Source organism: Pinus tabuliformis, chromosome 8 (assembly GCF_031772625.1).
Source record: "Pinus tabuliformis cultivar Carrire ecotype Pingquan chromosome 8, CPIR1, whole genome shotgun sequence".
NCBI lineage: Eukaryota > Viridiplantae > Streptophyta > Pinopsida > Pinales > Pinaceae > Pinus > Pinus tabuliformis.
In genome coordinates, this window is record NC_142294.1 from 43,294,029 (window position 1) to 43,366,117 (window position 72,089).

Genomic DNA, 72,089 nt, shown 5'->3' on the forward strand with positions numbered 1-72,089 from the left:
TAGAGGAGGATGCTAGAGTTTGGTTTAAAATGATACCTCGTGGCAACATATCTTCTTTGAAATGTTTTCATACAACATTCTATCAATATTTCAAAATATTTTATCCATCAAATGCTCTATTTGAAGATTGTTGTGCATATTTTAATGATGAAGACATTCCCCTGATTAGTGACACTGCTGAAGAAAATGTTCAACTGGTGATATTATTTATGTACATTCCTACTTATGCACCAGAGCTTAATTCACCTAGGTGAGTTCAACCCTCCAATGGAGTCAGGCCAACATTAGAGTATTGGGCCTTATGCCTTAATGCTGTTGAAATTTAAAAATACAAGCAGGCATGCACCATAAAAAGCCTGCAAATTAAAATCTTGATGCATGCTCTAGACACGACCTGTGCTGCTGATCAAAGAATATGCCCATGTACTCAGCTACACGGTTGTGGAATGAACAAGGAAAATTTGCAGCTTCCTCCTTTTTATGAGTAGTCTGCTGACCAATATCCTCTTAGCCAGGGCAGCCACAAACACATTTCAACTCCTCAGCCTTAGATATTTCGAGATAAGCTTGTTGTTGATCATTTGTTACCCATTTGTCGATGGGTCAACCCTCTTGGAAATCTGTAGTAGAATATTCAGTTTCTGAGTTGCAAGAGTCAGAGACGGGAGGGCCTACTGAGACTTCCTAGCAGGTACCTTTTTGCAATAAGTAATCACAAACACTGCTTGGTCCTTCGACTCCAACCTCTTCTTGAAAGATTTTTTGCTGGGAGCCTTCTCCTCACTTGCTGGTAAACAACTCCTTCTAAAATTCTGTGACCATCTCTTCTTCCTTTGAATAATATGAATCACTAATTGGAGGAGGGTCTTGGTCTTGTTCTCCATGTGAAGGGTGTGCATTGTGAACTGGAGCCTCTTTGCTGACCTCCTGATCGACCTCCTTTTCTTATGCAACTTCCCATGACTGAGATTGTGATGGCTCTTCCTTACTTGACTCTCCGTCAGAGTCATATACACAATGAGAAGGAGAAACATTGGGCTTGACTGAATAAGCACAACGAGAATAAATTTTCAACTCGACGATGTTTCCTTCTTCTCTTTCTTTCTCATTGGGAAAAGCTTCTTGATGTGAGTAGGTATCTTCTTGGAATGGATTCTCACACAGATCTTCAGTAGGGTCACTAACCTCGGGAATGTCTTCATCATTAAAATATGCGCAACAATATTCAAATAGAGCATTCGTTGGATAAAATCTTTTGAAATATTGATAGAATGATGTATGAAAACATTTCAAAGAATATTTGCTGCCATGAGGTATCGTTTTAAACCAAACTCTAGCATCCTCCTCTAAACAATACATGAAAAAAATCATTTGTACATCTTCAATAAAAATACCCGGTTGTTCCATGCATTCATGAAATTCTTTGAGGTGTTGGTCAAGCCTTCTATCTGTGCTCCCATTGAATCTAGGAAAATAGGTATACCATTCATGAAATGAAGGGACATGATTTGGATAACCAGCGATAGAAGAAAAATCTAGTGGGGAAAATTTTCTAGTCAGGAATGCAGGAAGGGCCAGGTCGAAAACTTCCCTATATGACTGATTTCAAATTCAAAAGTAGGGAAATTTTTTGGCTGCTGAAGCATCAGAGTGAGTATGGCGCTGCTTGAAAGCTAGGATGATAAAACATATATATGGACAATGGAGTCGCCATGATGTTTACCATAAAATTGACAGTGGAATCGCTAAGGTGAGAGATCTTCAACCCACACTTCTCTTGCTCACCTAACAAAGGAAATGTAAAATTTTGTCGTACCCAAGGAAAAATATTCTAATCCATTCCTCGGAAATGGCGCCAGAAAGATGTTGTGTTGTGTTATCTGATTGTGCAGGTTCTAATAATAACATTTGGAGCTGTGTATGGAGAATTCAAGCCAAGGAAGGAGTGAAGCATATGACGGATTCTAGGTAGGATTCATCCCATTATCTATTTACTTTAAGGAAAAAAATAGTGCCTTTGTATTTTTGTTGTTCTAGGTCAGTCCACCAGTGTAACAACCCTAGTGAAAATTTCATCTAATAAAAGTCAATAAAGGCAAAATAAGACCATTGTTAAGGGACACTTATTCCAAGCTGAATGTTGGGAAAATATATCTTAGTGGGAATCACTGTATGTGTGTTTTGGCTAATGAAAATAAGCAAAGGCATTTTTGGCACATTTATTTATGAAAATAAAGGAAAATATGAGAAAAGGAAGGTAAAAGGTCAGAGGTTTCATGTGAGGAGGAAATTGAAAGAAACTAATGGAAAATGAAGAAAATAGAGGCCTCATTAATAAAAATTCTTCTGAATATCAGCAGGCAAGATTTTTTCTAACCTTTTGTCAGTTCAAGTTTGGAGCTCTCTCATTATTCTCTCTCTCTTTCTCTCACTCTGTCACTTAGAGTTTTCTTGGAGCACTCTAGCTTTGGATCAAGGAAGGAAAAGCAAGAAAAGGGAAAGGAAGGAAAGCAAGGATCAAGGAAGCAAAATCATGATCAAGCAACTTCGACAGGAATATTTGTAAGTAACCTTTTGCATGTGTGATTTCCTATTTGGTTTGGACATGCATGGATTTGCATGTTGGTGTATGGTTCTCTTGCTATCGGTGGCATGGTTTTTTCGAGTTATGGCAGTGGTTTTCAACCTAGCCTTGACTTTCTCTGGATTCCATGGTTTGTTGGGATGTTTATCTCAGTTTTGAGCTTTAGTTTCCCAGATGGATTTCAAAATCTGGGGCAGAGGTGGTCTCAAGGTTCATTCCCAAAGGCATAGGAATCCCTTAACTGGTTTTGGTGGGATACACGGTAAAGTCTGAGGGAGAAGTATCGGTTTAGGGCCTAGTGATTTGGGGTTAGATTGCGGTTAATTTTGAGAGATAAGGAGATGGAAAATTCCTCAAGGATAGTGATGGATTCTGGATGGCATTCCAACTTTGGTTTGGTTGTGATCAGAGCACCAATTTTGGTGTGATCACGGTTTGGTGAGGATGTAGGTGGTTTAACCTTTGGATTCCCTTGGTTTTTCTTGGATTGGTTGTTATATGAGATCCCACATTCAATCTTGGAATATGGCACGGGGGTGACTTGTTGAAACAGAGATTTGGTTTAGCCATGTCTATGGTCGGGTGGTACGTGGAAGTCCTGAACTTGGTCGGATTTTCCTATGATTGATAAAGATAAGTTCTCTTACTTTTGTACTTGTTTATATGTGGATTTAATGGCTTTCATATCTTTGATATTTATATCGTTTAATGTTGGTTATAAGCATGGTTATGTGACTAGTTCATGTCATGGTTATTTCATGTATTCACTTATAATTGTTAAATGGACGGATGCAAGACCTATTTGATGATATAATAGTCCAATGGGGAAGGAGGTGATCCTTCTGGTTATGTTTCATAATTTATTTCAATCATTTATGCTCTATCTTGTATGCTAGACCTGCGGGTTTCATTGATGCCAATTGTTTGGCAGAATGTCAGTCCCAATTGGGGATGCTCAGGCCTAGTCCTGAGGTTGATTTTTGACTTATCATCATTGTTATCATGTATTTGATGGATTTTGAAGGTTGTAGCAAGTTTTTGGCAGAGGCCACAATTCTGGGTGAGAAAAGTGGCTCAAATCTTAGGGTTACTGGCACAAGTCTGCTGCGAAAAGTGCACATTCGCTAGCAGAGAGGCCTATGAGAGAGACTTTGAGTTGCTAGTCATTGTCGTGCCTATAGCATGAGAAATACTTTTGGTTAAGAGGCTTAAAACATAAGCGGGACCGAGGGACAAGATATCTAAGTGGCTGACATGTCTCCTCGGGGTGTAATTGCTAATGTGGATGGGTTTGTTCGATAAGTTTCATCGATTCCATTTCCTTAAGGTCACCAAGGAGATTGAATTCCTTATAGTAACCTCTTTCATCACATGTTTACCCATCTAGTTGGCTGCTTGGGTAGACCTAGGAGGAGGGGGTGTTAAAGATTGGTATCAGAGCGTGGTTGCGCTCTCCTTGGGTGAAGGTTCTTGATCATGCATGCATGTCAATTGCGTGCGTGTCTCTTACACTAGCATTTCATGTTCTTTTTGCATTGCATCATGTTAATCATGATTGTAATAAGGCTGTCATGTGGAACTTGATGTGATTTTGTGGGATGCATCGTCTGAATTTTATGACTGGTTTCATATGGTTATATGTCTCCTACATGTTGATTATATGCCACTTGACTACATCCTTGTATGTCAGGGGAATTCTTGAATGTTTTGATTACATGTATCAGTCTTGTAAGTTGATTACCATAATTGATCAATTATGTTCGACTACATGCGTTCATATGTATGTCTAGTTGATTAGGAATTGTTTATGCATGTTGATAGTTGCATGTGGCAATGTGTGCAATGGAGTAATGGTTGTTGTCATGCATGAGGTCACCACATGCATTGTTGATATGGCCTTGCATTGATGACTAGACCTTGTCTAGAATGGTATTTATGTAATGATACACTTATTTGAGATATGTTTATATGCTGCTCGGTTATGTTATACATGTATCATGTTGATTTGGTGATCTTGTAGACAAGGTATACTCTGTGAATTATGTTAAGGTATGTTGGTTTATTGTGACTTGGTTTAGATGACATAATATGCCTTGTAGGAAAGAGATCAGATGACTAGCAAGGTGGTATACTACATAGAATATCCCTATGCATCAAATGGGTAGCGTGGTGTGGGGCACGCTTCTGACTTGGCAGACACATTGAGAAGCTTGAAGAAGGAAATAAGGAGTTGAAAAGAAAACAATGAAAAAATCATGCTAACACAAGAGAAACAAGCAGAGGTGAATGCAATACTACTTTAGAGTTTCTCAGATTTGCAGTGACAGGGACCACTTCGAATCAACAATGGAGATGAGGACAGAACTAATGGGGCATATGGCAGTAGGTCTGCTAGTAGACACAGTTTGGATAGATTTGACACGATCAGAGATGGCAGATTGTTGGACACTCTGGAAAGGAGAGGTGATTGACACAGGTACTATTCCAGTTCTGGTTCTAATAGACATCATCATCATCATCCTTACACGAGGAGTGATAAGGGATACTTTCTGGATGAGTTTAAGAAGGCAATGCCACCTACCTTTGATGGAGAGATGAAGAAATCATAGGATGCAGAAGCATAGTTCCTTGGTATGAATAAATTCTTTCGATTGCATGATTATTTAGAAAACATGAAATCAAAGATAGCCACTTTCATTCTCAAAGGTAAATCAGATATTTGGTGGGAATATGTGAAGAATGTCAAAGATATAAATGAGGAGTATTTGACTTGTGAATTTGAAAGGCTCTTCAAGAAAAATTACTTGTTAGAGAAGTACTATGATGATAGAGCTAAGGAGTTTTATGAGTTGTGGATGGGTTCTATGATAGATGATGAGCATATTAGCATATTTTTAGATTTGTTGAGATATGTGCCTTACCTCCGGGAGGATAAGATCAAGATTGAGAGATTCATCAGTGGATTTCCAATTGCATACAAAGACTAGATTGAGTTCGATGAGCCTAGATCGTTGGAGGAGACCATCCAAAAGTTGAAACATTTTTATGAGAAGTCGAAGCGCAAAGTTGAGCCCAAGCATGACGTGAAAAGAAATGAAAAAGCTAAAGGAAAATGGCCACCAAAGAGAGGAATACATCAAGATTCAAGTGACAAGTAAAATGTACTTCTGTACAAGAGATTCAATATAGTTGAGAAGGGATGTGGAGAGCAGCTAGCTAGAGACGGTGGTAGGGAACCATTGCAGTGTTGGATATGTGGTAAGGATCATTGTAAGAGGTATTTTCCGTAGTATCAGAGTGGTGGTATACCCTAGATCTACAGTGCTCAGGAGGCACATATAGTTGGTGATGTTGGTCATAGCCTTCCTTAGATCTATGTAGTTATGGACAAGAGGCAGGTGGATAATCAGGCATCGATCGTTGAGATGGATGATAAGATTTGTGATCAAGTTCTTTCTATTTTGATTGATCCTAAATCTAACTATAGTTATATTAATCCTGACCTCGTGGATGACTATGGTTTGAGAAAAGAAGTGCATGAAGAATCTTGGTTGGTACAGTTGGTTATATGTACAAAGAAGTGAGTTCACCATTGGGTAAGATCTTGTGCATTTGAGTTAAATGGTATGCCTACAATAGCACATTTGAATGTATTTCCATTGGGTTCGTATAGTATGCTTTTGGGTATGGATTGGATATACCTTCACATAACCAAAGTGGATTACTTCAACAAGGCCATTGAGTGTGTGGATGATAGTGGGGAAAAGAGGACTTTGCAAGGGAAGAAGAAGTCTACATCAGTGAGGATGGTTACTGCTATGCAGGCTAAGCGTAGTTGCAAAAAAAAAAATTTGATGTTTGCAGTAAACATTTCTAGTGATAATTGTAAGGAGGTTCAGGATGCATATGTGTTAAGAAGATACCTAGTTTTGCATCAGTTTCAGGATGTATTTTATGAGGACATTATAGAGTTGCCACCCCGTAGGGAGGTAGACTTTTCTATTGAGTTGGTGCCAGGGGCAGCCCCAACATCAAAAGCCCCTTATAGGATGAGCACACCTGATTTGGTTGAGTTAAAGTTGCAGCTGAAGGAAATGTTGGAAAAGGGATACATTAGGTCGATTGTATCGCCTTAGGATGCACTAGTGTTGTTCGTGAAGAAGAAAGATGGTACTCTTAGATTGTTCATTGACTACATGCAGTTGAACAAGTAATGATCAAGAACATGTACCGTTTTCCGAATATTGATTATTTGTTTGATCAGTTGAAGGGATCTAAGATTGACTTGATATTGGGATACCATCAAGTACACATCAAGGAAGAGGATATCTTTAAGAGTCTACGTTCAGGACTAGGTATGGGCATTATGATTTTGTTGTTGTTTCATTCGGTTTGACTAATTCTCTACCTACATTTATGTGTTTGATGAATACTGCATTGCATCCTTATCTGGACAGGTTTGTTATTGTATTCATTGATGACATACTAGTATATTCTAAGAATGAGAAAGAACATGCTGATCATTTAGAAGCAATGTTGAGGCTACTAAGAGAGCATTAGTTGTATGCTAAAATTATCAAGTGAATCTTATTTCATATGGAGGAACATTATTTGGGGCATGTTGTCTCCAAGGATGGCATAGCAGTACTGGATCCAGAAAAGGTAAGGACTATTATGGAGTGGGCAGCCCCTAAAAATGTGGATGAGGTGAGATCATTTATGGGATTGGCAAACTACTACAGAAGGTTCATTAAGAAATTATCACGCATTGCATATCCTATCACATCATTACAGTGGAAAGGTAAGAAGTTCAAATGGACAGAAGAATATGAGGCTAGTTTTGAGCAGCTTAAGTAGTTGTTGACACGTGCATCAATGCTAAATATTATGGATCCAGAAAAGGAGTTTGTGGTGTGTATAGATGCTTGCAAGAGAGGACTTGATGGAGTTCTCATGCAAGGAGGGCAAGTAGTGTGTTGTGAGTCACAAAAATTAAATGAGCATGAGAAGAACTATCTAACGCACGATCCTGAGCTAGAAATGATTATACATGCATTGAAGATGTGGAGGAACTATCTTCTTGGTAGGAGGTTTACATTGATGAGCGATCACAGTGGGTTGAGATATTTGTTTGATCAACCAAATCTGAATGCCAAGCAAGCTAGATGGTTGGCTACCATTAGTGAGTTCAACTTCAAGATTCAATACATCAAAGGGAAGGAGAACCGGGTTGCATATGCTCTTAGCAGGAAGGTACAAGTAAATCATATAACATCTATGAGCTCTTGTGGGACAGAGTTACAGGATGGGATCTTGTAGGTAGGACAACGAGATGAAAAATATATGGATATTATGTATAGATTATAGTAGAGAATAGGTACAGGTATAGGTACACGTACAGGTGATCAAGATGCAGAATATCATCTCATGACAGATGGTTTGGTGAAATTTAGAGACAAGATCTATGTGTCGAATTGTAGTGATCTCAAGAATCTTATCTTGAGGGAGTTTCTTGCCAATCCATACTTGAGTCATCCAGGATTTCAAAAGAACTTGACGACAGTGAAGAGGTTCTACTATTTTCCGAATCTAGAGAAGGAAGTGGCAGAGTTAGTGGCTAGATGTTTAGATTATTAGCAAGTCAAGGTGGAATGTAAGCATCCAGGTGGTTTACTATAGCCTGTAGCGATTCCGAAATGGAAATGGGAGGTCATTTCCATGGATTTCATCATAGGTCTTCCGAGGACAGTAAAGCAGCATGACTCTATTATGGTCATGGTTGAAAGATTGAGAAAGGTAGCTCACTTCATTCTAGTAAGGACTACATAATTAGCTAGTGAGGTACCACATGTGTTCATCAGAGAGATAGTGATATTGCATGATGTTCCAAAGAATATTGTGTCAGACAGGGATGCAAATTTCAATTCCAAGTTTTGGAAGGACCTATTTGCAAGCTTGGGTATAGAGTTAGCCTTCAGCACAGCTTATCATCCGCAGACAAATGGACAGACATAGAGCGTCAACAGGATCTTGGAGGATATGTTGAGGATGCACGTGATGCACCAGTAGAAGAAATGGGAGGAGTATCTTCCATTGGTTGAGTTTGCATACAGCAATGGCTATCAAGAGTAATTAAGGATGAGTCCTTTCGAGGCATTGTATGGACGGATTTGTAACACTCCCATCAGCTAGAGTTATCCAGTGAACAAGGTACTTATTAGACTAGACATGTTGGCAAACATGGCACAGGAAATGCAGGTTATAAAGAAGAATCTAAAGGCAGCACAGGATAGACATAAGATTTATGCAGATCATCACAGGGTATTCAAGGAGTTTCAGATTGGGGAGCATTTTTATTTGCACATCAAGCCCAAGAAAATCTCATTTAGGATTAGTTCATGTGCCAAGTTGGTACAACGGTATTGTGAGCCTTTTGATATCCTTGAGAGGATTGGACCAGTGGAATTTCAACTTGCACTACCTCCAATAGTGAAAGTCCATGATTGTTTCCATATTTCATTCGTTAATAATTATATAAAGGATGTTGATCATGTTATTGATTGGTCTATATTGCAAGTGGAGCAAGAATAAGAGTTCCAGTCGGAGCCTCAATGCATATTGCAACGGAAACATCTCATGCTCATGAATAGAGCCATAGAGAAAGTTAAAGTGCAGTGGAAGCACTTTGGGCCTGAAGAAGATACATGGGAGATGGCGGATCAGATGCATGCCCTGTATTCTTCATTGTTTTCCAGTTGAGGTAAAGTAGTTTTGGTTTTATGTCGGTATATGTTTCGCATATGTTTTGCTAATGTTTTAGTATATGTATGTATATGTATATGTATATGGATGTAAATACCGCCATGAGCTAAGTTATAAAGCTCCAATAAGTGGTATGGGTGTCATATTATTATGGTTGTTATATTGTCATGTTGTCATGATGTTTTTCTTTTGAGCAGGTATTTCATTGTAAATACTGCAACGAGCGAAGTTATAAAGCTCCATGGGTAGTATGTTTTATTTTCAGTTGTTTTGCTAAGGTCATCATTTGGTTTAACATCGAGGACGGTGTTCCCCAAGGGGGAGGTTTCTGTAACAACCCTGGTGAAAATTTTGTGTAATAAAAGTTAATTAAGGCAAAATAAGACCACAGTTAAGGGACAATTATTCCAAGTTGAATGTTGGGCAAAGATATCTTAATGGGTATCACTGGATGTGTGTTTTGGCTAGGAAAATTGGCAAAGGCATTAAAAGGAAAAAAGGCATTTTTGGCACATTTATTTATTAAAATAAAGCAAAATAGGAGAAAAGGAAGGTAAAAGGTCACATGTTGCATGTTAGGAGGAAATTGAAGGAAAATAATGGAAAATGAAGAAAATAGAGGCCTCATTAATAAAAAGGCTTCTGAAGATCAGTAGGTGAGATTTTTACTAACCTTTCTCTCATTATTCTATCTCCCTTTCTCTCACTCTTGGTCACTTGGAGTTTTCTTGGAGCACTCTAGCTTTGGATCAAGGAAGAAAAAACAAGCAAAGGGAAAGGAAGAAAGCAAGGATCAAGGAAGGAAAGTCATGATCAAGCAACTTCAGCAGGAATATTTGTAGGTAACCTTTTGTATGTGCGATTTCCTAGCTTGTTTGGACATGCATGGCTTTGCATGTTGGTGTATGGTTCTCTTGCTATCGGTGGCATGGTTTTGCCGGGTTATGACATTGGTTTTTAACCTAGCCTTTCCTTTCTTCGTATGCCATTGTATATTGGGATGTTTATCTCAGTTTTGAGCTTTAGTTTTCTAGATGGATTTCAAAATCCAGAGCGGAGGTGGTCTCAAGGTTCATTCCCAAAGGCCTAGGAATCCCTTAACCGGTTTTGGTGGGATACACGATAAAGCCTAAGGGAGAAGTCTCGGTTTAAGGCCTAGTGATCTAGGTTTGGATTGTGGTAAAGCTTGAGAGACTGGTCTCGGCTTAGGGCCCAGTGATCCTAGATTGGAGTGCGGTAAAGCATGAGAGACAAGGAGACAGAAAATTCCTCAGGGGTAGTGATGGATTCTGGATGGCATTCCAAGTTCGGTTTGGTTGTGATTAGAGCACCGGTTTGTGATCACAGTTTGGTGAGGATGTAGGTGGTTTAACCTATGGATTCCCTTGGTTGTTCTATGAGATCCCACATTCATGCTTGGAATATGGCAAGGGGGTGACTAGCGGAAAGAGAGTTTTGGTTCAACCATGTCTATGATCAGGTGGTATGTGTAAGTCTCGAACCTGGTCGGATTTGCCTATGATTAATAAAAGCTAAGTTCTCTTACTTTTGTACCTTTTTATATGTAGATTTAATGGTTGTCATATCCTAGATATTTATATTGTTTAATGTTGGTTATAAGTATGGTTATGTGATTCGTTCATGTCATGGTTATTTCATGTATTCACTTATAATTGTTAAATGGATTGATGCAAGACCTATTTGATGATATAATAGTCCAATGGAGAAGGACGCTATCCTTCTGGTTATGTTTCATAAGTTCTTTCAATCACTTATGCTCTGTCTTGTATCCTAGACCTGTAGGTTGCATTAATGCCAAGTGTTTAGAAGAATGTCAGTCACGATTGGGGATGCTCAAGCCTAGTCTTGAGGTTGATTTTTGATTTATCAGCATTGTTATCATGTCTTCTATGGAATTTGAAGGTTTTAACAAGTTCAGGGAAGAGGCTGGGATTTTGGGTTAGAAAAGTGGCTCAAATCTCATATTCGATAGCACAAGTCTGTTGAGAAAAGTCCACAGTCACTAGCACAATGGCCTATGAGAGTGACTTTGAGTTTCATGTCACTGTATTGCCTATAGCATGAGAGCAACTTTGGGTTAAGATGCTTAAAACATCATTGGGACCCAGAGACAGGATGTCTCAGTGGCTGACATGTCTAATTGCTGACGTGGATGGGTTTGTTTGAGAAGTTTTGTCGATTCCATTTCCTTAAGGTCACCGAGGAGATTGAATCCCTTATAGTAACCGCTCTCATCACATGTTTTCCCGGATAGTTGGTTGCTTGGGTGGACCTCGGAGGAGGGTGTGTTACAACCAGGCCTAGGGAAGATATGTTTGTCTGTAGTCATAGATTTTGCATAACATCTATGAAAATGATTATGAATACCTAAGAGGGAGTGTTAAATTTGTAATTATGGGTTGTATTCATAATGTACTTTTGGTCACTTTATTTAAATATTTTTATCATTGTAAATTGTATTTATCAATGCTTGATTAAAAGGGAAATTTGTTTGGAGTCAAAGTCCCATTTCAAATTTTAAAAGCTGTAAATTTTAATTTTTGAAATGAATTTTTTGTCTCCAAAATCAAGTCCTCATTTCAGACATTCACATTCCTCTCTTAAGATTGTTTTTGGGCAAGTGAGTGAAGGAAAATAAGGACAAAGAAGGATGAAGAAGAAGGAAATTTTTTCTCTCTCCTCTCTCTCTCTAGAAATTTGCACGTGTGAATGAATCTCTCTCTCTCTGATCCACATTTTCTGAGGCAAATATTGCAGGGGGTCAAAATTTTCTGGGTTACTAGGACAACTGTTGCAGGGCCGAAATTCTGGAAGTGAAGGATCAAGAGAAAAGTGTAGAATCAGTTTGGGTGACTTGACTTGGAGAAGAAGACAAAATTTGACCATAGGTATAAGTGTATCTCTCATTAAACAAGAATAATTTCTCTACTAAAAAGGTTGTTGGGCTTTTCCCCGTTGTGAGTTTTCTTAGGGTAAATCTCGTCTCTCTTTTGTGCGTTGTGATCTCTATTATTCTTCTGTTCTTTATTGTTGAATTTATGAAGTATAATTGTTGAATAATATATTGGAATAAGTTAAATGAATATCTACATCAAAAGTAATTATTGAAAATTTAGTAATATTGTGCTAACCATAACTTCACTAGAAAATCAACAAGGGGAAAGGACTAGTTTGGTGATTTTGTGTCCAAAAACATCCAAATCTTATTTGAGGCATCAAACAATGATTTTTGATGTCAAAAATTTGTAATCATAGTTTCTAGCACCTCTATGCTATTATAGACATTGAAATCTTTCCAATAATGCAAAAATAACCTCAATCAAAGTTTGTATGTAGAAGTTATGCTTCCCATAAGTTGACCAACCTTGTTGACCACCATGATATCGAGTGGATGTCATGTCAACCCCCTTGAATCACACATGTGGGTCAGGGATAGTAATGTGTGGAATTAAATATGGTTTTATGTGGTCCAAATCCTTAACATTGATTAAGGGTTAAGCATGAAAAACCTTAACCCTAACCCTGGAGGGCTACAACTTATGTTAAACTAAATTTTGGGCTACTAGGAAAGGAGGGGGTCTCATTATTTTGGTATTGTTATTGTTCTACGGTTGAGTTGAACATCTATAAGTGGATATTGAAGCATAATAAAAGAGGAATAATATTTTTTAGCATGCATTTAGACCATGGTGTCCATTGTAAGTCCTTAACGAGTGCTCCTTTATTTGTGCTTGCATTAAGAAAAAGGAGAAAATCACAGGCCTCACCTTCTAGTAGGGTTTTCCCCATATTCAATTTCCTAGGAAATTTTCGTGTTCATATGTCTGGATCATGTGATCATTTTCTTGTTATATGTTTAAGTGTTTTCAATACTTTTTAGTTCCATGCTAGTAATAATAAATCTAGGATCTAAACTAATAAAGAGCATGATAAAATATTTCAAATAATTTTAAGATCTATTGTGATTAATTTTTTTAGTGGAATATCCACAATAATAGACAAATCATATTAGTATTAAAGCAATTTTCTTTGTGGTTTTGAAGGAAGTTGAAAGATCCAAATACTAAGTTAAAAAGGAAATTTCAGAACCATGGCCATGGTGGAGTCTAGTGGTAACAAACCTTGGGATGAGGCAAAGGATATATTTTCAAAGATAGAAGAACATATTTCTAATAGCTCTTGCAACATGGGCCTCCTCAAGGAAATAATAGAGAACAAGTTTGGATCTTTTTTGGAGGTTTTTAGTACCAACTTAGAAGCTGGATTAGATGAAAAAATCAAGAAATAAAGAAAACCTAGAAAAGATGTTGAAAATAGTGTTACAAAAAGAGAAACCAAGTTCTAGCATCACTAGTTCTACAAAATATCTATTTAAAATGGAAGGGAGAACAAACACCAAGGAGATATTGTCATTTTAAGTTGAATAAATTGTTGTAATTGTTACAAGTTATTCAACATACGAGAAGATCCAAATATTTCATTTTTCCCTATTGAAATTAGAGGGACATGCCCTAACCTAATGAGAAAGCCACATGTAGACACTTTATTTAGAATATGATCCCTCAAAAAATAAGTGAGAGGTGTTTAAGACTCTCATCAAGTCATAATTCTACCATATTAGGTATGTAGAGGACCAATGGATCCATTGGCATCACTTTAAGTAGAGGCAAAGGTAGAGTATGTAAGAGTACAACATCGAATTCAGAGAATGGTGATTATGTTGGGTATGTCTCTCAAGAACCAATATGTATTCATAAGTATATAAAGGGTCTACATTTATGGAAGCATGTGATGCTCCTAAAACTTAAGATAGTTGATGAGGCATGTGTGCAATTACAATGCTTAAATAATCCAGGCAATAAAAAAGGACAACCATGTGGTTTCAAACAAAAAAAGCCCACCAAAATTATTCCAAGGAAGAATTGTGCATTAGTACAAGGATCCAAAAAACTATTGTAATATCAATGGTCACATCAAAGATAAATGTCAAAAGTTACAAAAGTTGAAACCAAAAAACTGTAAAAAGTATGCCTAGAAGAAGATCAAGCTAGCCATGGATTTAAGCAACCATATAGAGGGTTACTTGAATATAGGTGATAATATTTTATATACTAAATTGTAGATGAACTTTAGTAACCTTGATCACAAGGAATAAAAAAGAGATGATTAAACCCTTCCATATTAAGATGTTGAACTTAACTCAATTGCAAGTTCCAAAATATTTTGGAAATTTGATGGACGTGAGCGAATTTAAATAATTGACTTCACTCAAGTTTCTTAGACTTTAGAAATATTCTAGAATATGCACTCAATAAAAGGATGGCTTGTTGGAGCAGTGTTTTGGGGTAACAAGTGTTGGGGATTTGCGTAGAGGAGTACCGCGTAGGAAGGCCAACGGAGGGAGAGTGCGCGGAAATTGGAAGATTCAGGAAATTCATTGGGCTAATTTTGTATGTACTAGCCCATAGTAATGTTTAATACCCCATAGTATTAATTATACTACAAAGGGGTTTTTCGTGAGATTGGGTCCAAATGTAAATCTATACATAGATTAAGGCCAAGATTTGGTCCTTAATCTATGTATAGATTTACATTTGGACCCAAAATAAAATACATAGAATAAGCCAAAATAAAATACATAGAATAAGCCAAAATAAAATACATAGAATAAGCAAAAATAAATAGATTGGGTCTATGTATTTTGGCTTATTAAGGACCACTCAATCAATTATTGACTCCACAATTAATAAGCTCATTAGCTTCCCCTATGAAGATAATATTTATTTACTGTATGGTATTGATCATTCTTCATATACTCCTACTTCAATGGTTGTTAGTTCTATGGTGAACCCAATTTTCCAAAACCCTACCCTTTGTTCTAAGGGTGTAGAAAAATTGAATCTATTCTCATCCTGCTTCCATAGTGACCCCTTGGTTAGGCCCCCTATTTTGGATGTCGCTCCTTCCCCGTAGACATCCTGAGTAAATTATTAGGGATTCTTCGGAATATGTCTCTGCATCTTCAGAGCCCTCTCTCATCTCCTCTCTTAATGTAGTTTTCATCCCCTCTTTTCGTTCTTCTCAGGCATCCCTTTCTCCCATAGATACACCATTTCCCACCTTTCAGAATGTCATTGTTCAAAAGAAAAAGTATTCTAAGCTTCTTTTAGATTGTGCAAATTTTCTTCAGGGAGACCATCTTACCAATATTCCTATCTCCTTGGAGCCTATAAGGGCCCTTAGAGTCATATTCCTTCCTCCAAGGGTTTCCATGATTATTATGTCTATGAATTTAGAGGAGTCGAGGGCCCTCCCAAAGTTCGCTCCCTCTGCAAACTTGTTATTGTTCATCATCCTTCCATCATTTTGTTCCAATAAGCTATGGCTTCTACTTCAAAATCCAGAGACACCCTATTGAAAATTTTCCTCAATTGGTTTATCTGTGGAGTGGATGTTGATGGGCATTCAAGTGGCCTTGATGTTATAAGGAATCTTAAATATGTCACTCTAAAGCCTTTTCACTCGCTGGCTAAGATTATTATGGTTGATTTATTCAAGGGCCTTGATGGACAGGTTGTCCTAGTTAATTGTTATGGCCCTTTCTAGGATCGGGAAAATTTATGGAACATGCTATATTGTAGTATTATGCTCTGCCTGAAAACTATTATTCTTGTAAGGGAAATTAATTTTACTTCATCTATTAATGAGAGCCGGGGACAATAGACATGTACCGACCCTTTCACATAGGTGATCTCCTAGGTTATCATGAACTCCAATCTTGTAGACCCCTGCCTCATTCCTCTGGGTGCAACCTAGAGAAATGGCATAACTGGTGTTGATGGGGTTGCAAAAAGGTTGGAAAGGTTTCTCATTGTTGAATCTTATATTGATCCTAGAACTGTCTAGAAGTTATTTCAAACCATGTTCCTATTTTCCTCCAACTTGACTTCAATGGTTTTGGTCATGTTGTAGGGAAAAACCAACAACCCCCATTTTTTATTTATTTACTTCAATTACTTCAAATAATGGGGACCGTTTCCATAAATTTTTCGCTAAATCACGTTTTAATATTTTCTTTTGGTTAAGTGTCCTACAACTTTATCATTTTTTTTCATTTTCATCAGATTTATGTTTTGATTACTTCATTAAGTTCAACTTTTTGCTATCTTTCCATCGATACTCGTTCCATCTTATTTGGTTATATGGTTTGGAAATGGTGCTCGTCCGAAGTTCGATAATTTTTACCTCGTGGGTTAAAAAAATGTATATTATTTTATTTTTTTTGTAAATAAATTATTAATTGATTGTAAATATGATTCCCTAGTTAATTTTTACTATTTTTTTCATTTTCACTAACGGTCTGACAAAATCACCCAGCCAAATTGTAGAATAATTAAAATAATATGCTTTTGGGATCTCGATAATTTATTCCAATTTATAATTTTAAAAGAAATTACAAAACCCGAAATCTCAAAATTGCAAAGTGACTATAGTTCATTTTGTAGGATTTTTAATTACCAAAGTGGGCCCCACTTCACCTCACCTCTTCCTTTGTTCTTTTGCAAAAATTCCTAATGGAGGAAGTTCCAACAAAAATATCTCCGATAAAATTTTCCCGATATTTTAAAAAATCGCCAATATAAATGTCTCGATATTGGGATATCAGATATAGGCATTTTCATTTGGTGCACATTTAAAAACTTTCGATCTTCAAAATAAAATATATCGTCACTATTGGTTTTAACCTAAGGTTACCTCTGCCATTTAATTCATACCTCCCTCTTCGTTTTAAATCCTCCGCCTCGACAACAATTTTGACACTTCAACTTTGGAAGCTCATAAGTTGAGTTTTACTTGGCTAAATGAGGCCCAGGACCGCTTGTTGGATAGATAAAATCATGGAGAATATTTATGAACTGGTTTCCTAATCATATTTGATCATTTAATAAGTTTAAAATTTAGTAGAAAATCAAGCTCCAAATTGTTAAACAAAATTGATTTTGTGAGTTTATTTTTTTGTACTTTCATTTGCTCATAACCTCTGTTGAAGACAGATCCATTCGACTATGTTCTCCACGTCCAATTACATCTTTACAGGGACCAATGAAAAACTCATATTTCCTTTAATTTATTTATTTAACTAAGTTTTGATTGGAGATATTTTGTGTTCCAAATTCGGTATTTTGATTTTAATTTGTATTTTAATTGAATTTTAATTGGGTTTGATAGGAAAACAATTGAAGAGATGAGGAAAAGAAGATTTCAATCAATGAAATTTCTTCAGCAATAGAAGAAAAGGAATTTGTACAAATGAAAATTGTTGGAGCATAATTACTATTCAATACTCACCTATTTGGAATTCATCTTTGTAAATTATAAATGGTGGTTTGTAGAATGTGCAAAGGGCTTCTCCCTTCTATAATTTTGTGATCCCTAAAACACTATTGTAATAGGGATTTCATGTTGTAGGTAGAGAGGATTAATGATGGTGATGAGTTTTCGAGGCGAACCAAAATCCCATTTGACTAATAAATTTGCTCTTGAGGCCTGTGGGTTATGGGCCCACAGAGCCTATCTGAAACTTCTCACGGTCTTCTCAACATGATTGCACAGCACTTCCCACTGATCCAACCATAATGAAAGACATCTTTCACCAGGCAGCTACTTCCCAATTGCGACAAAACCTGTAAGTTGTTCATCATCATCATCATCAGAACAACCAGGGTTTTCTTCCAAAACTACCACGCCTGTTTCCTCAACTTCATGAGCACAAATTTCAGAAGGCACATGCACAAATACCTTCTAGCTTTTCTGAGTTGCATTCTCTTTAACTTCCTCCACAGCATAGTAGGCTTTGGTAGGAATCCCCAGCTCCTTCAGTTGGACATGAATAATGACAAGCATAGGATTGGCACATAGTCATGGAACAACTCATGCACATCCAAGTCATTTTCCCGAAGTTTTGGACCAGTGCTATACCATCCTACCACATGCTCCTTTGCATTAATCCACTTGAACATTTCAAACATAGATTCATGATAGTTGTGATCCAAAAACCAGATGCTTGGATCCTTGTCATCTTCTTCAAAAGGCACTGCATAGCTGTTAGTTACATCTACGACCCCGCGGAAGCTGGTTCCCAGCAACACGCCAATAACTCGTTTCCTTGTGTCTCTCGCTACTCTGTTGTAGTTGTCCACGACGCTGAGCAACACCAAAGGATGCACTATCACTTTATCTATTGTCCTCATTGATATCTGCTGCGTCTTTATCACATCCATCTTTCCTCTCCTCTGCCATTTGTTTGAGCCGAGTTGCTGCTTCAGCCTGCGAGTAACCTTTGGTGGGGAGGCAAAGAGGCACCAGGATCTGATCCCCTGGTATCCACCTTCTGCCTGAACACAACCCTCCTTTCTCATCAAAAACAAACCTAAAATCATACGCACCAACATGCCTATTCTGTGGCATTCATATTTTCATTTTCAGCTGAAAAGAAAATCGGAAAACGATTCAAACAAAAACACACAAATTCACAAAGAGTGATTTTCATTATTTACAAACTCAGATTACAGTTTTAAGGCATCTCAGCCTTAATCAAGAATTTCTCCAGAAACTACATTTTTTCCCTCTCACACGCACAGGTTTTTCCTCTTTCTTCTCTCTTTCTTTCTTGATTCCTTAATGAATTCTCAATATCTTATTATACATACATTCAGTTTTAACTGATTTTTTTAACTAAAATTAGTTCATTAACCGAATCTTGTTCAAGGTTGGCCTGGTTGTCCATGTGGTTGTCCACGTGTCTTCTTCCTCTAATTTTTTTCCACTGAGGTGTCCGGATGCTCCTGCGTCAAACTCCCGAGGTACAAAAATGATGACCTCCTAGTCATATGCTCCCAAGGTACAAAAATTATGACCTCCTGATCATATGCATTTCCTTGTCATTAGCAATTCTACCCATTGTTTCACTTCTTCAGTGGAACTGCCTTCATGTGAGCTGCAACCAAACCTCTGCAATAGCAAGTCCTCCCTGCTACCCGATTCCCTACCAAGCTTCTCTCCTGAGCTTAGTCCTCTCAGCATCTTCGTGGTTCTCTCCTCTTGAACCAATTGAGCACTCCTCTCCTCTCGAACCAATTGAGCACTCCTGCTCCAGGTTTGCTACAATCTTCTCACCTTCACAAAATAAATTAAAAATTTTTACAAGCTTACCAATCTTCAACAAAACTGTACCTCTTCTTTCTTCGCATGCAAAAACTCCTTTCCACAGGAAATCTTTTCCCGCTCTGATACCACTTGATGGTGACGAGTTTTTGGGGTGAACCAAAATCGCATTTCACCAATAAATTTGCTCTTGAGGCTTGTGGGTTATGGGCCCATGAAGCCTATCTGAAACTTCTCACAGTCTTCTCAACATGATTGCACAACACTTCCCACTGATCCAACCATAATGAAAGACATCTTTCACCAGGCAGCTGCTTCCCGATTGCGGCAAAAACTATAAGTTGTTCATCATCATCATCATCAGCACAACCGGGGTTTTCTTCCAAAACTGCCACGCCTGTTTCCTCAACTTCATGAGCACAAATTTTAGAAGGCACATGCACAAATACCTTCTGGCTTTTCTGAGTTGCATTCTCTTTAACTTCCTCCACAGCATAGTATGCTTTGGTAGGAATCCCCAGCTCCTTCGGTTGGACATCAATAATGACAAGCACATGATTGGCACATAGTCATGGAATAACTCATGCACATGCAAGTCATTTTCTCGAAGTTTTGGACTAGTGCTATACCATCCTACCACATGCTCCTTTGCATTAATTCGCTTGAAATTTTCAAACATAGATGCACGATAGTTGTGATCCAAAAACCAGATGCTTGGACCCTTGTCGTCTTCTTCAAAAGGCACTGTATCGTTGTTAGTTACATCTACGACCCCATGGAAGCTGGTTCCCAGCAACACGCCAATAACTCGTTTCCTTGTGTAGGAACTTCTTGACCTTTCTTAACATCATTATCTACTGCAACGTCCTGAAAACATGGAAGTCCAATCTCTGAAATCAAAGAATCATGTGGGGTCGAAGTAATTTTAGGAACTAGTCCCATATCTACATCAGTCAGATGCCCATTATCTGGTTCACAAAAGTAAAAAAATAAAACAAGAATGTCGGCAAACAATCCAGGAAAAAAGCCACAAATTCACAAAGAGTGATTTTCATTATTTACAAACTCAGATTACAGTTTTAAGGCATCTCAGCCTTAATAAAGAATTTCTTTAGCAACTACATTTTTTCCCTCTCACATGCACAGGTTTTTCCTCTTTCTTCTCTCTTTCTTTCTTGATTCCTTAATGAATTCTCAATATCTTATTATACATACATTTAGTTTTAACTAATTTTTATAACTAAAATTAGTTCATTAACCGAATCTTGTTCAAGGTTGGCCTGGTTGTCCATGTGGTTGTCCACGTGTCTTCTTCCTCTAATTTTTCCCACTGAGGTGTCCGGATGCTCCTGCATCAATTAATCTCAGATCTAGGAATTATTGGGATTTATCCTTTTCCTTTTGAACTTTGTATGAGAAGCAAAGTTTGCACTATTGCAGCTCATGCTTTTAGTAGTAGAGTTTATGTTTTGGAGAAGATATAGGAGATCAAATTTAAAGCACAGAGCAGGAGAACAGGTTCAAATTTATTTGTATTAGAAATACTATTATTTTTAATATAAAATTCATTTTTGATGGCAAAATTATGTTAATTGGATTTATATTATGCACTATTATAGATATGAATTCATGTCTTACAGATTAACTATCTAATATGTTTGTTTCATAGATCAGTTGTTAATTTCCTCTTATGATCTTATGCTTAAATCAGCTATATGAGTAAATATGTCATCTAATTCTGATTTAATTTCCATTGGCATTATGAGAACTAATTCCTCATGTTATTGGTTCATTATTCATTGTTAATGGATCTCTAAACAACATGTTTGGTAAATTATAATATTAATTAATTGAACTACTTCATAAGCCAGATATTCATCATAAACCAAGCGTGTTGAAATCTCAATCATTTAATCAAGATAGGCTTAGAATTTTTTTTCTTTTTCTTACATTTAGATTTAATTCTACATTCTTAGAAGTCCTCTTATCAAAGAGGAAAAATTTAATTGTGGTTTGGCTGAGCCCCAGATCAGCTTAAGGATCACTTTCTTGCCTAATCAACAAGAGGGTTGATTTGATGTTTCTTTTCTATTGGTAAGTGAAATTCATATTTTAAGGTAGTAGAGATAGAGAGAATGTTACTAGACCTAGTTTAACAAGTTGAAATCACCATTCCAAATGGAAAAGGAGTTTCTTTAAGGTCCCGACCAGGTGGTCTTCCTTATAATGTTGTGGTAGATAATTTCAAGCCTTCAACATTTTTTCCACTAGAAGTAGGGCCTGCTAAACTATTGTCTTTGAATATTTTTTATATTTACTATGGTCCTATGTAAAAGACTTCCTTGTAGTTGCTTTATTGGACCTCATCCAAAAACCACTCCAGTAAAGGCAGTGAAGTTCCTGTATCAGGTAAATACAATGGTAAGACATATGTTTTTAGTCATCTCCTTCAATTTATTTTAAGTTGCAATAATTTCAATATTGATGAAGATATTATCTACAGAATCTTCACTTGTACATTGACAAGAAAATCCAAAGGCTGGTGTTTGTCACTTCCAGTTGCTTCTATACGTAGTTGGGATGACTTTTCGAAGATTTTCCTTCACACATTTTAGGAATATGACTATGAAAATGTGGGTGATCAGTTAGAAGAATTGCATAGGATGGAAAGTGAGACTTTGGATATGTTTTATGTTGGATTTGAATTAATTTTAATGCAATTTCGGCCCAAATATTTGCCTCCTTGATTCCAATTAATTGGAAGGTTCAGGCATTTAGTGTCTCTGTCTTGTGATAACTATCAAGAACAAAAAATTATAACCTTTTTTGATAGTGATACACCTTCTCAAAATAACAAATTCGACTCTTCGCAAATTGAAATTACAAATGTTAATCATTATGCCAGAAATGCTCTAAATTTACATAATGTTGATCAAGTAGAATTCAACAAAATGCACAATTTATTAGCAACAATCAACAAGAGAATTTCGACAATGCACAGTCTACTGCTGAAATTAATTCATAGTCTGTTGATAATAAATTGAAAATGATGGAGCAACTCAACAACAATTTTCAAATTGATCAAATACATGAAAAATCCAAATTTTCTATTTTGCGAAATCAAAAACCATCTATGCATAGAGAAACCTTCAGATATATATCTTCAACTTCCTATTTTTCTCTTTACCTCGATATTTTCAACAATATAAATTTAATTCATGATCAATCAGTAGTCCTTTTAAATTCAAATTTAATTTTAAACAAAGGAACTAATATTAAAAATTAATTACTAAATATTGGTAGAGAAACTTTAATCGATAATTCAATTAATAAACTTGAAGATTCTCTTAATTGGTAGTCAATCACTTGCCTGGTTTTGATTTATTTAATTTAGAGGAAAATAACACTTATGAAATTACTTATGATGATGACTTGGAAAACGAAAATACTCAACCTCCTTTCTCTTCGGAAATGATTTTGTCTGATTCTTTAGATGAATCCATTTTTTAAGATAAAAAGAATTTTAATCAAGGATTTATTCTGGTCCATTCTAATCTTCAAACATTCAATCATCATATTAATTTTGGTATTCAAGAACCTATCCCGATTTTTAATTCCTACAATGATGAAATGCCATTTTTGGATCATAAGTTTGAAATCTTCTCATTCTCGCAAAACAAAGCAAACAATGAGTTTAATTTTATAATTTCTATTGTTGCTTGTGGAAAGGAAATCTTCGCAAATGAATCACAACCATGTTGTATCATTATTTGCAATATTAATGTAAACTTGATTTTTCTTCATTTTCAGTTCCCTCGGTTTGAATTTGTTTTTCTTTTGAATCTCATTTTTGAATTTTGAGCACATTGTTCTAGTATTTTGAACATTCAAACTCTATACACTCATCAAACACATTAATAAGCATATATGAAAATCAATTTTAGACATTAATAAGCATATATGAAAATCAATTCTAGAGGTTCAGGCAAGGAAATCAACTGCTTTTTATTTTGAAATTGTATTTGTTCATGTTTGATCAATTTATTTCTTATTTTCAAATAAGTTCATCACAAATTATGGCACTTGAGAGTACACCATTTCATTCTAACCAACAATGCAATACTTCTAGAAACCTTTTAAATATTCATCCATTCTTTATTGATCCATTTGAAAATTATCTGGAAGTTCCAGTGCTCAGGAATATTTCTGACTTTGTTAGTGTTGAAAAGGCTTCAATGGTTAAAAATATATCATTCAAGTTTGGCATGATGTTTTCTCTTCCTTCAAACTTAGTCCAATCATTCACTAAAATTCATGCTATTTTTTATAATCTTGCAAACATTTGGTTGGAAAAATTTCAAGGCAAGAATTTTGTAAATAAATTTATTTCGCTAAATTTGTTAACTATGCATGGTAAGTTGAAATTTTCTTTTTATAAATTAGTTTCAGTTTTACTCTTATTGATTGACTTATACATACATGCATGAATTAAATGAGAGGATGATTACATTGGAAGTATGACTATACCTAGTCATGTTTCTTTCCATTGAGTTAGAATTATGGATAAATTAATTTAAATTTATATTCCTTTTTTGTTTGCATTTATTTTATTATTTCAAAATTTCAATAAACAAGTAATGAACCCAAGTTTTTCCCTTGACATTCCCTTTTATTTTTTGGCAAAGTGGCTTAGAACATATCAAAATTCTTATATAATCGAATCATACACACTTGTTGAAGCACTTGATTGTTTTGTTTTTGTAAAACTTTATTACATTGTTAAAAAATGTTATATGAAGAAATTCCAAGGATTTGCTACAACTTGGCAATTTTTTTGATTCATAAGTATTTCTGAAAAAACTCATTTTTACCACTCTTGTCCTATGATGTAAATTTGAGGAGGATGAAATGTGAAAGCTCATTACTTAACATTTTTTATTGAATAAGTAGATGATTTTGAACATATGAAAATTTTGAAAAATGCATGGGAGAACTTGAAGATTCACGAGGTAAACTTACAGTCAAAATTCGTCCATGTATGCATTAACAGGTTCATCTTCATCTGTTTTTAGTTTTCTCTTTTTCATAGTTTATTTCTTATTCATGTTTTATTTATTTTGCAGGCCTTTATTCACTTGATTTTGGAGACTTGAAATAAGCAAGCAGCCAACCTTTTCTAAATTTGCAACATGTTTAGGGATGTATTTGTTGTTTCTTCAGAATTTGGGTATTTTTTAGTTTTGCTTCTATTCATTAAAATACCCATAGGCCCTTTTGTATTAAATTAATGCATTATCAAAATATTCATATCGAATCATTATAATAACATAACTCTCCTCATAAGAAAGTTACCGTAAAATCATTCTCTGATCAAATATTCCTGATAGTTAATGTAATTATTAAAGGGGATTTTGTAAAAAGACGAAGTTGAGTTGGGCACTTTCTTTTGAATTAAATACTTTAAGAGTTGTTGACCCCACAACTGCCACTTGGCATATCGACCTTCACAAATATCGTAACTTATAAAGTGTGTTATGCTCAAAACTCTCGATATTCCAATCCTCTGATATTTCGACACTCCGATATCCCGATCATCCGATATTCCGATACTCTGATATCTTTGATCCCCCGATATCGTCGCCACCCCCTCACCCCCCAACCCCCCGATACCTCCATCTTTATCATATCGTAATTTTTTATAAGAAGCACCTATTCACTACACTCTCGGTATTCCCGATATAACATTCCCCTGGTGAAAATTCGTCTGATATGTTATTCCGTCTCCTCTCTTAACCATTATAATTTTAAAAGGCTCAGATCAAAAACCTCACATATCGTAATTCTAAAGTATAGCTAAGTGATTTATCCGATATTTTTCTTCCAATATGCTCATGTGTGCAAACCCACGTGAATTCATTTTTTTTCACTTAGAAATATAAGTCAATAATCATATTATGTCACTCATCGATGCAACTAAAATGAAATGCTTACATTCTTCATTGCTTAGATTTGCTACAAATGGAGGAAAATTTTGCACAAAAATCTTGCAGCAAATGATCTTATCCATGATTTTATCCATTCCTGTTCTGAATCTTACAATTTTCGAGTTGAATTGAACCATTTCATCACACTCGTTCATATTGTTTTCCCCTTAGTCACATTTTTTTATTCCGAAGGAACTCAAAGCCTCTAATTGGTGGATTTTGTATCTCGATCCTCTACTTTTCATTTTTTGAGATCTTTCCTCAGAATTTCAGACTTTCTCACTGATTGGACTCTTAGATTTGTATTATATCAAAAGCATTTAAAACAAATCTTGAGATTTACCTCTTCGAGATCCACATTACCTTTTCCTCCACTATTACGTCCATTACACATAATAGAGGAAATGACCCCTATTTCACTGTTTTTACTGGAATCTTGTGGTCTCAAAGTCTTGTAAGTTGATTTAAGCTTCAAAAAGGTTTTCAAGATCTTTGACACCCGATTTATTCTCATATTTATTAAATCTCAGACTCCTTTCCTCAGAAGCTTATTTTACAGTAAAATATAAGTGATCTTGCAATTATTTTTTACAAAACTTCAATTTATCTCATTATCTGAATGAAAGTCATTGAAAATATTTTATAAAATCTTACAAAACTTTTACCTTCGATACGTGAATGTTTGTTGTACTAGAAAGACATTGTTCCCACATTATACTTTTAAAAAGAATTCGTTATCGGGCATTATCAATATCATAAGTTTTGTTTGTAAAACTTACAAAAAAGAATTGTTCCAAAATCTTGCTTCTCTTTAATATTATAAATATCGGGACTTCTTATATCAAAAGTGAAATTTTAGTTAACTTCTGCAAACAAATGTCATTGGAAGAATTATGAAGCAATGTTTTTATTTATCGGAGTTTTTCCCATTAAGAATTTTTGGAAAACTTGAGCTCTTACCTTTTACTTTGGTTGTCTCGAAAATTTGTAACTTCATAATATCGGGTTAAGTATATTCATAGGTATCTGATCAATTCATTCTTATCTTTCACTATGCTCACATGAAGTCTTGTTTGATTATATTTGTATATATATGCTACTTTCATGTTATCATGGTGGTCAAGAGCTTGGATATATTTTAATCATAATTTCGTCAAATCCAAGTATTCATTCATCGGGATGACTTTGTGACTATAGGGATATACATTCTTCATGGTGTATGCACATGGGCCTCTTTTACTCTTCTCGACAATCTGCTTGGCTAATGAGAAATTTCATCACCTGTGATTCGCTTACGTTTTTGTCTTTGACTCATTATTAGATGCATATGTTATTATCTCAATCATATTTTAGTGAGCATATTTTCAAGGCACTCTTGAGCAACCAAGGCACTCTTGAGCAACCACTATGGTAATACAACAATTGATAAGGAATTTGGAACAGGTAAAGGTAATGGACCATGGTTAATTCATGTTTGAATTCTCTTTTATTTGAATTTTTGATATATTGCTCCATACTTATCATATAAAGATTCAAGTCCTCTTCATATACATAATTGCTACATTATTTGAGATTTTGAATCGATTTCAATATTTTGGGGCTGATTTAAGTTCAAAAAATAAATAAATAAATTGTTGCTCCAATTCATAAAAGAAGCATATCTTCATTCTCATTTCTGTGAATTTGGTTTACTTCAGATTCCTTGGACATGAAACATTGTTTCCTTTTAGTTCATTGCTTGCTTTAGTTTAGATTCAATAAATGATGATTTTGGGTCAATAAGATTTTAGAAAATTCAACTTCTTCATGCTTTTAATTATAATTAAAAGAAGAAGTTATCTTTATTGGAGAAGATGATATCTCTCAAGTAAGATTAAATGAAATTCTTCAATCGTAAGTTTCATAGGCCCACTTTCATTCATTTTCATTTCTTTACTTTTGGTTTTAGTTTACTTTTTATTTTTTGTTGATATAAAACTCTATTTTGCAGCTCTTCATAAACTTTCCACGACTCTACCAGATCAAATTTGGAGCTCATTTTCCTTTGTCTGTCTTTCTTTCAAGTTTTTGGGAGAAACAATAATGATCCTCATCGAAACAACTAAATTGGGGAATTTCTGACCCTTTAGTCTGTTTCTTAAGCATTGTTTTTATTAGAAAATAGTTAAGATGCTTTTATGCAAGTTTTGCTTTGAAACAAGAAAATTTGGAGCAGATAGAGACTTTTTCATTTGGGATGAATTTTACCTCATAACTGTTATTCACCCTTTATATTGAGAGCCTCATTTCTTATAACTCTGCAGCATAAGAATTTTAAAATCTCAACATAAGAAGGAACGTACACATGCTTATCTTTTTTCTCTTTTGTTGAAACATTTGTATAATTAATCTTGTTGGAGTTGGTTATTTAAATTTGGATTTTTCTTTTAACTTTTGTTTTCTTCATTTTTTACATTTTTTAAAGTTTGCTTTCCATTTCTTTTTTCTTTTTTCTTTTTTCTTTCGGTTATGTTTTGATTTTGGTGACTCCACTATGATTTATATGGAATACCTTTTCCTCACCCAACAATGGTTCACATACATGTAAAATCTTTACTCTGTCTATTTCAATGAATTTCATTTATCATTAAAGATATATCTTTATGCAACCATAAAGTCCTCTTGTTTTAAATCTTTTTCATGGAGGAATACACATCCTTTCTAAGTGATATGATTTATCAAGGAAATAACTGACTTGACTTCAAGTCAATGAATCCTTCTCACCCCTCCACTTTATAAAATCTCTGATTAATAGTCGCAATAAAAGAATTCAAAGTCAACATTATGAAAGTATTATATCCATTAATACAAGTCTCTATTACCATCCCACCTCTTTCACTCAGATACATTATAAACTAAAGATTGCAAATGTGTTTATCAAAAAGGTGCTTGAAAGAGAAAGTATGGGAAATACAAGTAAACTCGTCGAGGCTATGGACGCTCACTAGCAATGAGACTAGGCTTGTATGGCATAAAAGACAACTTCGTTGGGGCAGTTCAGATTCACTAGCAGCAAAGCGATGTCAGATACCATGCATAACAATGGATATATGCTTTATCAAAAAAACTCATATTTGTACCTTTTTCTCTATTTCTTATATGAGATATTTTTAAAATAAATTTTCCCAAATTTTGGATTCATGATTTTTACTCAAGTCTACTTTTGAGTACTTATCTCTTCAAATTCATATTTTTAATCTATTTATGTGGGATCAATGGAAATATTTTATTGTTTAAAGATACCATTCATAACAATGGATATATGTTTTATAAAAAACACTCATATATGTACCTTTTTCTATTTCTTATACGAGATGTTTTTAAAATAAATTTTCCCAAATTTTGGGTTCATGTTTTTTACTCAAGTCTGCTTTTGAGTACTTATCTTTTCAAATTCATATTTCTTAATTTCTTTATGTGAGATAAATGGAAATATTTTATTATTTGAAGATTCAACGGACACTATTATTTTTAACTTTTGAGTAAATTAAAGTTCATTATCTTTAACTAGAGATAACTAGTTATTCTCAGTTTGTTGTCAATGTTGTAGGGAAAACCCAACACCCTCCATTTTTTACTTATTTACTTCAAATAATGGGGACCATTTCCATTATTTTTTTGGCTAAATCACTCCTCTTTTTTTTCTTTTTTTCTTTTTTTTTTTTTTACTTCAAATAATGGGGACCATTATTTGGCTAAATCACTTTTCTTCCTTCTTCTTCTTCTTTTTTTTTTTGCCCTTTTTTTCATTTTCATCCGATTTCTATTTTGATAGCTTCATTGAGTTTTCATCTTATTTGGTTACAGGGTTTGCAAATAGTGTTTTTACCGCCCATGTACAAAATATATATTATTTTAATTTTTGTAAATAAATTAGTAATTGATTGTAAATATTAATCCCTAATTAATTTTTACTAATTTTTTCATTTTTCACTAACAATGCTACAAAATCACCCAATTAAATTGTAGAACAAATCTCAATGAAAGAAATTCCGATAAAAATATCTCCAATATATTTTTTCTGATATTTAAAAAAATCATCAATATAAGAGTTTCAAATATCGAGATATTGGATATCTATATTTTCATTCGGTACACATTTAAAAATTTCTAGTATTATAACACTTTCAATCTCCAATATAAAATATATTGTAGCTATTGGTTTTAACCTAAAGTTACCTCCACCATTTAGTGCACACCTCCCTCTTCATTTTAAATCCTCTACCTTCATTTTCATTTTGATCCAACATTGATCTAAGTCACGTGAATGAGGTTTTAAGTTTATTTTTATTATATATATTATATTAATATTATAATTTATTATATTTTAATCCATTTTAATTTTTAATTAAAATTTTATTTTAATGGTATATAATGAATTTACAATTAATATACACTTTAACTTTAGAAGTTTATAAGTTGAGTTTTTTTGGCCAAATGAGGCCTAGGACGGCTCTTTGGAAAGATAAAATCATGGAGAATATTTTTAAGTAGTTACATAACCAAATTTGATAATTTAATGAGTTTAAAATTTAGCAGAAGATCAACCTCTGAATTTTTAAACAAAATTAATTTTCTGAGTTTAATTCTCTGTATTTTCATTTTCTCATAACCTCTCTTGAATACATCCATTCAACTATGTTCTCCTTGACCAATTAGATCTTTATAGAGATCAATGAAAAACTCATATTTCTTTTTATTTATTTATTTAACTAAGTTTTGATTGGAGATATTTTGTGTTCTGCTATTTTGATTTTAATTTGTATTTTAATTGAATTTTAATTGGTCTTGGTAAGAAAACACTTAAAGAGATGAGAAAAAAAAATTCAATCAATGGAATTTATCCAGCAATAGAAGAAAATGAATTTGGATCAATGAAAATTGTTGGAGCAGAATTACTCTTCACATCCCTCCTATTTGGTTTCAAAGTGTAGGTATAGAGAATCAATCTTAGATCTGAGAATTAATGGGATTTGACTTTTTCCTTTTTGAATTGTGTACGAGAGGCAGAGCTTACACAATTGCAGTGCTTGCTTTTAGTAACAGAGTTTAGACTTTAGAGAAGATTGTAGGAGATCATATTCAAAGAACATCGAAGATCAGATTCAAAAACATAGCAGGAGAACACACAATTGCAGTGCTTGCTTTTAGTAACAGAGTTTATACTTTAGAGAAGATTGTAGGAGATCATATTCAAAGAACATAGAAGATCAGATTCAAAAACATAGCAGGAGAACACGTTCAATTTTTTTTTGTATTAAAAATATTATTATTTTTAATATGAAATCCATTTTTGATGGCAAAATTATTTTAATTGGATTTATATTATGCACTATTGTAGATATGAATTCATGTATTACAGATTAGTTATCTAATATGTTTGTTTCATAGATTTGTTGTTAATTTCATCTTATGCCCTTATGTTAAATCAGATATTTGAATAATTTTTACTCAGAAATTTGTCATCTAATTATGATTTAAATTACATTGGCATTATGAGAACTACTTCCTAATGTTATTGGTTCATCATTAATTGTTAATAGTTCTCTAAACAACATGTTTGGTAAATTATAATATCAGTTAATTGAATTACTTCACTAGCCAAATATTCATCATAAACTAAGTTTGTTGAAATCTCAATCATTTAATTACTGTTCTCTTGGTTGGTTTAGATCTATATCTTCTTAATCGAGATAGAATTGGGAATTATTTCTTTTTCCTTGCATTTAGATTTAATTCTACATTCTTAAAAATCCTCTTATCAAATAGGAAAAATTTAGTTGTGGCTTCGCTGAGCCCCAGATCAGCTTAAGAATCACTTTCTTCCCTGATCAACAAGATGGTTGATCTGATGTCTCTTCTCTATTGGTAACTGAAATTCATACTTTAAGCTAGTAGAGATAGAGAGAAAGTAATTGGACCTAGTTTAACCAGTTGAAACCACCATTCCAAACGCAAAAGGACTTGCTCCGAGGTCCTAACCGTGTGGTCTCCCTTATAATGTAGAGACAAAGAATTTCGAGTCTTCAATAAGTCAAAAAACTCCATTTAAATTCAATCATTTATGGTTATTTGAGGCATCTTTTATTGCTCTGGTTCGAGATGTTTGGCATGGATGTGATATAAATCACTCCCTTTCTGTTATGCCCTGTTGGCAATGTTTGATGTCAAACTTAAAAGTTCATGTTAAGCATTGGGTTGGATGTTTCCTTTGTGATAAAAAATAAGAACATAAGAAAATCAAGGCATATATTAACTCATGTCAATTTGCTTACTTTTCCTCAGGTTTTTCAGATGCTCTTAAAAGTGATCTTTGTATCTTGGACGAAAATAGGGCACATCTTCTTAAGGTTGAGGAAACAAGATGGTGCTTAAAAAGTAGAGCCATTTGGATCTGTGAGGGTGATGGGAACACAAAGTTTTTTTCACAAGTTTGCTTCTCACAAGAGAAATAAAAATGACATTTGGGATATGCAAGACTATGATGGCAACCATATTTGTTCTCAACCAGACCTTAGGAATGTTGCTATAGCACATTTCTCTGGCATTTTTAAAGACCCTAATGGCAGTACATTACTAGAATAATTCAAGGTATTGTAACATTTCCCTATATTTTTTTTCTTTGGAGGACTCCTTCAGGATTGGGGGTCCAATTTCTTTGGATGAATTAGAGGTTGTGCTCAAATCATTTGCAAAATATATGATCCTAGGCCTTGATGGGTGTCCTATTGAGTTAATTTTGCCTTTTTTATTTAATTGGCCAAGACTTGTCTAATGTTGTGGAAGAGGCTTGCATCTCTGGAAGGGTATCTGGAGCTATTAATGCTACCTTCCTCGCACTTATTCCTTAATTTTCAAAGCCCTCTTCCTTTGATTATTTTCGACCTATCTCTTTGTCTAATTTGGTTTGCAAGGTTATTTCAAAAGTTGTGGTCAACATGCTTCACAGTGTCCCCTCTTCTTCTATTTCTCCTTAGCAGTATGGGTTTCTGTTTGAAATACTTATTCATGATGCTATCTCGGTGGCACAAGGGGCCATTCATTCAATCAAGACTAAAAATAGAAGGGCTACGATACCCAAGATGGATTTGGTGAAGGCCTACAATAGGGTTAATTGGGACTTTTTGAGAATGTTATGCCTCCATATTGGTTTAGATTGGCAAGTGACAAATTGGATAATGGGATGTATCACCTCTGTATTTTTTTTTGTTTTTATTAATGATTTGTTATACCTCTCGGGGTTTATGAGAGGATTTCCCACTGTCCCCACTTTTATTCCTACTCGTCATCAAAGGTTTAAGCAAAATGATTGATAGTGAAAAATCAAAAGTTGATATTGATTGGATGAACGTTGCGCGACGGGAAGCCTGAGCTGTTGCGCTCGGCTCTGTTCCGCGAGGTCCGCTCCTGCGGATCCGCCCTGTGGCCTCGTCCCTTCCTTGGTTGCTGAGCGTGGGTACTCCTTTCGCCCTGCATTTACCAGCCCTTCTCCCTCTTTTTCCCAACTGCGGTTAGAGCTAGATCTTCATGGAAGATCTGGACCCTCCCCCGGGATCTTCCTCCCCTCCTCCATCCTCTGCAACTGAGACCTTCGAATCCTTGTTGGCCTCGCTCCCCAAGAAGAAAGCAGTGGAAACCGCTAAGTTCGTCAAAAGACTCGATGACATCCCTGAGATCGCCCTTCCTCCCGAAGGTCCAATCCAAGTAGCCCTTTTGTTGTCGGAACGTGCCCTAGTGGGTCACTTTACAGGTCTCTGGCCCTCTCCTAAATCAACAGAGAATTGGGTCTCCAGAAACTGGGCTCCGTTGATCCAGGGCAAGGTAACATCTTACTTTCTCGGAAGAGGATACTTTCTTTTTGAATTCTCAGAAAAAGAAGACAAGGATCTCATATTCAGAAATGGACCCTATTTCATGGGGCCTCAAGGGCTGTACCTGAACAAATGGACGCCAAATTTCGACCTGGCAATGGATGTACCTTCAGCAGTTCCAGTATGGGTAAGACTCCCCAATCTTCCGGTCCATTGCTGGAATTTGGATTCCCTGAAGCACATCGGGAACACCCTCGGGAAATTCATTGACAGGGCCAACAATAGAGACCAGTATGACTGCGCCAGAATCTGCGTGGAGGTGGATCTGGAAGTTGGTCTTCCTGAAGCTGTCAAAATAAGGGTGGGCCCGTGGACACATATTTAGAAACTAGACTATGAGCAGGTGCCGTTCAAATGTCGAAAGTGCCAAATCTATGGACATTTCGCTAGAAAATCCCCGTCCAAAGGGGCTGAAGATAAAGGGAAAGAGGAAGGATGGAATCAGGTGAAGAGATCTAGAACTACCTCCAGGAAGGCCGCAAATGCTAGCACTAGAACACCCCAAACAACGCCTGCTCAGAAGCCGTCCATGGAAAGTCAAGGGAACGGATATGATATCCTGGGATCAAAAACCATAATTTCCCAGGATACAAAAACCTCGAAAGAAGTCTCCCCGACTAAATCTAAAAGTGAGCCAAAGATTCCCAAAGGAAAGATATCTGAAGACGAGAAGGAAACCCAAGAATCCGATGAGTCGGAGGAAGAAGGGGAAATAGGGGAATCGCAATCCATGCCCAGAAGATCTACAAGAGGCCGAATGTCAACAAAAGAAAAAAGGGAACAAGAAACATACAAAGACAAGCTCCAGGGCAGCCAGCCTACGCTAGAGAAACTTCTAACAAAAACTTCGAAGACGAAGAAGGCCCCAATCCAGAGCTCCAAACGAGCTCTCCACAACAAAAGTAAGTAATGAAGATTGTCTCTTGGAACTGTAGGGGTATGGGATCCAAAGCCAAGGAAGAGGCGATGAGAAGTCTGATAAGGCAGGAAACCCCGGACATCCTCCTCATCCAGGAGACTAAGATGGAGGAATCATCCTTCCTCCAAGCAAGTAGAAAGTTTTTGAAACAAGACGGTGCGCATGCAACTTCGGCTCGGGGAGCTTCAGGAGGACTTGGGTCGCTCTGGAATCCACATAAGTTCTCCCTCATCTCTAAAACCCTAAATACTCATTGGATACTGTTAAAGTTGCAACACTTAGAATATAAAGCAATTATGAGTCTAGTCAATGTATATGCTCCAAATAATGCAGGTGAAAAGAAATTATGTCGGGACTCCATCAAAAATTTGGCAGACCGGGAAGACTTGGAGAACATCATCATTGCAGGAGATTTCAACCTCACCCTCCTGCCATCAAAAAAGAGAGGAGGCAGTATTGTTAGAGACCCAGCAAGAGAAACAGTAGAGGATCTCATGCAAGACTGGGATCTGATCGATATCAAGCCTACCATTGGCAAGTTCACGTGGTCAAACAAAAGGGCTGGGCCAGGACATATAGCGGCAAGATTGGACCGCTTCTTGGTTCAAAGTTCCTTCCTACTCATTGGGTTAGAAGCTATATCGTGCATCCTGCACAGCAGTACATCAGACCACAAGCCTATCCATCTGGAATTGCTGACTTATCAGGATCTAGGGCCTATTCCATTCAGATTCTGCTCTCTCTGGATCAAGGAGGCAGACTTCATGGATAAGGTCAGAGACTGCTGGAAAAACCCAATCAAGGGCTTTTCCTTCTTTGTGTGGGAAGAAAAACTCAGAAGAGTGAAAGCCATGCTAAAAAAATGAGCTAGGACCTTGCCCAACCCAGCTGAGGAAATGAAAAAAACTCAATCAGATCTAGAACGACATCACCTTCAATTTGAAACAGCTGAAATTTCAAATGAAGATCTGGAAAAGGAGGCCAAGCTTCAACAAAACTTCCACAAAGCATGCCTGGCCGAAGAAGAGTACTGGAGACTCAAATCTAGAAGTCTTTGGCTTAAAGCCGGAGACAGGAATAACTCCTTTTTTCACAAGCAAGCTCAAGCTAGGAAAGGCCGAAACTCTATTAAAGAAATAAAAGAAGAAAGCAGTGTTCTAAGGGACTTTACTAGCATAAAAAAAGCAGCCTCTGAGCATTTTGAGAATCTGTACAGAGAAGACATCAGAGAAGATCAAAATTTCAGCCTCTTAGATGTTGTTCCTAAGATCATCACATCCAAAATCAATCAGGCTCTAGAAAGCATAATCACGCTTAAAGAAGTCAAGGAGGCTCTATTCGCCATGGACTCGGATAAAGCCCCGGGCCCGGACAGTTTCACCCCAAGATTCTTACAAACTTGTTGGCAGATTATTGAGAAGGAATTCCTCAAAATGATCCAGAAATCACAGAACTGTCAGAAGATTGGAGGCTGCACAAATTCGGCATTTCTAGCCCTTATCCCTAAGGAAAAAGGGGCAAACACCTTCAACAGATTCCGCCCAATTTCACTATGCAACATCGGGTACAAAGTGATCACCAAAGTGATAGCAAACAGGCTGAAAATATTCCTCCCCAAAATCATTCCAGACAATCAAGGGGGATTCATCAAAGGCAGACAGCTAGTGGACAATTTCGTGCTGGTCCAGGAGGCAACCCATGCCAGCCAACATCGTAAGGAAAAAGGTATGGTCATCAAACTCGATCTATCGAATGCCTTTGATCATGTTAATCATAAATTTTTGTTTGATGTAATGCTTAAAATGGGATTCAGGCAAGGTTTTATAAAGTGGATAAAAACCTGTATTACAGAGCCCTAGATTGCTCCTCTAGTGAATGGAAGGGCCGCTGAATTTTTCAAAGCCTCTATAGGACTAAGGCAGGGGTGCCCTCTTTCACCTCTCCTTTTCGTCATTCAAGCCTCTGTTCTTAGTTTCTATCTGAATAAAAAGCAGCAAGATCATGCTATCAACGGGTTGTGCATTGCAAGAGCGGTGAAGCGCATCAATCATGCACTTTTCCCTGACGATACCCTCCTTCTGGGAGCTGCAACTCCTCAATCAACTATCAACTTCAAAGCAGTTTTGGATGACTTCTGCAAAATCTCAGGCAGTGAGCTAAACAAGGGGAAATGTCAGATCTTTTGTTGGAATACTCCTGCTTCCATTGCATCCTCCATAGCTAGATGTTTGGGATTTTCTGCCTCCATTAGTTGGTCCTCTTTCAAATATCTCGGGTTGCCAGTCTTCAACAAGAGAGTGGCAAGCAAAGACTGGACTTCTCTCATAGATAAATTCAAATCAAAGATGCATTCTTGGGGTTCCTCTTGGCTTAACATCGCTGACAAAGCTGTGCTCGTCAAAGCAGTTCTCAACAGTCTTCCGATCTTCAAATTTGCGGTCCTTCTGGCACCAGTGGGAATTATAAAAAAGATGGATGAATTAATCAGGGGCTTTTTTTGGAAAGGAGGCAAGCACAATGACAAGAAATTCTCTCTAATCAGTTGGGAAATAGTCACAAAACCATATCTCGAAGGAGGATTAAATCTCAAAGATCTGAATGCCAAAAATCTTGCTATGGGAGCCAAACTAGCATGGAAAATAATCGCTCCTAATCCTAGCTGGGTTCAGATTGTGTTATGGAAGAAGTACTTTAGAGGCCCAAGGCTCCAGTGTTTAGACCACCCCAAAAACTCGCCCAAAACGCACTTCAACATTCTCCTTAACAAAATCGTGCCGATGATTAACAATTATGCCCATTGGGTTCCTGGTAACGGTAAGAAAATTCAGGTTTGGAAGGACAAAATCATGAATCGACCCCCTTTGGAAGACGCTGGCAATTTTACAGCGCTCAAGAATTGGATGGAGGCAGCGCACATACATACTCTGTGGGATTTGTCGGATTGGACAGAGAATTACTGGACGGGATGGAAGCGGTTACCAGTGCCTTGCGATCTGGAAAATGAATGGACGGCTCTCAAAGCCCATCTCCATGGATTGGCTCCCCTCCACGCCAACAGAAAGGACGCAAGAGGTTGGGAAAACAGTCGCTCTGGTTATACAGTCAAACAGGGTTACTTCAAGTTCTTAGAGCGCCCAAACGTCCCTCCCAACCCAGCTCCCTGGGCAAGGATATGGAACTTCCCGTCTATACCAAAAATTGATCATTTTTGCTGGATTCTTAGCCATCAAAAAATTCTTACCGAGGACAAACTTCAAAACGGAGGATTTAAGGGACCGTCCAGATGTGTTCTTTGTAAGAGAAATTCTGAAACCGCTCTCCATATAATGATCGAATGTAATTTCACAAAATCTGTCTGGCAGGATCTGCTGGACAATTGGAATCTCGATCTCAATTTCCCCACTTCAGTTCAAGAGCTGTTTGCAGGTTGGATGGCCAGATACCCAGGTGTTCAACCAAAGAACAAAAAGATCAGAGCAACATGGAGCGCTTTGCCAAAATTCACTAGTTGGCAGGTTTGGTTAGAAAGGAACAGGAGGATTTTTCGAGACAAAGCTCATGATCACAGAATAGTAGCTAATTCAGTGAAGTGCCAATTAAGGGAGTGGTTGGAAGGCATAGATGACGACTCAAACCTCAGTCAACATGACAGAGAGCTGGGAACGGCCTTCAAGATTAGCTTCCATAAACCAAGAAGCCCACCTCCAGAACTTGAAGTTTGGCAAATCAGGAAAAATGAGATCGAATTCCAGGAATGGTTGTCCAAGCAATTAATTCCATCTCTTTTTTTTACGGAGCAGCTAAAGGGAATCCAGGGAAAGCTGGGGCGGGTGGGCACATTATCATGCCAGATAACATTTCTTCTCATAACTTTACCTGGGGGCTTGGACATACATCAAGCATGCAAGCTGAGGCTCTCGCCCTCTTGCAAGGGGTAATATTCCTCAAGGAGCTGGGAATTCGGGAAGCAAACATTCTCGGAGACTCCCAAGTTATTATAAGAGCTGTGGTGACCAACTCCAACCCTTCTGATCTGCACCTAGCCAGACTTCTTACCAGAATCAAAAGCATTTCAAAATCGCTTAGCTTGACATATTTTCATGTTCTAAGAGCAAATAACAAAGCAGCAGACGCCCAAGAAAACACTGCAGTCCATTTAGAAGCTGGAACCGTTCTCAGAAACAAGGAATTTCTGTGGACTCCTATTCCATGAAAATATATGTTTTATTGTTTCCTATTAAATCAGTTTGTTTGTATTTTTCATCTAGGACAATTAGCATTCAAAGACCATTTTGAAAATTGTAAAAAGAGGAAGAGGATAAGAGCAAAAACCAATCCCCTCCTGGCAGAACGGCATGTTGGAAGTGCTCCTCATTTTGTAACCGAATTTGTGGCCATTGGCCAAGCAGATAATTAAACACCATAACCGTTCTTGTTAAAAAAGAAAAAAGAAAAATCAAAAGTTGATATCAAAGGTGTTAAGGTAACCAAACATATTTTTATCACACACTTACTATTTTTTGATGATGTACTGGTCTTTGGAGATGCTACTGGAGCATAATGGAGGGAATATAAGCTTATTTTATCTACCTTCTATGCTACAACTAAAATGCAGGTAAGTTCGGTAAAATCCTCCTTTTTCCAACATAAGAACTTGATGATATTCATGACTCCATCATCGACATCCTCCCATACAAGGTGACACAACGGAGGGAATATAAGGTTATTTTCTCTACCTTCTATGCTACAACTAAAATGCAGGTAAGTTTGGTAAAATCCTCCTTTTTCTAACATAAGAACTTGATGTTATTAGTGACTTCATCATCGACATCCTCCCATACAAGGTGACACAACGGAGGGAATATAAGGTTATTTTCTCTACCTTCTATGCTACAACTAAAATGCAGGTAAGTTTGGTAAAATCCTCCTTTTTCCAACATAAGAACTTGATGGTATTCGTGACTTCATCATCGACATCCTCCCATTCAAGGTGACACAACTGAAGTGTGCAATTACTTATCTTGGCTTTTACCTTAAACCAAATTTCTCTCAAGTGGAGGAGAGGTTGTGGCTACATAAATGTGTTGAGCAACATATTAGCTTGTGGTGCAATAGATGGTTATCCATTTGGGGGAGGATGACATTGGTGAAATCAGTCTTGAAGAGTATACTTGTCTACTAGCTCACTCTATCCAAGGTTGCAAAAATCAACTTTAACGAGGACCGGAGATACTATGTTTAAATTTTTATGTGTAGCATAGATGAAAATCTAGTAAAATGGGAGACGCTTTCGCAACCAAAATGTTGTGGGTGTTGGGGATTCAAAAACCTTCATTGATTTGGTTTAGCTTTGGCCATGAAAAGCCTTTGGAGGCTGCTAAATAGCTTTGGAATATGGAACAAAGTTGTTGCAAATAAATATTTGAAGAATCAATCAATTTTATGGATTCTTCCACAGGTCTTGGGAGTTCTTCTATGATTATCTCCGACCTATTCAAACCAACAAGTCTCTTTTCATCTTTGTTCTGATGACTTTTTCTGATGTATTATAGTGGTTACTTTGATGGGTCACAACAATTGGACATTTGTGGTTGTGGTGGTCATATTTATCTACTTAGAAATTGTATGGTTCATTTTTGGCTGAATGCGGGGAGTGGATCCAACACCAAAGCAGAGGTCGTAGAAGCTTGGGCCCTTTTATATATTGCTGCATCATTGGAGGTTGTGAAATTGCAGATTTTTTGGGACGGGTTGTTGTAGATTAGATGAATGGTAAAATCAACTTACAGGTTCTTCACTTACAATGTTAGCTAGACAAAATCCTAATACCACTTCTATTTATTATTTTCTATCCGCATTCAAAGGAATTGAACAATAAGGCATACTTCCTCCCAAAGAGAGGCTTATTGGTGGAGGAAGTTTTCATCTTCCTTGAAAAATACCAAGATGGCTCACTGGAGGGAAGGGGGAGAATTCAACTCCCCACTAGCCAATGCCCACAATCTCTTCAACTTTGATAGCTTTGGCAACACAACTTTATAGTTGCCTCTGGCACTTTGTGTGGTAGGTGGTATTCCCTATTTTTTTTAGATATATACCAAGGTCTCTTTATTGTCTTCGAGGGCTTTGTTTAGATATATACCAAGGTCTCTTTATTGCCTTGAGGGCTTTTTGATACCAATTTTTAGATACATCTATATGCCTCTCAAGTTAACCATATAATCAATCATGTTTTTGCTGGAAACAATTGTCTTTTAGTTTTCTTTAGCTAGTAAAACTTCAAGAGAAACTTTGGACGTTTTTCCTTTTCTAGAAAAAAAAGAAGAAGAAGTAAAAGTCTAACAAGTAGACTCATTGTTCAATAGTCAAATTGTTTCATTGATAAGATGCATGAATGCTAAAGCAAAATTAAAATGAAATGAAATTATGAAATTAAATTTATAAAGTAAGATTTAAATATTACAATTTTGATGGGAATTTTTGATAGACCATCCATATCTAATAGATTACATTTAAAAGCTAGCTTTTCAAAATATTCCTAAAATCTAATTAAGATAAGTTTAAAAACACATAATTGACCCCAAAATATTCTTAAAATCTCATTAAAAAAAATTCTCAAATAAGTTCAAAAATACATAATCAACAATTCAATTATCTAAATTGACATTAAACGGACAATTGGATTTTTTTGGAATCCATTCTGAAACGATGTGCACGGTACAATGTGCACTGCTTACTTTCTAAGCAAATCTGAAACACTGAACCGTTTACTTTGTAATAAATCTACTTTTATGGTTCAAAGAGGGAGAATATTTGTCATGGCTGCCACATTGCTTCTTAAAGCTGGGCTAGATAGTGTAAGAAACATTTCTATATGTGGTGAGACTACTAGAAAAGTAGGACGGTTTTTTATTAAACAATATTTAATTTTAATGGTTAATTTTAAAAATATTTAACAATGACACCCTCAGTGAGAAAGTTAATTTTAATTAACAATAAAGTTAAGTTTAATTCTTATTAAAAAGTTTGGTTTTTTAAATCAATATAAATAAAAGTGTTTTTAGTGTGATATTTTAGAGTTTTTGATAGTGTTGGAGCTCGCTGAAAAAATCTTGATTTGTGTTATTTAAAATTGGTGTTGTTGTTGTTGTTTTTTTCAGATTCGTGAGATTGGTGTTTGTTGAAGATAATAGAGAATCCTATAATAGTGTGAGTTGGTTCATAAGACTTATGCTTCTTCAGATTGGTGAGATTGGTGTTTGTTAAAAATAATGAAGAATTCTATAATAATGTGAATTGGTTCACCATACCTCAAGATGAATTAGTTTTTATTTCTTAGAGTATGATTGTAACAACCCTACCTTAATACATTTGATTGCTAATCCATTTTGGGGGAATCTTGGGACATCTTATGAATCAAATGTAGAAAATATCCAAAATCAGATATAGAGAATATCTTATGAATCAAATGTAGAGAATATCCAAAATCAGATATAGAGAATATCCAAGAATTTGATAAACAATTGAGCACCTTCCCAATATCAAATCTTGGGATATTTCCAAAATCTGCCCTCATTATTTGGATGCTCTTGGGACATCTTTGTCAATCAGATATAGAGAATATCCAAAAAGTTTGATGAACAATTAACCCCTCTTCTAAGTATCAAAGATTGGGATATTTCCAAAATCTGCCGCCATTATAAGTTCGAGTCATGACAGTCAACATCTTTTCCCTCGGATTCCCTCCGTGGAAACCCTTCCCTACCGCAATTAATTTGTTGTGCTCCCCTCAACTCTAGGAAAACTCAAGTCATGCATTCCATTTCATCTAATCGCAGCAACTGAAACAGGCCGCTCCTTCCGAACCTTTTATATTCATACCATTCTCAACCGGTCTCGCGTTCGAATCCCTAAGAGCGGAGCTAAGATGATGCAGATGTTAGGGCTTCGAACCCCCACGGGGTCGGGTAAGCAGAAAGAAGACGATCTCTCTCCAGCAAGTCCTTCGACTCCCACGGTCGCGGTTCCAACTGGCCCGGCCAGGCCTCTGAGGTTGGTCTACTGCGATGATAAGGGCAAGTTTAGAATGGACCCCGAGACCGTCGCAACTCTGCAACTCGTGAAAGGGCCTCTCGGTGTTGTTTCCGTCTGCGGCCGGGCGCGTCAAGGGAAGAGCTTCATTTTAAATCAGCTTCTTGGAAGAAGCAGTGGCTTTCAGGTTGCATCTACGCATCGACCATGTACAAAGGGCCTTTGGATGTGGAGTGCTCCACTGAAGAGGACTGCTCTAGATGGAACCGAGTACAATCTCATACTTCTTGACAGCGAAGGCATTGATGCATATGATCAAACTGGTACATATAGTACGCAAATATTTTCTTTGGCAGTCCTTTTGTCGAGCATGTTCGTCTATAATCAGATGGGAGGGATTGATGAAGCTGCTCTGGATCGTTTATCTCTTGTTACAGAGATGACAAAACATATTCGGGTTAGAGCTTCAAAGGGTCGAACTACAGCAGCAGAAATTGGGCAGTTCTCTCCTCATTTTGTGTGGCTTTTGCGCGATTTTTATTTGAACCTGGCAGAAGATGGACATATGATAACCCCACGCGACTATTTGGAACTGGCTCTGAAGTCGATGCCTGGCACTGGAAAGGATGTTGCAGCGAAAAATGAGATTCGTGAGTCTATTCGAACTCTCTTTCCTGAACGGGACTGCTTCACTCTAGTACGCCCATTAAACAATGAGAAAGATCTCCAGCGGCTTGATCAGATTTCTATGGAGAAACTGCGGCCAGAATTTCGAGCTGGTCTGGATGCATTGACAAAGTTTGTTCTTGAAAGAACAAGGCCAAAGCAAGTTGGAGCAACAGTTATGACTGGTCCTATACTTGCAGGGCTTACACAATCATTTCTGGATGCTCTTAATGCAGGAGCTGTGCCAACAATTGCAACTTCCTGGCAGAGTGTGGAGGAAGCTGAGTGTAGGAGAGCTTATGATTCTGCCATTGAAGCATACATGGGGACCTTCGATCAATCAAAACAACCTGAAGAGGTTGCTTTACAAGAAGCACACGAGTCAGCATTACATAAGGCTTTAGCTGTTTTTAACAGCAGTGCGGTGGGAGCTGGTGCCGCAAGACAGAAGTATGAGAAGATGGTTCAAAGTAACTTGAAAAAACAATTTGAGGAGTTTAAGCGAAGTGCATTCAGGGAGGCTGAGCTGAAGTGCACGAGTATTCTTCAAAATATGGACAAGAAATTGCGTACTGCTTGCTATGCATCTGATGCAAAACTTGATCAAGTGTTAAAGGTTTTATGTGACCTTGTGTCGGAGTATGAATCCACATCTTCTGGTCCTTACAAATGGAATAAACTTGCTAACTTTCTACAACAAAGTTTGGAAGGTCCCATATTTGACCTCACGAAGAGGCTTGCGGATCAGAGTTCATCTGAAAAGGCTGCTCTCCAGTTAAAGTACCGTTCAGTTGAGGATAAGTTAGCATTGATGGGAAAGCAACTGGAGATTAGTCAAAAGCATGGGGGTGATTATTTGAAAAGATACGAGGATGCTATTTCAGATAAAAGAAGATTTCTGATGAATATGCAGCTAGACTGGCTAATATGCAAAGCAAATACAGCTCATTAGAAGAAAAATACGCTAATGTGTGTGAAGTTTTGGATTCAGCAAGGAAGGAAGCTTCTGAATTGAAGAAGAAGTATGACCAATCTATAGTTAAGCAACAGATTGAAAAAGAGCAGATTGATGCAGAAATGGCCTCGCTAAAGACCAGGTGTAGTTCTGCTGAAGCAAGGTTGAGTGCTGCCCGTGAACAAGTTGAATCGGCCAAGGAGGAGGCACTTGAATGGAGGCGTAAGCATGATCTCGCGGTGAAGGAATCTCAAACATCATTACAAAGGGCTACATCACTTCATGAGCGTGCTAGCAAGCAAGCACAGCTAAGAGAGGATACCCTAAGAGCAGAGTTTTCAGCCACCATAGCACAAAAGGAGAATGAAGTCAAGGATTCTCTCGCAAAGCTTGAAAATGCCGAGCATCGTCTAGGCGCATTAAACCTACAATTAAAGGGACAAGAAAATAAACTAAGGGCTCAAGAATTGGACATTGTCACACTGAAGGCAGAAGTAAAGGATTTACAAGAGAAACTGGAAGCTGCTAAAGCCACAGCTCAGTCAGCAGAGAAGGAAGCCAAGATATTAGAACAAGAGAAATCTCACTTGGAGCAAAGGTTTGCAACAGATTTCAAAAGATTTGAGGAAGCAGATGAAAGGTGCAGGGCTGCGGAAAAGGAAGCCAAGCGAGCTGTTGAGGTGGCAGAGAAAGCTCGTGACGAGGCAGCTTTAGCACAACATGAAAAATCAGAAATTCAGAGATTGGCCATGGAAAGATTAGCTGCAATTGAAAGATCAGAAAGGCATATAGAAGCATTGGAGAGGGAAAAGGCTGATTTGTTACATGAAGTTGACAGAATCAGAAGATCTGAACAGGAGGCAGTGTCCAAGGTTTCAACTTTAGAAGCAAGGGTTGATGAACGGGAGCGAGAGATGGAGGAGCTTCTTCAGTCGACAAATGAACAAAGAGCGAGCACCGTCCAAGTTCTTGAGAGTCTTTTAGGTAGTGAAAGGACAGCTAGAGCGGAGGCTAATGCTAGAGCTGAGGCACTTTCTCTGCAACTTCAGGCCACACAAGGAAAACTGGATGCTCTTCAACAGGAGTTGACTTCTGTCCGACTGAATGAAACAGCTTTAGATAACAAATTAAAGACTACTTCTCGGAGTAAAAGAATGAGATCTGAAGAATGTGCTGGGGTGGACTCAGTGCAAGATATGGACATTGAAGTGGAGACTGTTAGGCAAAGAAAGAAAAGGAATACAACCAGTGAAAATGGATACAGCCCTGTGACGATGCCGGCAGAGGGAGGTTCAGTGATCAGGCCAGATGATGACAATAACTCCAGTGAAATGAAAGAACCACAAGATTATCTCAAATTCACAGTTCAAAAACTTAAACAGGAGCTTACAAAGCATGGATATGCTGCAGAACTTTTACAACTAAGAACTCCTACCAAAAAGGACATAGTTGCATTGTATGAAAAATATGTTAAACCTTAGGTTGCGAATTTCTAGTGTTTTTAAAAATGACCTGAATAAGCAGTTTCACGAAATAGTTTTGGTTTCTAACTTTCTGATGTCACATATAGACGCTTTATTTTTGGTTCAAGTATTCTTTAATGGTCCTCTGGATGGGGTGTTTTGATGGCAGGTCTCTGTAGCGTTGGGTTTGTTCTGTAACTCCCATTCTTGTCGTAAATTTTGTGTAATGGGTTTCTGCACACTGTTTCAATATAGATACTTATGTAACATTGGGCTTGTTCTGCTAAAAAAAGTATATTCAAAAGAGTTATTGACAATGGGCAGAAGGCTAGTCATTGAAAACAAAGTGATAATGATAGATTTAATATGTACAGGCAGATTCGGAGACTCATCAATATGGAATTACCATATCATATTTCTTCCTAGCAGCTACTCAGCGAGTCTACTCTGCCAGAAATATACGCAGTGTTGTCAAAGTTGAGCTGGTAGTTTTGTGACCTGCACATAAAAGCAGAACAGAGTTGTCACTAATATCGTTGTCCATCAAAGATTCACCTTCACCTTGCCTGTCAACGTCAGAGAGCATGCAGGACAACAGATCTGGCATATGGAATTGGCTGCATGTCTGGCATATGTCTTTTCTAGATATGTATTTCTTGTATTGGTAGTAGTTTCCAAAACCTTCTTACAACTTACTAAATGCTAGCATGCTACAGATTATTCATCCGTCTATCACTGTATAACTTGATGGTTATTTGCATGTTTGTAGCGACCACATGTTTACTGTTTTCCTTTGAACCAAGGACAGATTTTGGTTTTTTGTGCATACTCTGTTGTGTACACAACCCTGTTGTAGTATAATTATTCAATCATTTTTATAGTTACTATCAACTCTAAAGATTCAGGATATAGCCCGACTTGTTTTAGTTTATAGAGTTGTAAAGATAGACTTAGAATTGATTTTCAGCTGCCGGTACTAAACGAATGGCCTGGGAACTAATCAGGTTTTCATAATATAGATAATTATACCAACACGGTCTGGCCTTACTTCTAAATAATGTCTGCTTATTATTTCTGTTGTAGTATAATTATTCAATCATTTTTATAGTTACTATCAACTCTAAAGATTCAGGATATAGCCCGACTTGTTTTAGTTTATAGAGTTGTAAAGATAGACTTAGAATTGATTTTCAGCTGCCGGTACTAAACGAATGGCCTGGGAACTAATCAGGTTCATAATATAGATAATTATACCAACACGGTCTGGCCTTACTTCTAAATAATGTCTGCTTATTATTTCTGTTGTAGTATAATTATTCAATCATTTTTATAGTTACTATCAACTCTAAAGATTCAGGATATAGCCCGACTTGTTTTAGTTTATAGAGATAGACTTAGAATTGATTTTCAGCTGCCGGTACTAAACGAATGGCCTGGGAACTAATCAGGTTCATAATATAGATAATTATACCAACACGGTCTGGCCTTACTTCTAAATAATGTCTGCTTATTATTTCAGAATTTCATTTAGCGTGCAGATCCTTTTACAAATTCCCAATCATTCTGTAAAATTACTCTAATACACCCGGACAATACTGTGACTCATCACAAAAACTTTGTAGAGAACTCAATACTCTTGTATTACAAAAAGGAATTACCATTTACTTCTATTATCCAAATGTGTAATTTCCATTCAATAACCTTAAAGAATTTACTCTTTCCACAGTAAGTACAGAATTTACTCTTTCTTCAGCAATTACAGAATTTCCACAACAATTACAGAAGCAATATATAAGTTCTGGAAAAAATAAAATTGAAATACTTATCTGTTCAGGTGTAGGCTGTCGGGGAATCCACAGGGAGAAAAGTCACTCCACCCAACCATTCAGAAAGGAAATCTCGTCCAATTCCCCCAAGCTAATTTTCATTTCCAGAACAGCAATCTCGTCCAATTCTCCCCTCGAGTCATTTTTCATTTCCAGAACAGCTATGGACAGTGACCTAGCAAGGTCCGTTTTCAAGCATTAGCCCGGAACTTATAGATTTTTCAGTCTGTTTCCGGGTTTCCACTGGTTACGCGGTAAGGCGTTTCCCTCTGAAATGGACTTTCCTAAAATCTACTTGTCATCCCTGTGTGCCGTTAGATTATGTGTTAGACGATTAGAAGATTGTTAATCGTTTGATCCAGGGAAGGTAGTTGAGTGGTTGCAACTGTGCACGATTTGATTTGCCTGGGTACCCTTTTCGTCTTCTCCGCTTTTGCTTCCCGTGCTGCCGTGACAGACCTCTGAAACGGGCTCCATCGAACCTCTGGGGAAATTTCATCCATGGCTTTCCTGAATGTAGAAATGAGATTCGGATCAAATAAGGTCAGAGATGAATCGTTTGATGACGACTGCTGCGTCCAAATGGTTTTCGTGATTGAATCTGCAGGAGTCGAGGGCGAATCCGCCCCAGAGGAAGAAAAGCCGTTGAGAAATCCATTGCCGTTTTCGAAATTTTTCTTCAGATTCATGTTGGGTGTTGTTGAAGACGCCTGCGAATGTGCCAGAAGTGGTGTAGAGTCCTCCTCACAGACCATTCTAGAACCTCTCTTGAAAGACAATCCCCAAAAATGTGGAAACATTAAGGCAGTCTCTACTTATGCAACAACCAACCTTCTCAGTCGGCTGTCATTTTCTTGGATGAGTCCTTTGCTTGCTGTTGGTTATAAGAGCCCTTTGCATATTGATGATGTACCCCAAGTTGCAGAGGCGGACAGGACAGGCCAATTATACCCTAAATTCAGAGCTCAGCTAGAGGCCAAAGGTGATACAGGCTTATTAGCAAAAGCCTTACTCCTATCTTTTCGGAAGTAAGTACTTTTGACTGCATTCTTAGCAGCACTGGAGACTTGTGCATCATATGTAGGTACATGTTTTATAAATGCCTTTGTTCAGTTTCTAGGTGGAAAGAAACAGTTTGAAAGTCAAGGCTATGTGCTAGTTTGTGCTTTTTTTGTGGCAAAGGTATTAGAGTCTTTGTCACAGCGACAAGGGTTTTTCAAACAACATCAGTTAACTTTACGGGTTAGAGCAGCATTGACAGCTATTATATACAGGAAGGGCTTGTTGCTTTCCAGTCAGTCAAGACAGAAGCATACAAGCGGAGAGATTATCAACTACATGAGTGTAGATGTTCAGAATGTTTCATGTTTCTGTTACTATATGCATAGTATTTGGATTTTCCCTCTTCAATTTGTTCTGGCCTTCATTATTCTATATCAGACGTTGGGCTTGGCAGCATTTTCAGGGTTGGCAGCCTCATTTGCAGTTATGTTGCCAAATTTCCCACTTGCAAAATTGCAAGAAAAATTTCAGGAGAGAATAATGGAAGAAAAAGACAAAAGGATGAAGGCCACATCGGAGACATTAAAAATTATGAGGATCTTAAAATTGCAGGCTTGGGAGACAAGATTTCTTCGGAAACTAGAAATTTTGAGGCAGGCAGAATATAGTTGGCTACAAAAATATGTTTACGCATCAGCTATCACAACATCTGTTTCCTCTGTTGGACCAATATTTATCATTTTTGCAACTTTTGGTACGTGTATGCTTATAGGAGTGCCTTTGACAGCAGGGAGAATTCTTTCTGCACTTGCAACCTATGGGACACTTCAGGGAGCTATGGGCATGCTTCCTGGCTTAATCCCTCAGATTGCTCAAACTACAGTGTCAATAGATCGCATTGTGGCCTTTCTGCAGGAGGAAGAGCTGCAACACGATGGGGTAGAAAAGGTATCAAAGGAGTCAACAGACTTCGCGATTCAAATCCAAGGAGGGATATTTTCTTGGAATCCCGATTCCTCTAGTCCAACTATAAGAGGTTTAGATGTCCAACTAGAGAGAGGCATGAGGGTTGCAGTATGTGGAACTGTTGGTTCAGGAAAATCAAGCCTTTTATCCTGCATATTAGGTGAAATACCAAAAATATCAGGCTCTGTTAGCTTAAGTGGTACCAAAGCATATGTCCCTCAGTCTCCTTGGATACAAAGTGGGAAAATTAAAGACGCTATTCTCTTTGGAAAGCAGATGGATACTATTAGATACAATAGTGTACTTGATGCTTGTGCATTGAAGAAAGATCTTGAACTTTTTCCTTATGGGAACGAGACAGACATTGGAGAAAGAGGGTTAAATTTGAGTGGTGGACAAAAACAGAGAATACAGATTGCCCGTGCTTTATATCAAGATGTAGACATTTATATTTTTGATGACCCTTTTAGTGCTGTGGATGCACATACCGGAAAACATATTTTCCAAGTATGTTTCTCTTATCCTTTACATACTGTAGGTTTGCTGAATTAATTAGTTTTAATGTTTTGATGGAATGATGAAGCTCTACAGTAGCACTCTGCAATTCATTGTTCAGTCTGGATAATATACATTGCTGTTTGTGCCGCTGCAAATTCATGTCCATAAACATCTAAGAAATTGGACTTGCTTGTTATAGGAATGCATACTTGGTATTCTGGGTTCAAAGACTGTAGTCTATGTAACTCATCAAGTGGAGTTTTTACCCTCTGATGACATCATTCTGGTAGGTTTGAATTTCTTTCATCCTGTTCTAGTGATATTAAAATTTTCAATGTAATTGGTAAAGGGACAGTGGGTTTATTGATCATTTATTGAGAGGAGGAGATAAGTGATCCATATTTTGTTGATGTAAATGATATTCTTCACAGGTAATGCGAGATGGGAAATTACTCAGGTTGGCAGATATGATGACATCTTACAATCAGGCACAGATTTTGTGGAATTAGTTGGTGCACATCAGAAAGCTTTGAAAACTATTTCTGCTATGGAGAAATCTGAAGTGTACACATCAGAGAGATTTGTTGAAAGCTCATGTCCTGGCAATACAGCTGCAGTGAAAAATGTTACTGCCAGTGACACACTGGAGCAGTGCGGTGTTCAGAACTCAATAGTTGTAGAGGAAGAGGTTGAACCAGAAAACCACAAAGAAAATTGGATAAAGAGAATAAAAATTCACAGCTTGTACAAGAAGAAGAAAGAGAGAGAGGCAGGGTAAGCATGTCGGTATACTGGTCTTACATTACTGCTGTATACAATGGTACTTTGATACCTATAATACTACTGGCCCAAATAATAAGTCAGCTACTCTAAATATGTAGTAACCTCTGGATGACATCGGAAGCCTCTACAAAAGAAAATGAGAGTTCCCCTATGAGAAAGTCCCTTTTCATTCTGGTTTATGTTGCTTTGACATTAAGCAGCTCCCTGTGCGTTCTTGTGAGGTCTATGCTTCTTTCATTGGTTGGACTTAAAACTGCTAATCAGCTTTTCAGCACTCTGCACAGGTGTATATTTTGTGCACCAATGTCCTTCTTTGATGCAACTCCATCTGGGCGAATACTGAATCGGGTCAGTTGACATTTATTGTTTTAATAGGCTAATACCTTTCCTGAGAGAGAAGGAAATCATTTGATTCTAGTGGGTCAGTAACAAGCTCTCTGTTTCTTGGCAGGCATCAACTGATCAGAGTGCAGTGGACACATTGATTCCTTCTCAACTAGGAGAATTGGCTTTTGCATTTATACAACTTTTGGGGATCATTGCAGTCATGTCTCATATTGCTTGGCAGGTCTTCATTGTGTTTATACCAGTGGGTGCAAGTTGTATATGGTATCAGGTATTCTCTGTATTTCTCAATAATAATAAATACGAACTTGCAAATTTTAATTTTCTCAGAGGAACATAAATTGGCGATAAGAGAGTTTGATTTCTACTTCAAGGTTTGCTGTAGGTAGATCCCATAATCTGATTGAAAAGGATGTTATCAAATAAATTAAGTTGCATCAAGATTCTATCATGACAACAGTTATCTGTATTTCTTTGTTTCCATGCTATTGGGTTTTTATGGTAATAAGAGAATTCTTGTAACTCCTCTGACCTTCCTTGCATGCAGCAATACTACATAACATCAGCTAGGGAACTGGCTCGGCTGGCATCAGTTTGTAGAGCTCCAATCGTACAACATTTTGGAGAATCAATCTCTGGAGCAGCCACCATTAGAAGTTTTGACCAGGAATTTCGATTCATGGAAAGAAATCTCGAGTTGATTGATATATATATAAGACCTAGTCTCCACAATGTTGGAGCCAATGAGTGGCTTGACATTCGGATGGATTTTCTGTCAAATCTTGTGTTTGCATTCTTTTTGGTGTTCCTCATTCGCTTGCCTCAAGATGTAATTAGCCCAAGTAGGTACAGAAACACTATCTTGGCTTACAATTATTTTTCCTAAACTGATCTCAGCAGACTAGACATATTCTTTATAATGAAATATGAAAGTAAATGAAATGGCACCTTAACAGGCACTGCAGGGTTGGCAGTAACATATAGTCTAAGTCTGAACATGGTACAAGCCTGGGTAATATGGTGCCTTTGTTATGTGGAGACCAACATGATCTCAGCGGAGATTCACGAATTCCCAGTGAGTCACGAGTGATTATAGAGAATTGTAGACCAAACTCCAACTGGCCATCTAGAGGAACGATAGATCTAACTGATTTGCAGGTCGGAACTCAATACAAATAGACTCTTTTTCACGCATTCAATGCTAGTAATTTGCATGTCAGTTCATCTATAAATTTGATCCATACAATCAGGTGCGTTATGGACCACAACTTTCGCTTGTCTTGAAAGGCCTTACATGCACTTTCCCTGGAGGCACGAAGGTGGGAGTTGTGGGGCGGACAGGAAGTGGCAAATCTACTCTTATTTAATCCATTTTTCGCATTGTGGAACCAACAACGGGCAGAATTGTCATTGATGGAGTCGACATCTCATCCATAGGCCTCCATGACGTAAGATCCAAATTAAGCATTATTCCCCAAGAACCTAGATCCGAATTAAGCATTATTAAGCATTATTCCCCAACAATGTTTGAAGGTACTATAAGAAATAATTTGGATCCTCTCGAAGATTGCTTGGATGATGAGATTTGGGAGGTTAGTTCTGCTTCATATTCTATAAGCATTAGTATCAATTTTAGCGCCAATTATTCTTGCCTTGAAGAATATAGATATTTCCCTGAGGATCTTGCTGTAAGTTTATTGTTTATGAATCTACTTCGATTTTGCTTGTGCTTTCAGGCTTTGGACAAGTGCCAACTTGGTGAGATTGTACGAGCAAAAGAAAAGAAACTTGATTCCTCAGGTCTGTGTGTCTTTATCACATTCAATGGAAGTCCTGAAGGAGAAAAATAAAACCTTTTACAGTAGCTATTTCTGCTATTTGCTTTCCATCTTAGTGCTCATGTTTTGTTTATTTTTTGGTGTCCTTGAGACCTACCTGGTCTCTAGGACCCCTTTTTTTTAGAATGAAAATTGAGAATCGAATTTAATGGAATGATCTCTTGTACAGTGTCTGAGAATGGAGGAAACTGGAGTGTGGGTCAATGCCAGCTTGTCTGTTTGGGACGGGCACTACTAAAACAAAGTCGGATACTGGTCCTTGATGAGGCAACTGCCTCAGTTGACACTGCAACTGATGGGTTTATTCAGCAAATAATTCGCCACCAATTTTCTACCTGCACAGTCATTACTATAGCACATCGGATTCCATCTGTTATTGAGAGTGATATGGTTCTCCTATTAAAGGATGGTATAACATTTATAAGTTGTTTATTTTCTAGTGTTTTGTTACAGTTACTATTTTTTTGGACACATTTCATTTTTTACTTACTTTGTATTTGTTTTGAATCAGGACAAATTGCTGAGTATGACACTCCATCCAAACTACTCAGCAACAAATTTTCTGCATTTGCAAAACTTGTTTCAGAGTACAAGGCCACATCGGAGACATTAAAAATTATGAGGATCTTAAAATTGCAGGCTTGGGAGACAAGATTTCTTCGGAAACTAGAAATTTTGAGGCAGGCAGAATATAGTTGGCTACAAAAATATGTTTACGCATCAGCTATCACAACATCTGTTTCCTCTGTTGGACCAATATTTATCATTGTTGCAACTTTTGGTACGTGTATGCTTATAGGAGTGCCTTTGACAGCAGGGAGAATTCTTTCTGCACTTGCAACCTATGGGACACTTCAGGGTGCTATGGGCATGCTTCCTGGCTTAATCCCTCAGATTGCTCAAACTAAAGTGTCAATAGATCGCATTGTGGCCTTTCTGCAGGAGGAAGAGCTGCAACACGATGGGGTAGAAAAGGTATCAAAGGAGTCAACAGACTTTGCGATTCAAATCCAAGGAGGGATATTTTCTTGGAATCCCGATTCCTCTAGTCCAACTATAAGAGGTTTAGATGTCCAACTAGAGAGAGGCATGAGGGTTGCAGTATGTGGAACTGTTGGTTCAGGAAAATCAAGCCTTTTGTCCTGCATATTAGGTGAAATACCAAAAACATCAGGCTCTGTTAGCTTAAGTGGTACCAAAGCATATGTCCCTCAGTCTGCTTGGATACAAAGTGGGAAAATTAAAGACGCTATTCTCTTTGAAAAGCAGATGGATACTATTAGATACAATAGTGTATTTGATGCTTGTGCATTGAAGAAAGATCTTGAACTTTTTCCTTATGGGGACGAGACAGACATTGGAGAAAGAGGGTTAAATTTGAGTGGTGGACAAAAACAGAGAATACAGATTGCCCGTGCTTTATATCAAGATGTAGACATTTATATTTTTGATGACCATTTTAGTGCTGTGGATGCACATACCGGAAAACATATTTTCCAAGTATGTCTCTTATCCTTTACATACTGTAGGTTTGCTGAATTAATTAGTTTTAATGTTTTGATGGAATGATGAAGCTCTACAGTAGCACTCTGCAATTCATTGTTCAGTCTGGATAATATATATTGCTGTTTGTGCCGCTGCAAATTCATGTCCATAAACATCTAAGAAATTGGACTTGCTTGTTATAGGAATGCATACTTGGTATTCTGGGTTCAAAGACTGTAGTCTATGTAACTCATCAAGTGGAGTTTTTACCCTCTGCTGACATCATTCTGGTAGGTTTGAATTTCTTTCATCCTGTTCTAGTGATATTAAAATTTTCAATGTAATTGGTAAAGGGACAGTGGGTTTATTGATCATTTATTGAGAGGAGGAGATAAGTGATCCATATTTTGTTGATGTAAATGATATTCTTCACAGGTAATGCGAGATGGTGAAATTACTCAGGTTGGCAGATATGATGACATCTTACAATCAGGCACAGATTTTGTGGAATTAGTTGGTGCACATCAGAAAGCTTTGAAAACTATTTCTGCTATGGAGAAATCTGAAGTGTACACATCAGAGAGATTTGTTGAAAGCTCATGTCCTGGCAATACAGCTGCAGTGAAAAATGTTACTGCCAGTGACACACTGGAGCAGTGCGGTGTTCAGAACTCAATAGATGTAGAGGAAGAGGTTGAACCAGAAAACCACAAAGAAAAATTGGATAAAGAGAATAAAAATTCACAGCTTGTACAAGAAGAAGAAAGAGAGAGAGGCAGGGTAAGCATGTCGGTATACTGGTCTTACAATACTGCTGCATACAATGGTACTTTGATACCTATAATACTACTGGCCCAAATAATAAGTCAGCTACTTCAAATATGTAGTAACCTCTGGATGACATCGGAAGCCTCTACAAAAGAAAATGAGAGTTCCCCTATGAGAATGTCCCTTTTCATTCTGGTTTATGTTGCTTTGACATGAAGCAGCTCCCTGTGCGTTCTTGTGAGGTCTATGCTTCTTTCATTGGTTGGACTTAAAACTGCTAATCAGCTTTTCAGCGCTCTGCACAGGTGTATATTTCGTGCACCAATGTCCCTCTTCGATGCAACTCCATCTGGGCGAATACTGAATCGGGTCAGTTGACATTTATTGTTTTAATAGGCTAATACCTTTCCTGAGAGAGAAGGAAATCATTTGATTCTAGTGGGTCAGTAACAAGCTCTCTGTTTCTTGGCAGGCATCAACTGATCAGAGTGCAGTGGACACATTGATTCCTTCTCAACTAGGAGAATTGGCTTTTGCATTTATACAACTTTTGGGGATCATTGCAGTCATGTCTCATATTGCTTGGCAGGTCTTCATTGTGTTTATACCAGTGGGTGCAAGTTGTATATGGTATCAGGTATTCTCTGTATTTCTCAATAATAATAAATACGAACTTGCAAATTTTAATTTTCTCAGACGAACATAAATTAGCGATAAGAGAGTTTGATTTCCACTTCAAGGTTTGCTGTAGGTAGATCCCATAATCTGATTGAAAAGGATGTTATCAAATAGATTAAGTTGCATCAGGATGCTATCATGACAACAGTTTATCTGTATTTCTTTGTTTCCATGCTTTTGGGTTTTTATAGTAATAAGAGAATTCTTGTAACTCCTCTGACCTTCCTTGCATGCAGCAATACTACATAACATCAGCTTGGGAACTGGCTCGGCTGGCATCAGTTTGTAGAGCTCCAATCGTACAGCATTTTGGAGAATCAATCTCTGGAGCAGCCACCATTAGAAGTTTTGACCAGGAATTTCGATTCATGGAAAGAAATCTCGAGTTGATTGATATATATATGAGACCTAGTCTCCACAATGTTGGAGCCAATGAGTGGCTTGGCATTCGGATGGATTTTCTGTCAAATCTTGTGTTTGCATTCTTTTTGGTGTTCCTCATTCGCTTGCCTCAAGATGTAATTAGCCCAAGTAGGTACAGAAGCACTATCTTGGCTTACAATTATTTTTCCTAAACTGATCTCAGCAGACTAGACATATTCTTTATAATGAAATATGAAAGTAAATGAAATGGCACCTTAACAGGCACTGCAGGGTTGGCAGTAACATATAGTCTAAGTTTGAACATGGTACAAGCCTGGGTAATATGGTGCCTTTGTTATGTGGAGACCAACATGTTCTCAGCGGAGATTCACGAATTCCCAGTGAGTCACGAGTGATTATAGAGAATTGTAGACCAAACTCCAACTGGCCATCTAGAGAAACGATAGATCTAACTGATTTGCAGGTCAGAACTCAATACAAATAGACTCTTTTTCACGCATTCAATGCTAGTAATTTGCATGTCAGTTCATCTATAAATTTGATCCATACAATCAGGTGCGTTATGGACCACATCTTTCGCTTGTCTTGAAAGGCCTTACATGCACTTTCCCTGGAGGCACGAAGGTGGGAGTTGTGGGGCGGACAGGAAGTGGCAAATCTACTCTTATTCAATCCATTTTTCGCATTGTGGAACCAACAACAGGCAGAATTGTCATTGATGGAGTCGACATCTCATCCATAGGCCTCCATGACCTAAGATCCAAATTAAGCATTATTCCCCAAGAACCTAAGATCCAAATTAAGCATTATTAAGCATTATTCCCCAACAATGTTTGAAGGCACTATAAAAATAATTTGGATCCTCTCGAAGATTGCTTGGATGATGAGATTTGGGAGGTTAGTTCTGCTTCGTATTCTATAAGCATTAGTATCAATTTTAGCGCCAATTATTCTTGCCTTGAAGAATATAGATATTTCCCTGAGGATCTTGCTGTAAGTTTATTGTTTATGAATCTACTTCGATTTTGCTTGTGCTTTCAGGCTTTGGACAAGTGCCAACTTGGTGAGATTGTACGAGAAAAAGAAAAGAAACTTGATTCCTCATGTCTGTGTGTCTTTATCACATTCAATGGAAGTCCTGAAGGAGAAAAATAAAACCTTTTACAGTAGCTATTTCTGCTATTTGCTTTCCATCTTAGTGCTCATGTTTTGTTTATTTTTTGGTGTCCTTGAGACCTACCTGGTCTCTAGGACCCCTTTTTTTTAGAATGAAAATTGAGAATCGAATTTAATGGAATGATCTCTTGTACAGTGTCTGAGAATGGAGGAAACTGGAGTGTGGGTCAATGCCAGCTTGTCTGTTTGGGATGGGCACTACTAAAACAAAGTCGGATACAGATCCTTGACGAGGCAACTGCCTCAGTTGACACTGCAACTGATGGGTTTATTCAGCAAATAATTCGCCACCAATTTTCTACCTGCACAGTCATTACTATAGCACATTGGATTCCATCTGCTACTGAGAGTGATATGGTTCTCCTCTTAAAGGATGGTATAACATTTATAAGTTGTTTATTTTCTAGTGTTTTGTTACAGTTACTTTTTTTTGGACATGTTTCGTTGTTTACTTAATTTGTATTTGTTTTGAATCAGGACAAATTGCTGAGTATGACACTCCATCCAAACTAAGCAACAAATTTTTTGCATTTGCAAAACTTGTTTCAAAGTACTCCATCCAAACTAAGCAACAAATTTTTTGCATTTGCAAAACTTGTTTCAAAGTACTCCATCCAATAGATATCTTAACCATAGTTTTAAAATTCGGCCGATTCGAAACGGAAACGGTCGAGTTGATCCGTTTCATTGCCCAAAAATGTGATTCGGTGGAGGAAACGGTTCAGTAGGTTGAGTCAGCCATGACTCGGCCGAGTCATTCAATGACTCGACCGAGTCATGGCTGACTCGGCCAACTCGGCCGTTTCTGTATTGACTCGGCCGAGTCATAACCAGTGGCCTGTAACCCCATCAAAACAACGATTTGACATTTTTTTAATGAAATTTTGAAGTGTTCGCTGCTTGGTTTGAACTCCAATGTGTTTTATGAATTAGTTAAATGTTATTTGGGGTCCATTTCCCCCTCCCAAACCCTATTTAACACACTCAAATGCTCTCTACTATTGATATGCTATTCAAATTTCATGGTAATGTTAAATTCTTAAAGTAAAAGTGACATTCTCCTTAATCTTCATTTTCATCCTTTTACTTAAATTTTTAACATTACCATGAAATGACTCGGGATGTTTGAGAGTGGTTTCGGCCTCATTGGATTTCATATGGAGAAAGTAGAATTTTAGATTTCATTCAAAATCCAGCAGACTTATCAGTTTTTCATTATTTCAGGATTGGAGGATTGCAATGTTTCCATTGAATTTTGTCATGTATTAGGGTATGGAACTCGCATCTAATCAAGAGCACCAATCCCTCTATGTACCTTGATGTTAGTGACATTGGTTGTCGAACTCCTCTGGGATTCGCTCCCAAACCAAGAGCTTTTGAAAATGTCGCTCCCGCTCCCATTTTTGCTCCTGCTCCCAAGTAACACAAAGAAGAGAAACTGTTTGGATCAAAAACGGTTAAATGATCTAGTTTATGTCCAATACAACCTCTGACTCAGACGAAACCATTTGCTGAACAAAAGACCTGATTCAGATCCCATTGTGTTGGAAGACATTGATCCAACATCAGGTTGGGTAGTGGAGAGTCGTCCAACAGAGTTTGATCCTGATGAGGATCTTGATTTAGATTTAGATATTGAGACATCAGTTGAACTTGAACAGGCTGTTCAGTTGAATGCAGATCCCAATCCACCAGCCTCAGTCTCACAGCCAGCAAGGACTCCGGTTGTAGTTGCTTACTCTGCTCAGCCACGACAGAAGCGCAGCCGCATATCTACTCTATCTCAACTTGCATCTGTTGCAGTTGCACAGCCTGCTAGTGGTACCACTTCTACAGCTGCAGTTGGAGATGATGATGATGAGGAGGAGCCATGGGGCCCCCTGTCTGACTCTGATGATGATCCAGAGATTGGTCGACATGATCTTGGCTCCTCTGGCAGTAGCTACTAGCCAGTAGCTGTAGTACTAGTACTGGAGTCTGGTCACAGTTTACTTTTGTTGTAGAGGCCATTTCTAGCCTCCTTGGTTATGTGTTTTTTGTTTTGAGTCTTTGATCATGTATGACAGTTGACTATGTATTGCCATTGGGTACCATTTTGATATAATGGATTGGTTCATGAGCCTACTTTGATCATATGTTGTCTTCCATCTATATTATAATGTTGTGTGTTTGGAAACATGAATCAAAATCTTTAAAATTATGTTTAAAATATTTAAAATTATTTTTTTTTATAAAAAAATAAATATTTAATGTATTTTTTACAACGACCGAGTCATTGAAATCGAGCCGGCCGAGTCATTACCGTTTCGGAGTCGGAGTCGGAGTCGATCCTCGGCGGAGTCGGAGTCGATCCTCGGCCGAGTTGGAGTCGGAGTCGGAGTTTTAAAACTATGATCTTAACTAGAGCTTTGGACATTGGTCATATTGGGTTTACCATAGAATGGAGAAAAATCTTCATTTCCCTAAAACTCAAGCTGGATAAATGTACAATATAGTAGACTATGAGCTACCATGTAAGCTCATTATTTTCTGATAATATTCTATATTTAGGTCCTTAAGAAGAGTTCAATAACTCTTATCAGTGACTTTGACAGTTATGATTTTTCACTTGTTATATACAAATGGAGTCTACTCTTTTTCCTGTGTGACTTTTATCACTTCAACAAGGTAATCAAGGTAATATTGGAGAACTCCACACAACTTGGATTTGTACAGGCAGTGCAGTTAGATGTAAGGTGCCTCTAACTAATTTGTCTTTTTTTTTTTTTTACTATTTCTGCTTTGATTCTATTATTTTGAGTTTCACATCTGCATTTTTTTGTTTCTATTTTAGTTCTGACCTCTATATGTAGTAATACTATGCCAATTCACGTCAACATTTTATTCTCATTTCTACCAAACAAGCTATGTTATACTTGTGAAGGTTCATAGGTCTTGTTATTTATAGGTCTTAATAATAAGTGATGGCTAATTGTTAATGTGTTTTTTTCCTTCATGCAATGAACTAACTCAATTTTATTCATAATATTTTGCAGTTATAAATTTTTAAAGTTACCTAATATTTCAATGCGTAAGAATTTGAGAATTCTACTATCTAACCATCAAATATGCCCAAGAGAGGGAAAAAAATATAAGAAAAAATGAGAGATGTACAAAATAGACATAGGTTTTTTGGTCTTTTAAAAGCAATTTATTTTTTATTTAATTATTTTTTTCAATATATATATATATATATATATTTTTTTGTAATCTTTTCTTTTGAATTTTGAGTGGTTGTTTTAACTAATATTCAGTTTAACAAGTTTTGTTTTGTTTTGTTTTTGGTTTTTTGTTTTTTTTTTTTAATTTTCAATATAAAAAAAGATATTCTACATCAACTTCAAAAAATCTTCTAATTCACCTAGTTGAGGTAAATTTTCATTTTTATCAGAGTTAAAACTTCACTTTAGCTATGGGAGGAACTTGCACACATTTTTTTTGGCACAAAAATTAAATATGTTCTTTTAAAAAGTTTCATACTCCATTAAATGTTTTAAATTCACTATGATAAAAGTTCAACACATTCACTATGATAAAAGTTCAACACTCACTGACAAAAGTATAAAGTGTCTTTTTTAAATGAAAAGTATAAATTGTCTTGTTTAAATGAAAAGTTGTGTCTTGTTTAAATGAAAAGTTTAGAATGCACGTGATTGATTATAAGAGTGGCTCTCAAATTGAAACTTTGAAAACAATAAAGTGTCTTCTTTAAATGAAAAGTATAAATTGTCTTGTTTAAATAAAAAGTTGTCTTGTTTAAATGAAAAGTTTAATATGCACGTGATTGATTATAAGAGTGGCTCTCAAATTTAAATTGAAACTTTGAAAACAATTCCATGAAAGTACAGGGAGTTATCTCCTTTGTATGAAAGTATAGGGAGTTATCTCCTTAGTTTAATGTTCTTTCCATGCCAATTAAAATGTAATGAGGGATCATTCCAAACTTTCTATAGAATTCATACTATGCTTTCTCCCCCATTTAAAACTTTCTCATCATTACTAAGGGTTCAGGTTTTAGTGGAGTGAAATTTGGAACTTAAGACCATTGAAAGATCAAAAGTGTTAAAATTGGCAACTAGGGCCAAATTCCACCTTCGGACAATTCATTTGATGGAGATGATGATTGCATTAAATTTCACTTTATGAGAGAGAAGATAATTGTTGGGAATACTTTTTGTAATCTAATTGTTGGCCATGCTTTCTGTAAAATAATCTAATAAAAATAATAAATAATTTTCACAAAATTGCTATTCTTGATCGTTTTTGTTGCAAATTCAATTGCTTGCCAGTGTTAAATACTTACAAAATGGAAAAAAATATAGGTATAATGAAAATGATGAGCACATTTTTATCACATAATTTGCGACTTAAAACCAGAGAACCATGTTTAAAATTTAAAAGTGATAGATTGTAAAGGAAATAAATAAAACATAATCCCGATTATAGCAAATTAGCTTTAAATTTTTGTCCATGGAAGATTTATTTGCATAATGAAAAAGGCAATATGGGAGATTCCAATCACGTTCTAAGGCATTTTTTAAAATGTGGATGTGACAAAAGGTTGTTGTGGAAGGTGCTGTTTGTATATGGGAAATTTCTTGATCATTGTGTATAATCCTAATGTTGATAGGTATATCTACTAAGTGGTTCCAGTTAATGGGGCATTGATTTGAGCGTTCAATATATTTTTGTTTTTTATCAAAGTATTCTTTTGTTGTATTTGTGTTCTTCAATTTATGCCTTACGACGTTTCCTTTGCAACATCTGGTGCAAATGCTAGTCTATAATCCAGCTCAAGAATACCTGTGCAGCCTCCTGCCCTTACTCCAACAAGGTCATGTTGAGGAAACAAGATTTTCAAGTCTTGGGCACAGATTTTTCTTCTCATTTCTCTTTCCAATCATTTCCCAATTTTCTTTCCAATCAGTTTCCAATTAAGATAATTTATCTCTAGAGGTGGGTGTAACTGTCTTAACTATTTAGTAAATAAAAATTTTCACTTAGTGGCTTTTCTTTTACTTGGATAGCCATAACCAACTTTTAAATAAATAAATAAAAAAACTTTAAACATTAAATTTCCACAAAGCTTCTACACATTTACTGAGTTACTGTAGTAAAAGTAAATCAAATACTTACTTTTCACTGAAAGGTATTACGTATTCCCCTTGAAACACTATCCTCGATGTTTCCTAGCTATCAAAATTGGGTGCGATTTACCTTGTGCATAAAATCTTCACTCTCATCTTTCCAAATAGCCTCTCCTTGGTAACTGCTTGTTTTTGCAGCATAATTTTCTCTAACTAAGAATGCAGAGAGATTCAACCAGGTTACTCCGTCCAATTTTCCCTACATTCACAATTATTATGATAATTAGTTTTCAATATTTATTTATTTATTAATTTTCCTTCTCATGAACTTTGTCAATTGTTATTCATATACCCAACAAAAATCATCAATATGCATCTCGACCCAACAAGAATCAGTAATCTGCACTCAACCAGAGTTAACAACATCATCGTAAACTCATCATTGTAATTTCTTTTACTTACTCAATGGTTAAGCCAACTGACAAAAAATCCCATCACGTGCACTCAACAAAAGTTAACAACATCATCGTAAACTCATCATTGTAATTTCTTTTACTTACTCAATGGTTAGGCCAACTGACAAAGATCCCATTACGTGGTTCCATTATACATTTTAGACCACAAAGGCATCAATTTTGCCTATACTATTTGCTTTTACAATAATAACATGTTCAGGAATCATTTAATGTGTTTGTCATTACCAGAGTTTGTACTAAGTAGCACTGCTAAGTTGATTCAAATGTTCCATATGCGTTGGTCATACACGGGTAGAGTTTAGGGTAGCTCCCTTTTCTTACCTTACTCAAGATGGCTATACTGTTCTTTACAAGGTAGCTTAATTATGTGTCTCGGATTTTTCTTTTTCCTTTCAACGCAACACCAAAAGTTCCCTTGTAGTAGCATTTTCTTGACTTGTACTTCTTTGTCCTGTAAGCATTACAAATTGTTGATAAAAGTGCATTTTGCTTCCCTCCGTAATCATGGAATTTCACTCATTTGCATTATCCTACACTCTCCTGTTGATATAGTATAGTGCCTCTCAAATGTCAATTTTTACCCCGTTTTAAAATAAATAACAGTGACTTATTCATTTTTTAATAGTATTCATTCTTATTATTATCATTCTCTTTTTCTTTTTGGACACTTGCTTCATTTACCATTTCCACAATAAGTATTACATTTATTTATTTATTTATTAACACATTCTCAACACATTATTTTTGTGGTCATCTTGATATGGTATTTGTACGCCACAGTTCATTGCATTCAACTATTTAACCAAATCTTGGTTTGTATCCATAAAAATTGCATTTGAGGTATTAATCTAGGGTAACATTGATTTAGTGGCTTGTCCATGTCAACAAGCATAGGTAACATCTCTGCTAATATGTTATTCATATTCTCTTTTCTTCAACTTTAAGTTTTGCTAAAATTGATTGCCATATCCCTAGGTTACCTTATTTGGCTATTTGTTCATTTCTAATCATCATTTTCAAGAATTCACCACCTATTTGTCGAGGCATATTAAGAAAATAGAATCTTATAGATATTTAATATACCCATTAGTTGAGGTGTGTATTTCAAACACATATGCATGTATATATATTCTTATATTGTCCTTTTTAGATTATGGTATTGGCCAAAACTTTAAGGAAAAGGGATTGAAGCAACAAGGGCCTAGCGAAGAATTCTCATCATAATTACAACCATCTCATTTTATCTTGTTTATATATATATTTATATATAAATAGAGCTTTCTTGCATCTCTACTAAATTTTGCGTGAGATTTAGTGTGCACTTACTTATGTACGTCTATTTATCTCAAATCTTTAGATACCATATCAATAATTATTAGTTTTTTTAGTTAATCAAAATGATGTTATCGTCTTATTTTCAATCATTCTTGGCCTTTTCAATTGCGAGGTGGTTATTGAATAGACCATTTAGCAAATCCTTCTAGGATTTAATATTCTGAGTTTTTAACTCGGATCCCTTTGTGTTCACAAGGTAAAAAATTTCGAAACCTTATGGATCTATTTCCCATGCTTAGGGCCATTGTACTTTTTAGTAAGTTTCGTATTCTCAACTTGAGTCTTACTCATTTCCACCTGTTACATTTTGATGTAACACGGATCTCTCTCATGGATATCAACAACACTATTTTGATGTGCTTACATGTCTATTTGGTGTCAGGGAGTATCCTAGATACAATGACAACACCCTTTCCTATTGAAAGATTTCAATTATGTTATTTACTTATTATTTTCGAGATTGATTTTCTTCCATCATCTCTGTCTCAAACTATATCCAGTTGACTGGTCCTTGATTAGGTGTCTTATCCAACAATTCTACTACCACTCGTAGTCACTTGACTATTATGATCCTCCATGCTGATGGTTTGTACTAACCATTTTTCTTTTTAAGAGACTTTTTGGTGAAAAAGTTCATTGGTTCCTTTATCATTTTGAACTTCATTCCATCAACCATGAAATATGTATCAGTCAATATGATTGCATTGGACTTATTAATACCTAAGGTGTATTGTTAACATATCAAATGTTATACTTAAATGTGCTCAACTGACACGAGCTAGGACTTAAATATAAATATTATCCATTAATTTTATTAACATGTACATATTATATGGTAAATTTGAACAATGGTCAATTTTTTTTTAACCTTTTTTTTTCATTTTGCACCATTTATTCCACTGTTGTAACCAATGTTTTTGTGATTTCCCCTATGAAGAGGATTTTCCATAGAAAGCTGATTAATTCACCTATTATCTGTTAATTTTATTAACATGTACATCTTATATGGTAAAGTTGAACAATGGTCAATTTTTCATTTTTTTTCTTTTCATTTTACACCATTTATTCCACTGTTGTGACCGGTGTTTTTGTGATTTCCCTTATGAAGAGGATTTTCAATAGAAGGTTGATTAATTCACCTACTATTTATTTTCATAAGCCATAAAATCTGAACTAATTTATACCAGCTAAGTATTATTGTATCAAACTTTATTATATGCATTCACAGGGGAAAGGAACCTATAAGACTAGTCACACCACTAAGTCTCCCCCTGAGTCAACTTCACATGCAGGACAATTCAGAGTAATGACTTACACAATCCACTCCCAAAGATTGTTTGATCGCACCAAACTTAGTTTGGGGTTCTCAATCTATGCCCATAGGCTTCAGTTAAAATTCCACTGACCAACCAGCTCAAGAATCCCCCACGTCAATAGTAACCTATTTTTCTAATCAAAATATTTTACAACATATAGGTTGCACAATAGCTTCAATATTAACAATTTTCATAGTATACTTTAGTTTCGAACACTATCAATAGGAAACCGATTCTTTTATTACTTATTTTCTATTCCTTTATATTCATCTTCTGCTCAGCTACTGATAAACTTCCTTTTGTTACAAACCACAAATTCATTCTCTACGCATTATCCCACAGTCACTAGACATGATTTTCCAATTAGCATGTATTAATACTTAAGTTGTCCAAAGAGTTGTTTGTTTTCCTAGGCACACAACTTATATTCAATTCTTGTATGTAAGGGTACTTAAACGTAAATAATGGAATTTTTTTCATTATAGTCAGGACAAAGTTCTTCTCTTCTCATTGCCCTAGTTTTACAATATAGAAATTTGCCCCAAGTAAACATATTTCATTTACTTCTCCCGTGGCTCCTATAGGGCAAGATTTTTATTTATTTATTTATCTATTTTTTTACTTCTTTTGCCCTTAAACAGGTGTAGTGTTGAACAATTCAGCTCTGATACCACTTGTGATATCAAATGTAAGGACCTTAAATTCAAATATCAAAATATGTAATTTAATACAGAATTTAAGTAATTTAACTAATGATACCAACCTGTCTGCTCTGCTACGGAGCTCTACTGCAATTGTTTTGCCGTAATTTTGTCTTGACTGCAATTCTTGTCCTGACTATGTTACCAAAACGACCAAAACCACCCTGCCGAACTAGGTACAACCTGAGTACACAGTCTCAGAATGCTTTCCAATCAAAGCAACCTGATCCCCTGTGCCCAAAAACTCCAGTACAATCAAGACTCAAGAGTGTCTGTATTTCTGTGTTAAAATTGTTCTCTATTTTTCCTTCTCTTTTTTATTTCTTTTCCTTCTTCCTTTTAATTCCCCGTCCACCGCCTTCCTCCCATCTCTGTATCAATATTTTGTTACGTGTAACTTTATGAAATCAAATCTCATTTGATTTCATTGATTTTATTTGGATACGTAGATTTGATTTAATAAAGTTTATTTATTATTTTAATGAATTAATTTGATTTATTTAATTTATATTATTAATTTATTAATTTTAAATTTTAATTTGTAAATTAAAATTAAAATTAACAATTTCTATTGATTTTAAAGATTTATCATATATATGATACTCTGGTAAGGTATTAATTCATTACTTTAATTTATATCTCCTCCTGTAGTAACTAGCTTATATATAGTGCGATACATGTGGGTCCATGCATACGTAGCTATCATATGGAGGTCTCGTATGTATGCTAATACTCGTATTTTATTTATAGGTGGGTCATTACATACATCCCTCCTTCCAAAAACTTCGTCCCAAAGTTAGGGTTTCTAAAATATATTAGTGATTAATGTGAGTATATAAGTATTTATATTTCAAGATTGAATTCGTTTTATATGGGTGCCTAAAATTTGTTTTCTTAAATATTTTAAGATTTTACAACTATAATTTTTATGTTCTGCCCCAGTTGGTTTCCTAGATATTCTAGAATCATCCTATCCTTCCTAATCTCTTCCGCTTCCATCCTATCCGTCCTCTACTAGAGTGTGCCATGGCGTCAGCTATATTGACTAACCATTCATAGGCTCTCAAGGGTATCAACGTCGATTATATCAACCTGATTACCCAGTAAGCATCTGACAGTCATCATCACACGTCTATGGGAGTGTGATTCGCACAGTCCTCCCATGACTCCAGGTTTTGGAGGATAAACGGTGGGCAATACTTCCACCCCTCCTAGTGGGACCTGAGTCAATGCTCTCTCATGGAACCTCATTGAGCCTTAATTGTACTGAAGTTTTTGTCATCACGTGGCCATTTTGGTAACCTGCAATGTAAACACTTGTCCATATATTATAACATATGCATCAATATTTATAAAATAAACAGTTTCTGTATAGCTCATACATGTTGTTATCTACAATATAAAATACTTGGTCATGTCTTCCTCATGTTATTAACTTTCATATTGAAATTGTAATCTTTCTTTTATTTCTATCTCATTAATCATATCGATATGCATAAATGAAGCAAAATCTATAATATCTTAATTCATATCATAATTCAGGATTTAGATTTTATAACAAGGTTAATCAAATATTGAACTTCATCTTGGTATTCATAACTCAGTAAGGTTAATTTAAATAACATATTTCATCTTGGTATCCATGTACCAGTAGAATTAAGCAGATAACATATATCATATTTCAGTAACATAAAAATTCACATTTAGATGTGATCCTTTCAAAAATGGTTTTGAATATTTGATTTAAAGTAAAGTAAATATATACAAAATATGGCTTAAAGTTATTCAAAATTGACACAAGTTGGAGTATTTTTGACATATGATTTCTGTATCTTCCCAAGTAGCCAATCTAAGGCTATATTTGTCCCACTGGACCTTAACTTGGTCTACCAGAGGATTCTTGAGTTGTAATTATACTCAATAACTTCTCACACATATTGTGGGATACAATACTTAATTAACAAAATTATTTTCTTCTCAATATAACAATCTTCACAACATCAGTCCTTTGTGAAGCTAATATTTCATGTGATACGTAACATTAACTTCTCACCTATAAATTTTAATTAGATTATTTTTAAAAGAACGCTGATGTGTTAAATGGCATGGTCAACCTTCTTGAGCATGCTTATCCACATGGTCACAATTTGTCACTCAATGGCTAGGTTACAATGAATGTTCACACATATCCTCTAGCCAAGTTCTCTTGTATACATTTGGGATTTCATTGTTTACATTACCCTCCAAACGTTGCACCTATTCATCATCGAAACTTCTAGATTACACATATGTGCACTCCACACCATTGTGGATTTGAAAATATTATCCAATCACTCTACCTAGATCAACGATCGTGGATGTTTAGGGTTGATCTGATGGTGGATAATAGCAGAGCGTAGTTATGGGGATAACGGCCTACCTCACAGTCCTCTATGGACTTCAATAAGAGTTTCAGAGGTGATGCTCTACAATTGGTTCTAACCCTAAACTTTTCCATAAAATCCCTACCTTTTGGCATTCTCCCCCATCTGTAACTGATTGTGCAATCTATGATTTAATCCAGATTCAAGACCATAATAGAATTTTAAGTTCTCTACTCGAAATACTTGGATCCATACTTGGCCAATTAGGGTTCCAAGATACCAAGGTAAATGTTCCTATTTAGTCTCTTCATTAGAGTTTTATAGTAATGAGTATATATATATTTTTGTGTACATTATATTTTGGCGGAGTTGGGTTACTGTTTGAGGTTATATTTTGGGGGAGTTGGGTTACTGTCCAACGTTATGGCCTAATTGCTTACCGATAAAGCACGACTGTTAGCCTTCTAGAGAACATGCCTTATGTTCTCAGTTACCCACGTGGAGAAAGGTATTCTACCTTATCCATCCGAGACTAAGTTAAAAGGTCAAATTATTTTTTCCCGAAATTTTCTTTTACAATACTAACCACTATATCATTCACACCAGTGTCTATTGTAAATTTTTTATTTTTATTTTATTTATTTATTATTATTATTATTATTTTTTTTTTTAAATTCAAGGTTTGCCCTTTTTTTGTCTATGCAGGTTTACCTGTAACTTCCTTGTTTCTGTCTTTCAGGACCAATACATCCTATTTGGACTGGTATCCCCTGAGGACGTCTTAAGAATTAGGTTCTTGAAGCTCCAGAGATTAAGGTAATTGTAGGGTTAAATTTTCTCTCTCATCTAAAAGAGAAAGAGAAATCATGTTTAGATCAATTGCAAGTACCCACCTCAGAGTTGTTTGTGTTAATGTCAATAAAACCCTTTTTTGTTTAATGCGACATCTTCTTGGTTGCCAGTGGGATGATAAAATCTAACGATGTCAATTGTTTCATTAATCAAATGCAATTACATATATACATGCACACACAATCTGTTGGTTGAGAGAATATCTCAACCACACACCAATGTAGGAAATAGATCCTAACTACTAGGAACATACTCCTTTACTTAGTAAGAATCACAACTGAGACAAGTAGGAGTTACATTTTCCAACACTCCCCCTTAATGACTACTTGTCTAAATATCAATTTGCAAAATCTGCATCTGGTCCAGTCTCGTAATTACACCTTGTACCTTGTTCATGCAATTGTCGATGTCCATATAAAGGAACAACCATCTACCAGAATGCATGGGTTCCCAACCACTGCAACCGCCAGTCTACTAGGAAGTCCTTCACATACATGGTTCATCTAACCTCTTGATGAACTCCCCCTAAATATAAAATTTCACCTCAGAGAGTTTAAAACCAATATGGCTCTCCCAAGTGTATCCATCCTGCATGAAACACTCTTCCAGGGTGTTAAAACTCTCTTACAGAGGGAACACATAATAAAGGGTATGCATGCCTCTCTGGGTCTTACAATAGGTACATACAACATTTCAAGACCACAACCTAACCATTACAAAGCAATCTATGACATGTAGATTTGCTATAATTACAATGTGTGACTCATAATACATCATGCATTTGTTCCACAAACTCACACTAATTCACACAAACTCGATTGTCCATCATCTTCCAATCTTTGATGCAACTCCTCTAATGCCATCTTCACTGTCATGTCTTCATCATATCCCATGGTTAATCATTCCTGCAAATAAATTTGTCTATTGTTGGAATGGCCAATTCCAACATAGATTCAAACTCATGACAATAGTTGGCCAGACTAATTGTCACAAAACATCCAATTTTTAACCAGATTTACAATAATGACATAACAATTTTTAAACACTTTCAATTAAATTGGAATGCAAAACAATCAAACCCTTCAACAGCTCCAATTCAGCGCAGCCCATTAAGCCTGTGGCTTCTTTCACTATTCGGTTCTAGGCTCCTTCACTCAACACCATACTTAGCACCTAAACACAATAGCATTGGAGATCGTGTCCGAGGCGGTACGAAAGCACCTTAAATACAGAACTCATGAACAACGATTGAGCTTTTCAACAAGCAATTCCCATGATCAATCTCAATCCAAATGCATCCTCCCCTATTCATACCTCCAAGCTCCACTGTTGCACCAACCACACAGTAGCATTGCTCACACAACAACACACCATTACAGTCACTGAAAAAGTGGGTTTAACATATAAGAAAACGAGCTCTCAAAATCTGTGTTTAGGCTTGTAGATGAACAATAATGCGGTGACATGCTCACAACAGAGTTCCATGATTTCTTCTCCTGGAAAAGCCTAAAACACGACCCAATAAGCTCCTTCTCTAAGTGAACTAAGCGCCCATCTCCATGTGACCATGTCTTCGAGTCCTGTTTTCTGATATGGGAGGTACACACACCATGCAGATCCATTGCAGTTTTTTCCAGGAATTCAGTGCCCCCAATGAAGCTTTGCAGCTCCATCATTGGATCTCTGTCATTGAACAAAATGGGGAACGCTGGAATTGGGTGCAACAAGTAGGCTATATGAGTACAATCTAGCGTGGATTTATGAAGTAAACTTGTTAATTATTTCACTATCCTTTTTTTTTGCCTGCACATATGTTGCAAACGCTTTGCCTCCAAACTGCAGATCACTCAAAACACCAACATGCACCTCGTCATCATGGGTAGAGCCATCGATCTGTGCCAAAGAGCAATCACTCTGTTTTATAAATCGCCCTCCTCTGTTTCAAGTAGATTGGGGGTTGGAGGAGGCAGCCTTGTGCCTGCTGCTTCGACGTTGCTATCGCCTCCACTACGAGCTCCTTCAATTCAGCGTAGACTCCACCACGTAGGCAGCATGCAGCGACGGGTGCCTGCTGCAGCAACGGGTAACAAACATCCTCACGCAGCAATGCCCTTCTGGCCTCCAAAAATGCACCAACGACAATGCTATCTCCTCCAGCAATTGGCATTGCTGACCACAACAAGTCTCAGCAGCTTCAACTTAGCACACCTCCACATGATCTCTAGTCAATCCACTCGCACAAGAGCGATTGTACACAATCTCAATTCAATATATTCGTATCCAGGCTCAAACAAGACTTCAGCACTTGACGCTCCCAACGCTCAATGAGTAGTCTCTTCTCCACAACACGTAGAGAGATCAATTGCCATGGCGAGCTCCTTGACCACGGGATCCTTCGCTTGAGCCACAAAGGGCCACACTACAGCCACCACTGCGCCACTGCTCGGCCAACTCCCTCCGAGTAGCCACAGGTCACACAGGTATCCAGTACCTTCGCTGCAAACAAGACACCACCACCGATTTGATGTGAGAGTGGGACTCTCAATAGCAGATCCCTCGCTCTAGCGGCAACCTCCATGCAGCTGTCACCACGAACAAGGTACAACACCTCTGCGGTTCACCAGCACGCAACTGTCAACTGAGGCGGAGGTTACCAGCAGATCCACTAACCACACCACAATCAGTCTTCTCTGTATGGTCGTGTCTCTCCTC

General features: G+C 36.6%; 4 protein-coding genes and 2 pseudogenes across 5 annotated transcripts; 5 read left to right on the forward strand and 1 right to left on the reverse strand.

Moving 5' to 3' along the window:
- Positions 1–18,028: 18,028 nt before the first annotated feature.
- Positions 18,029–18,685, reverse strand: LOC149234039 (26S proteasome non-ATPase regulatory subunit 7 homolog A pseudogene; annotated as a pseudogene).
- Positions 18,686–33,081: 14,396 nt separating this feature from the next.
- LOC149234040 (uncharacterized) lies at positions 33,082–33,750 on the forward strand. Its single transcript, XM_089368133.1, has one exon. It carries the CDS (start codon positions 33,082–33,084, stop codon positions 33,748–33,750), a length of 669 nt encoding a protein of 222 aa, XP_089224259.1.
- A 1,490-nt stretch (positions 33,751–35,240) lies between these two features.
- On the forward strand, positions 35,241–38,282 carry LOC149234041 (uncharacterized). Its single transcript, XM_089368135.1, has 3 exons — positions 35,241–36,069; positions 36,158–36,162; positions 36,339–38,282. Exons 1-3 carry the CDS (start codon positions 35,241–35,243, stop codon positions 38,280–38,282), a joined length of 2,778 nt encoding a protein of 925 aa, XP_089224261.1.
- A 3,815-nt stretch (positions 38,283–42,097) lies between these two features.
- LOC149234042 (uncharacterized) lies at positions 42,098–45,884 on the forward strand. Its single transcript, XM_089371728.1, has one exon. The coding sequence runs from the start codon at positions 43,969–43,971 to the stop codon at positions 45,475–45,477; it is 1,509 nt and encodes a 502-aa protein (XP_089227854.1). The 5' UTR covers positions 42,098–43,968; the 3' UTR covers positions 45,478–45,884.
- On the forward strand, positions 42,272–43,958 carry LOC149234043 (uncharacterized). Its single transcript, XM_089368136.1, has 2 exons — positions 42,272–43,842; positions 43,955–43,958. Exons 1-2 carry the CDS (start codon positions 42,272–42,274, stop codon positions 43,956–43,958), a joined length of 1,575 nt encoding a protein of 524 aa, XP_089224262.1.
- A 1,127-nt stretch (positions 45,885–47,011) lies between the features above and the next one.
- On the forward strand, positions 47,012–59,112 carry LOC149234044 (ABC transporter C family member 3-like; annotated as a pseudogene). The gene is made up of 19 exons (XR_016246065.1): positions 47,012–49,760; positions 49,951–50,037; positions 50,183–50,882; positions 50,986–51,150; positions 51,427–51,721; positions 51,836–52,037; positions 52,130–52,471; positions 52,616–52,679; positions 52,887–53,126; positions 53,229–54,217; positions 54,406–54,492; positions 54,638–55,339; positions 55,443–55,607; positions 55,885–56,179; positions 56,294–56,495; positions 56,588–56,929; positions 57,074–57,137; positions 57,345–57,584; positions 57,686–59,112. The product of XR_016246065.1 is annotated as an ABC transporter C family member 3-like (transcript).
- Positions 59,113–72,089: the final 12,977 nt, after the last annotated feature.

What these genes read in the sequence shown, in the direction of transcription:
- LOC149234040 (XM_089368133.1), top strand. Translation starts at nt 33,082, where the DNA reads ATGGAAGATCTGGACCCTCCCCCGGGATCTTCCTCCCCTCCTCCATCC.
- LOC149234041 (XM_089368135.1), top strand. Translation starts at nt 35,241, where the DNA reads ATGAAAAAAACTCAATCAGATCTAGAACGACATCACCTTCAATTTGAA.
- LOC149234043 (XM_089368136.1), top strand. Translation starts at nt 42,272, where the DNA reads ATGATGCAGATGTTAGGGCTTCGAACCCCCACGGGGTCGGGTAAGCAG.
- LOC149234042 (XM_089371728.1), top strand. Translation starts at nt 43,969, where the DNA reads ATGCAAAGCAAATACAGCTCATTAGAAGAAAAATACGCTAATGTGTGT.